At 37.6% G+C, this 72089-nt stretch overlaps 3 protein-coding genes across 4 annotated transcripts in view; all 3 read right to left on the bottom strand.

Moving 5' to 3' along the window:
• The window catches only part of LOC307000148 (alpha-2-macroglobulin-like protein 1), an 8686-nt gene extending 2994 nt beyond the window's left edge, over positions 1-5692 (bottom strand). The window contains exons 1-20 of the mRNA XM_079615469.1: positions 5462-5692; positions 5087-5270; positions 4864-5020; positions 4706-4758; positions 4546-4566; positions 4276-4441; positions 4110-4194; positions 3924-4038; positions 3727-3847; positions 3518-3627; positions 3272-3442; positions 2977-3204; positions 2691-2903; positions 2463-2612; positions 1187-1312; positions 1020-1113; positions 735-882; positions 419-644; positions 210-333; positions 19-140 (exon numbers count right to left, since the gene is read on the bottom strand). Of these exons, the coding sequence (XP_079471595.1) occupies positions 19-140; positions 210-333; positions 419-644; positions 735-882; positions 1020-1113; positions 1187-1312; positions 2463-2612; positions 2691-2903; positions 2977-3204; positions 3272-3442; positions 3518-3627; positions 3727-3847; positions 3924-4038; positions 4110-4194; positions 4276-4441; positions 4546-4566; positions 4706-4758; positions 4864-5020; positions 5087-5270; positions 5462-5544 (2697 nt within the window). The 5' untranslated portion in view covers positions 5545-5692. The remainder of the gene's footprint in view (positions 1-18; positions 141-209; positions 334-418; positions 645-734; positions 883-1019; positions 1114-1186; positions 1313-2462; positions 2613-2690; positions 2904-2976; positions 3205-3271; positions 3443-3517; positions 3628-3726; positions 3848-3923; positions 4039-4109; positions 4195-4275; positions 4442-4545; positions 4567-4705; positions 4759-4863; positions 5021-5086; positions 5271-5461) is intronic.
• Positions 5693-31590: 25898 nt separating this feature from the next.
• Positions 31591-47701, bottom strand: LOC307009857 (uncharacterized protein; the record flags this gene model as incomplete). Its single annotated transcript, XM_079634024.1, has 3 exons — positions 47414-47701; positions 37411-38914; positions 31591-31888 (listed from the first exon to the last, which is right to left on the bottom strand). The coding sequence occupies exons 1-3, from the start codon at positions 47445-47447 to the stop codon at positions 31591-31593; spliced, it is 1836 nt and encodes a 611-aa protein (XP_079490150.1). The 5' UTR covers positions 47448-47701.
• Positions 47702-62900: 15199 nt separating this feature from the next.
• LOC307000555 (alpha-2-macroglobulin-like) lies at positions 62901-70888 on the bottom strand. Of its 2 annotated transcripts, XM_079616197.1 has the most exons (27): positions 70672-70888; positions 70281-70462; positions 70057-70213; positions 69888-69942; positions 69726-69746; positions 69456-69621; positions 69290-69374; positions 69103-69185; positions 68907-69027; positions 68572-68768; positions 68287-68499; positions 68059-68208; positions 66712-66837; positions 66546-66639; positions 66271-66418; positions 65948-66173; positions 65737-65860; positions 65546-65667; positions 65418-65469; positions 65240-65323; positions 64915-65153; positions 64660-64844; positions 64369-64590; positions 64161-64282; positions 63966-64047; positions 63796-63879; positions 62901-63004 (listed from the first exon to the last, which is right to left on the bottom strand). In XM_079616197.1, the coding sequence occupies exons 10-21, from the start codon at positions 68572-68574 to the stop codon at positions 64996-64998; spliced, it is 1500 nt and encodes a 499-aa protein (XP_079472323.1). In that variant the 5' UTR covers positions 68575-68768; positions 68907-69027; positions 69103-69185; positions 69290-69374; positions 69456-69621; positions 69726-69746; positions 69888-69942; positions 70057-70213; positions 70281-70462; positions 70672-70888; the 3' UTR covers positions 62901-63004; positions 63796-63879; positions 63966-64047; positions 64161-64282; positions 64369-64590; positions 64660-64844; positions 64915-64995. The 2 variants fall into 2 exon arrangements, with proteins under 2 accessions (XP_079472323.1, XP_079472324.1); XM_079616198.1 differs by having other exon boundaries at positions 69103-69374; positions 70672-70853.
• Between the last annotated feature and the right edge of the window lie 1201 nt (positions 70889-72089).

Below are 72089 nucleotides of genomic sequence, written 5' to 3'. Positions count from 1 at the left end.
AAGGCTGGTGACACTTACCAGGACAAGTAGACTTCGAGTGACTACGTCAATGCGTCCTCTTGTCGGCACGGTTACAACCTCAGTGCCACATCGAGTCTGGGATGGTTCAGCTGAAGCACTGACAGTCACATTGACAGCTCCTGCAGTGAAAGACAGGAAGTGAGCAACACAACAAACTTTAAATTTGGTAACAGACGTCTAAAACTGACCGAGAACAGACACTGAGAGAACCCAATTGAAGGTCTTTCTCCCATTGCCACAAATACAGGATGAATACGGATCAGTATATGGTTTAAGAGTGAAGTTCATGGATGAAGCTGGAGTTACTTTAACCTGCCAATGAAAAAAAGCACATGGAGAAAAGACACAACCTTCTCTATACAGATCCATTACAGTATATAAAGAAACCATGACAGACCATGATGCACTTGGATAGATAGCTGAAGACCGTGGCCTTCAGATCAAAAGACTCCCCACGGACGATGGAGTACGGCAGGGAGAGCTCCAGGAAGAAGGGCTGGAAGACCGTCAGCAGAGCAGGAGGAGCAAGACCAAAACCTTTGGAAGACAGGCAGAATGCCTCAGTCTCCCATGTGGTGATGGTGTCAGGTACAGTGAGGGGAACTCGTGTGGATCCAGTCGCTCTGAAGAAAAAGGACCCAACTATAAATGAGGGGGACCGAAGTAAAAACTGTGGGAAAGTAGCTTTAGATATTACAAAAGGTTTTACAAACCCCACTTGAGCAAGCTGCCAGATCCAGGTTTCTGGAAAGTAAGTCCTGATGGTCACATCAAAAGAGGAAGCGTCAACTCCAGCACTTTCTGCTACTGGAGGAGCCATTCCAGCCATAGCCATGGCTACAGGATAACGATAATACATTACTGAAAGAGAAAAGCAATTTGAAGTTTCCAAATGGGTTGCAGTTTCAGGTCATAGATTCCTTTAGTTTTATTATAGTTTGTAGCTTCTATCAAGTCATGTGGCAATATGAGCACAAGAAAAAAAAAAACTGACATACCATCATGGAAGTTACGATAATAATTCAGGCCTCTGTACATGACACACTGAGGTACCCTGATAGGCAAATTTGTGGCAACCTTTATCCCCATGCTCTGTCACAGCAAGAGAAAAACATTTGAAGATTAAGGTGAATTTATTAAAACAGGATAATGAACAGTTTTATACCTTGAAGGTTTCGTAGGCTTGGTCTGTAGGAACAGCCCGACGGGGTCGAACATTTAGGCATTCCTGTTCATCCTCAACTTCATATGGATAATCAGATAATGATCGCACTGGGAGCAAGTTGAACACCTGAGAACATAGAGACAGTTGTCTTCTAGTATTAAGTCATGTACGTAGGTCTTCAAAAGTCAAAATCATAATGTTATCACATTTTAAAAAAGGACAAATGTCTTCAATTTGGTTAAATTAGTTCAATGGCATGACAGGGTTTTCCCTGTCTTTGATCTGAAGTAAACTGAACATTTTAGTGTGGCACACATCCGATTAGAATCCAACTTCAGTTTAGGTTTAAAAAGGTGTAGCATCTTGATCAAATCAGACACATAATTCTACCCTCATATTTAATGAATAATCCAGCAAACTCTCCCAACAAAGGTCTATGAAACTTCCCCCAAAACTAACATCCCAAATGAAGTGAACAGTTACAGGACACATTTACATTGGGTGTTTAAGAAAATCATCATCAAGATTCTTATACAAAAGCGTCAATCAAGTTATGGTACATATTCAACGGCCTGCTAGAACAAATGGTCAAAAAGAAATTCCCTCCAAATTGGCTCACACAACTCCAGAGGGTGTGACATCTTCACACGCTTAAAAAAACCCCCCAAAACAAGATAACGTCTTAGAAATCCGATAATGTCTGAGAAATCCTGATGTGAAGATGCTGAACTAGAAGTTTTCAAAGGACCCCCAAGCTTGTGCCAGGCTGTGGCCTTGTCTTTCCGGTCACCAAAGATTGATTCCCACTGGTTCTCTTATCAAGACATCAGCAAAGATCAATTGGAGTCTCAACAAATTGCATCAGAACAGTTTTATTCAAATGGGCGAGGCATGCAAGTATCAAACTTAGTCTCATTTGATACATTAACTATCCTTACCCCTTTAAAGGGCTTGTTAGAACTAAACTGATGGTTTGCTCAAGGCTGTTGATCTGCTGAATTTCAAAGTGCTACAACTTGCAATCATATGTTAAGAGTAGTTTAAGTTTAGTCTACAGAACAGCAAGACATTTCCCATACCCCAGAAACATACATTTCTCAGAATTAAACTGAGTGTTCATGGGACAAACAGGTTTATTGATTGCAATTAAATTTTTCCACATTAAAGTTAAATTCTATTAACTGATCAAAATATTCATTATTGATAAGTAGTGATTTATTAATATTTATTTTAAGCCAATTAGCTACAAAGGAAATCTGATTGAGGCACACAATACCATTTCAGCACTCAAACGTCTTCCAGGCTCCATGATCCGGATGCTCTGATCTACAGCACTGATACCACACAGAGACCCTGCTTGAGCAGAGACCATCAGAACGCTTTCCTCCGCAGGAACAGCCGTAGCAGGAGAAAACTGTAGAGACACCTGGGACAAGAATTGACAGGCTATAGGATACATCACCATTCCTCACTTAAAGACAGAAGATGCCAGTGCACATCATACCTGGTTTTGGAAACATGTTTCTGTCTCAAATGATGCACTACCAACGACAACATTCTCACTGGGCAGAACGCAGTAGACCAGAATCTGCACTGCTGGAGCCATATCGACACTGACAGACAGCTGGAAAGACACAGAGCCGCTTGTGACTGTATTAGAAGCTCTTGCTGTGACCGTCTGAATTCCATGGAGAATGATCAATCCTCTGGACATGACCTGACAAGACAAATGGATGCATAAAGGTGCTGAACTAACTGAAAAAATGTAAAAAAACGAAATGTCCACTCACCATATAGATGATGTCAGTGCTGTAGTCACCAGTCTCTCCAACAAAAGAATACTTGACAGTCACTGGAAATGCAGCACCACATTTGAGCGGCTGCTCAAGCTTCACTATAGTCAGTTCACTAAATGATGGGTTGTCAGGAGAAGCAGTTTGGAGAAGCTGAACAACCCTTGTATCTGTAGTGAAGTATGGTGATTTGTAACCATAAACAACCTCTGGAGTCGCACTTGCCTGGGGAAAAACAAATTCAATCAGTTTCATGAGAGAAGTCCATTTCACAAAACAGAGCAAATCGTACCACTAGATTTAGAGCAGCTTTAGGAAGACTAGCAGTGCTGAGGGAGAATGTGGTAAGTCCTTTCTGGTTACTAGTCAGATTCAGCAGCAGTTTGTTGGGCCAGCTGTTACCATCCAGGAGATAAACAACTTTGTTTGCAATTGGAGTCCCATCAAAACGAGACACTGATATCTGTTGGGAATGATCAAGGTTAGGAAAGGGAAACAATATGAAGGCTCCTGTGACAAGGAATTAACATTTACTTGCCTTTCCATTAAATATTGATCCGGTTTCAAAGTAATCTGGGAGGTCCACAAACGTGACTTTGCCGACTTCAAACGTAATAGACACTGTTGCAGCTTTTGACATGACTACATCTGGGGGAGTGGGGATGGGGTGGAGGAATGCAATAGAAAAGTGAACAGCCAACAAACTTTAAAGCAAGTGCCATTGGTTCGGATAAGCCATTAGCTCACCTGTTCCCACCTCAGTGATGTTCACATTTACAAGAAAAGTGTCTTGCATATTATTTTCAAATTTGGTGTTGAAAAACACTGATGTATCGACGGTAAGGGAGGCACAGCCAGTGTCATTCATCTGGTAGCAGAACAAAATCACATTTAAATCAAGCACAAGCAGAAGAAAAACCTCCACTGTAAGGCAGGATTCAAACCTTTGCAGTTTTATTCAGGCAACGACGGGTCAAATCAGGAACCACAACATATGGAAACGGCTCACGGCACACTTCCACCAATGCTTGACCAAGCACAGGTTGGCCATATGTGTATCTGAGAAACATCACAAGGAACAAGATCAAGAACAGACCAACTTCAAGACAAGAAAATAAAGCTTTACTTACTTGGCACAAGCCTCAACTTTCAGTCCCACATCTGCAACACTGTACGTCTGTGGTGTGTTTACGGTCACATCAAACTTGGGCAAAACTAAACCAGAAACCAAATGACTTGAATCAAGACCTCAGATCGGTCACTGAACTGCTGCACAGTTTATACACGATGACTTACCATATTTTTTCACCTCAAAAACCTGGGAGATTGTTCGGTCTCCAATAAAAGCCTTTAGTGAGTACATCCCTATCTGAGCCTCTGGGTTTAACTCATGAGAAAGCTGCAATATCCACCCCGTTGAGGAAACATTTGTCCACTGACCAATCCGGTTATTATGATTATCCTAATAAAACAATGAACAGCTCAGAGGAAAAACAGCAAACAAAGCAAAAGTACAAAAAGCTGCATTGACTCCCATTCAAAAGACTTGCACTGGAGCACACTCACCTCTACCACCACCAGATTGTACTGCAAAAAGACAAAAGAATTAACATTTAAAAAACAAACTCACTGATCACTGAAAGTGCAAAATAGTGCACATAAAAATAACCTGCATTAAATGCGTTTATGGCCAGAAAACTCAATATGGTGAAACATCTGGTCTTACCATCTGATCAAAAGGCACAAATCTGGCATCCATAGTGACAACTCTGAAATTCACTGCAAAGAAACCAATAAACTCACGTTAATGCACTTGATCAAAACTTGTATCGTATTGGACTTTCTACACCTCTAATATTAAACCAAGGGACATTCACAGCTCACCCGTTTGTCCTGGATTGTAGATTGGTTTGTCTGATTGGATGAAGGTCAAAGGCAGGTAACGTCTGAACATGACTTTCCTCTCTTCAGTCGCTCTGAAGACCTTCCCTTGAACGTCCACCTTCAGCTTCTGCACCAATTCTCTATCTACTCGAGGAGCCTGTGGAGAAACTCAATTAACAAACCAGACAAAAAAGAAAAGAAAAACATGCGTCTCATGACAGACCTGGAAGCTAAAGCAGCGGTGAAATGACGTTGAAGAAACTTGCTGCACAAGTTGAGTTGTCCTGTTTTTCTCATCAAGCAGAGAAACTGTCATTGTGAGACTCCCTTGGGGCTTCAGAAGAGTTATGCATAATTTGGCATCAGATCCAGACTCAATCACTGCAGGGAACGTCACCATGAATAACCTGTGGAAAAAATACAGAAACCACAGGACATCTAGTTTATCACTGGATAGCAACAAATGAAGAGTAGTGATCTTTTACAATGGCGTTGAAAGAAAGTTTCAATCGGTTCACATAGATTAGTTTAGTTAATCCCAACATTAAACAGACAACAGAATGATTGATCACTTCAAATCACATTTAACAGTACTTACGGCCCTGGTTTCTGTCCATCAACAGCAAAGAGAAAAAGGGCTAAAAGGAGCCCTTTCCAAACACTAGTCTCCCTCACAGCCATGAGGAATAATCATCCAAGACCAAACCAAAATTAAGTCTCTTTCACAATTCTTAGCAAACTTCTCTTACGCTACCACTGTTTATTGCTGCTGCTGCTTCTCTCAATCCTCTGCACTGAACGCAGGGATATTTAAACACTTTTAATTGTCAGGGAATGCATTTACTTAGCTAAGTTAATTGATTAACCACCACCTGGAATTAATTGAGTTAATTGAGTTCTATCTGGTATTGATTTAAAACATATCTAAATACTGCCAGTGACACATGTAGGCCCAGTTTCACAGACGGTGCTTAGATTAAGCCAGGATTAGGCATTTGTTCAATTAGGGCATTTAAATAGCTTTTATAAATGTGCCTTTAGGGAAAAAAAAAACATTACTGGTGTGCATCTTGAGACAAAACAATGGCAATGACATATTTTAAGGTAATGTCAGTGGAAGTTGCTTTCAGTTAATACAGATCAATCATGCATTTTAGTCTGGCACTATCTTAAACCTTCTCTGTGAAACAGGGAGAAAACGGAGTGAAACCTTCTCAAACGTTTAATGAAAGTCTATTAATTTAATCTTATTAAAGAACTCAAATTGCTCCACCCTCAAGGCTTTTCCATTGCCTGACGAAAAAGTGCTAAATCAACCTTTTCCCCCCAAAGCTTTTCAATATCACTGCCATCATCAGTGCAGATGAGTGAGAGAAGCTGTCGAGCAGTAAACACCCTCTATAGTGTATCGTCATTTAGAAATGACACAGAGAAAATTGCATAAAATACAATAATGATATTCAACCCAAAAAAATACATTTTAGAATTATCATATGACATCTCCTTCAGCCAATACAATTTTAATCTATGTCCAATGTGCTTGACATTTTTGTCAACATAGAAATAAAGGAGACATTAGCACATGTTAGGTCACATTAAAAAAAAAAAAAAAAAACCTGCACAGCATCAGGCTAATTAGACTGCATCAGATGCTAATCAAACAAAGCACAAAAAGTAATTTTAGAGTTATAGATTGTGCTTTATTTTAAATTTGGGTTTACAGATTATTCTGAAAATATATTTATTGGAATGTATTCATTCCAATAAATATATTTTCAAAATAATATGTAAACCCAAATTACAGATAATTCATTACACACCTAATTCATTCTAAAAGTTAAAGAACTAACTGTAATCGATGGAGTTGTTTATCAGGAAGGCAAAATAAAAGAGTTACAATAATCAATTTGTGATGTAACCATATTATGAATAAGGACTTCAGTACTAGCTTAGAAAGTGATGGACGGAGTCTAGCAATATAGCAATGTAACGTAAATGAAGAAAAAAATTCAGTATGTGTACTATTATTAATATGGGATCTAAAAGATAGCAAACCATCAAATTTAACACCAAAACTTTTCATCTGAGTGTAAATATTAACCGGACAGTTCTCAATAATCAGGGTAATGGATTGGGTTTGACTTTATTTTGATGGTCAACCATGACAATCTGGGGCTCAGGTCAGGAAGCAGACAGACTGGCTAAACCGACCGTCTGCTATCTGTCTAACGTCACCAAGGTCAGATAAATCCCATCACATAGAGCCTCTTTCACCTAGATATCATCATATAGAGACTGTGTCTGTTCCTCGAATTAGGAAACTCATCTAAGGGTAAACATTTAATTGATGTTCAACAAATAAAAACCAGATATAATACAAATGAACAAAGAATAAAGCTCGGGCTGCTGAATATTCAATCTCTCTTCAAAAGCACTAATTGTTAATGATATGATTACAGACCATAACCTAGATGTGCTGTGTTTGACAGAAACCAGGGGTGTATTCCAGAAAGCAGGTTATGTGACTTATGTGGCCTAAATATTTCTTGTCAATATGCATCGCACTGTATTCTTAAGAAACTGATGTAGAGAAAAGTAAATGCTTGTCGAGTCATGCCACATGCTCAAAAAGACAATTGTTCAACCTTGCAAATTAACAAAAGAAAGGCAAGCATATTTAAAATGTAATAATAATAATAATAATAATAAAAACGTACGCATTTACTCTGTCAGTTATTTTTTGCCAAGCCAATTGTCTTGAACTCCTCATAAGCCAACATTAAAACTTCTAACTCCGCTTCGGAGAAGTACGCGGCACGTAACTTTTCACCCTTAGACTCCATGGTGACTCCTGAACTCGGCATTCCATTGAAAATGCCTTTATATGTTCGCCGTGTGCGCGCATTAACACAAGGTTATTAGCAGTCGTTGGTTAAACTAACTCGACACAGGTGTTTTGGAACCGACATACCCCGAGTAAGCAGGTTTTGGGTTAATCAACCCAGAGTTTAGGGTTAATCTGATGGTAAATTAACCCAGCTTTCTGGAATACACCCCAGGAGAAGATCTACAAACATTGATGATACGCTGCATGTTGCTTTATTTATTTGTGTAGTTGCTGGTCTAGTGGAAATCTCTATATGTACAATAGTTTTTTAGTGGTCTCAAATGAAATAAGTTCACAGTAATACTTTGCTCACATTATTAATGCATTATACATTTTAGTTAATACATTTAAAACGACAGTTGGTCAATTTAAGGCAGTCGGTTTCTGCAAGTGAAATGAGTTGACTGGAGTTTTAATTTAGTGCATTTTTACAGTAACATACTGTAGATTACAGTAAAGAACTGTACAATTAACAGTAAATTACTGGCAACAGTGTTGCCATTATTTTACAGTAAAAAAATCTGGTAAGGTCTAACAGTGCACTAGGAATAATGATTTCAGAAAAATGCAGAATAAATCAAACATAACATTTTATTTGTCAGGTAAAATTGTATCATGCAAAATACACAAGTAAACGATTAAAAGCCAATTCAGAAATAATAAATACATGACTCAATTGCTCAAAGATGACTCAAGAGTAAGAAATGCATTCCTGACAGAGACACACAGTGGTGTGTGAGTGTGTTATGACAGGAGAACACTGACACACTGCATGGGGGTTTTCCTGGTTACAGGTTCCCCAAAGACTACTCTGGCACCTTATATACAAAGACCAGAACAAAAGGCTTGTACAAATATTGTTTAGAGTTGTTTTGGGTCTAATCTTATGGCGCTTTTCCACTGCATAGTACGGTACGGTTCGGTACGGCACGGCACGCTTTGGCGCTTTTCCACTGCATGGTACGGTACGGCTCGGTACGGTACGGCTCACTTATGGTGCATTTCCACTGCATGGTACGGTACGGTACGGCTCGCTTCGGCTCGCTTTAAATGGTACTACCTCTGTTGAGGTTCCAAGCGTACCGTACCGATACTATAATGTGACGTGAAAACACTGCAGATCACTGATTGGTCAGACAGAATCGTCACTTCAGCGTCATTGTATTTGCGACACGAGACACTAAACCCGCTAGATTTAAATAGCCAGACAACAGCCAACGCGGTAGCACCTGTTTTCAGAGTATTTACTTGACAAAAAAAGTAAACAAAAAATCAAACAAGAAATGGTTGAATGAATCGTGGTCAGTGGACGAGGTGCAGACGTTCCTCTCGTTGGTTGCCAAGGAGCGGAAGTAGCACAGCTCTTAGCCGCACACGGCTACCACCGGACCTACAACTAGTTATTAACAATCAGTCCCACCCACTTTGAAGCGGTACTAACTGCAGTGGAAAAGCAACCGAGCTAAAGCGAACCGAACCGTGCCGTAGCGAGTCGAGTCGTACCACGCAGTGGAAAAGCGAAGCGAGCCGAACCGTTCCGCGCCGAGTCGAACCGTACCGAGCCGAACCGGCCATACCATGCAGTGGAAAAGCGCCATTATACCCCAGGGGGAAAGGGTTTCGGGGGAGAGGGGGAGAATGATCTGATATCTCGAAGAGACACCACCCAAAGAGGAGAACAAAATTCTCCTAAGTTTTCAATCTTTCTCATAATACCAATGACTGCCTTGAAATTAAGACTATTTTTCCAATCACACTGAGACGTTAAAAATGATACCAAACATGAAAAGGAAAAACAATATTCACAAGATACATCATATGTGATATATAGACATTCCTCAGTAAACGTTTAGTGACTTGAATCAGGGAGAAAGGAAGGAAGGAGGGAGAGGGGGATGCAGAGATAGGGAAGGAGAAAAGTTTGGACAAGTCAATGTCCCGTGCTCTTTCTTTGAGATCTTCTGTCTAGGGTGCGTTTTATCTCAGCTTAGCAGGAAAATCAAGTCTTACACGTGTGTGGCTTCTCTCTAGTGTGGATCTTCTCATGTAATTTCAGAGATGTTGACTGACTGAATCTCTTGTCGCAGTGTGAACACTTGTAAGGCTGATGTGGTTACTGCACTGCATGGATCTTCATGTGTAGCTTCAGGCGACTTTTAATAGAGAAACTCTTCCCACACTGATCACACGTGTGCGGCTTCTCTACGCTGTGGATCCTCTCATGTGATTTCAGATGTGATGAATCACTGAATCTCTTGTCACAGTGTGAACACTTGAAAGGTTTTTCTCCAGTGTGGATCCTCTCATGTGTTTTCAGAGATGATGACACACTGAATCTCTTGTCGCAGTGTGAACACTTGTAAGGTTTTTCTCCAGTGTGGATCTTCTCATGTCTTTTCAGATCTGATGAATGACCGAATCTCTTGTCGCAGTGTGAACACTTGTAAGGTTTTTCTCCAGTGTGGATCCTCTCATGTGTTTTCAGATTTGTTAAATAACTGAATCTCATGTCGCAGTGTGAACACTTGTAAGGTTTTTCTCCAGTGTGGGACCTCTCATGTGATTTCAGACTTGTTAAACAACTGAATCTCTTGTCACAGTGTGAACACTTGTAAGGTTTTTCTCCAGTGTGAATCCTCTCGTGCAGTTTTAAACATTTCGCTGTCATAAAAGTCTTCTCACACTCAAAGCACATGTACTCTCTCACACCAGTGTGTATTTTCTCATGTTTATGTAACATGTGGCGCTGTGCAAAACTCTTTCCACACACAGAACACGAATGTGGCTTCTCCTTCATATGAACTGTCAGGTGTTCCTTCAGGGTTGATGCCCTAGAAAATGTTTTTCCGCACTGATCACATGAGAACGGCTTCTCTCCGGTGTGGATCCTCATGTGACACTTAAGACCACTTCTGGTTGAGAATCTCTTTTCACACTGATCACACATGAACGGCTTCTCTCCGGTGTGGACTTTCATGTGTACTCTACGATGTGCTGACTGCGTGAAACTCTTCCCACACTGATCACATGTGAACGGCTTCTCTCCAGTGTGGATCCTCATGTGAACATCAAGATTAACTTTGTCTTTGAAATAGCTTTCACACTGATCACATACATATGGTTTCTCTCCAGTGTGGATTTTCATGTGCCCAGTGAGACATGTTTTGTGTGAGAAACTCTTCCCGCATTGATCACATGTGAACGGCTTTTCTCCGGTGTGAACTCTCATGTGAAGTTTAAGAGATTGTTTGGAAGATAAACTCTTCCCGCATTGATCACATGTGAAAGGCTTTTCTCCGGTGTGAACTCTCATGTGAAATGCGAGATTTGGTTTGTGTGAGAATCTCTTTTCACACTGATCACATGTGAAAGGCTTTTCTCTAGTGTGAACTCTCATGTGACATTCGAGACTTTGTTTGTATGAGAAACTCTTCCCACACAGATCACATGTAAACGACTTCTCTCCAGTGTGGATCCTCTTGTGTTCGGTCAGATGGTTTTTTTGTGAGAATCTCTTTTCACACTGATCACATGTGAACGGCTTTTCTCCGGTGTGAACTCTCATGTGAATCTCAAGACTTTGTTTCTGTGAGAATCTCTTTTCACACTGATCACATGCGAACGGCTTCGCTCCAGTGTGAACTCTCATGTGAATCTCAAGACTATGGTTGCTTGAGAAACTCTTTCCACACTGAGTGCAGGTGAAAGATTTCTTGGCTCTTCTTTTCTTTAAAAATGTATTTTTAGTCTTTGAGCGACTCAAAGGTTTGTCTCCAGGTTTGACATGATGTTCCTCCTCCACTTCACTCAGTTCTTCACTCTCCTCGTTCTCTTCCATCAGGTCTGAAGTGAAAGAAAAAAAAGGTGTAATTTCATTGTCAGTACATCAAAATAATTAAAAGAGAGAAATATAACACAAAACAGGACATAAAAATTAGCCCTGATGTGATAGAAGAAAGTAGACACATTTTAAATGCAAGGTCCACGCAATTGGCCCAACGTCTGAATCCAATGGTGTGGTAGAAGGTTTCCTTCTCGGTGCGCAAATTTAATTCCAATTAGGTATTTATGACTATTTTTCACATGCTTAAATTTAGGTTAGCCAATCATTTAAGTAAACACTTGATTATTCTGTTTAACTCTTTATATTTTACTCGTTCGTTCAGAGGTTAATGTCACGCGTTTCCCACCGGCCATTAATGCGGATCTCACGGTCACAAACTCATTAGTCTGATTATTAGTTAGGGCTGCTCGATTATGGCAAAAATCATAATCACAATTATTTAGGTCAATATTGAAATCACGGTTATTTGATGCGATTATTGGTGGGTGATATGATCAAAGTCATATTTTATGATGAGTCATTTTAAATGTCAGTGAAATTTAACAATTATCGATACTTCAGCAAAAACTAATACTAGGTTAATTAATGTAAGTAAAAAGTCCTCAAAACAGTTACAGAAAACAAGTAAACAGTCAGCAATACAATAAGAACAAATAACTAATTACAAAAACACTGGAAGAAAATGTATCATTCAAAGAGAAAAGCTCTGTTTAGAGGATTTAAGATCGTTATATCTGGCAACCACAAGCATGAACAATTGTTTGATTAAGCAGAATACCACAGTTGAGATCGCCAAACGTAGAACGAGCGAGTGTACTATAGGGTTGCCAGTTTGAGATTGAGATTAAGTAAAACACTGGAAGAAAATGTATCCTTCAAAGAGAAAAGCTCTGTTTGGAGGATTTAAGATCGTTATATCTGGCAACTGCAAGCATGAACACTAGTGAAGGTTTGTTAGCAATGCAAGATAAAGCAAATGGCAAATAAAAAACACATTTTCAGGATATATGACGAGAGGGCCAAAATTACTTTTAATTAATCGAGAAAGCATATCGTTATCGCAATTAAAATATGATTAATCGTGCAGCCCTAATATATAATACAGTAACCAGAGGTTATGACTAGCACCATGAAATATGCCCACCAAATATACAGCGCAGTGATTGACCTTTGGGGTCGATTTAAGTCCATTCAGTGTTTAATGTCTCTATAATTACATAATTAACAAAAGAAAATTGCTTCATATTTAAAGACTTCCCCTAATTTAACCCATCAGAACCTGAAGCTAAAATAGGTGTTTTTCACATATTTAGATTTTTTGACTGTAAAATTCTAAAACTATGTGCTATCTTCATGTGCAAGGTGTCATCTTTTTCAGAAAAAGATTAGATTTCAACAAATGACAGTTATCGGCCATTATTGTGTGTGCACTGTAAAAAAATATTGTTGGTTTAACTTAAAAAAGTAAGTTAAGTTACCTGGTTGCCTTAAAAATTGGAGTTCATTGAAATTAAACAATTGAGTTAATGCAATGAAGGAGATTGGTTTAATCAATAGAAACTCAAAATATTATGTTATCTGAACTACATTAATTATCGAAGTTGATTTGACAAAAGATAAAAAGTTGTGATTACAAATAATGAAAATAATGTTTTACAGTGTGGTGAGTTTGTAAATAGAATTTAAATAGACCAAAAAAAAAAAAACACCAGAATAAATTTTCTGATTTTTATTTAGAAAACCCCCCAGAAAAATCACGAACGAAAGAAAACACTTTAAAGTTTAATTTTTTTTTGTATAATACATCTATACAAGTCTTTTTTGTGACATTGGGTTGCACAGTTTTCATTTAGGACACTTTTTTTTCATACACACACACACAAATGCGTCCATTCCTATAGGCACACACACACATGCATACACCACATGTAAAGATACGTGAAAAAGTAACGGCCATCCGCCTCCCAAGTTTCATTCAAAATCATCCCAATCCCCTCTTCTGCTGTCTATCACTTCTTTCGCCATGTATTTGTCCGTTTCTTTTATTATTTTATACAATCCAAAACACTCTAACCTGCCGCGCTTCGTATCTCTCTGTTCAAATCCTTCCTTCCCGCTCTGCCAGAAAGCTGCACTCATTTGCTGACGGAAAGCATGACATTACCGTAATAAGCTGTTATTGCCGAAAAGCGCACGAGGTCTACTGTCAGGGGCAATTGGAATGATTTTGAAAGCATCAGCAACTACACGTTTTCTGCTTTTAAGTTTTAAAGAAAGCAACATGCAGCACATCGTCAGTGTTTCTTGCTCTTTTGAAGCACAGGCTCAGACATCAGAAACCCTTTCAATTCAATTCCTCTTTTTAAAAACAGAGCACTTCTAAAAATTGTGAAACACCCAGAAAGTGACATCATCTGGGCTCTTTCTACAGCATGATGGAAGGATAAGAAAATAATCCAGTGTCTCAGTTTTTACACACACTGTAGCATTGACTGTATTCATCAACCCTGTTACCAAAGTTACTGTAAGAAGAATGATCTCAATAACTGTAGAACTTATAACATTTCTAAATATAACTTCTATAATTTATGAGAAAAACAACTTTATTAGTAAAAAAAAAAAAAAAAAAAAAAAAACAACCTTAAGTTCTGATTACAATCATCAGCCATTCTGGAAAGTTAATTTACTTAAAAAAATTATAATAATTATTACAAAAAAAGTCAAACCTATAGGTGTAAAAGAAAGGAGATAATTTTACTTTTAGTTTGATCTGATGTTGACAATCAATATTGAAAATCTGCACTCATTTAATTTTTTTAACTGCATATCCAAATGTGATGTAGTTCTTGAATCTTTCTAACATGAATGTTCTTCAGCATCATGAATGAAGAATAAACACCAACCTCTTTGTTCCTCAGTGTCTTCAGTGTGTTTCATTCTGCAGGGTTCTGGATCACTCGTGTTCTCACTGTCCTCTTTAATAAACTCAGTCTCTGCAGATTTCAGCTCTTCCTGATGCTTTGCTGCTCGTCTTCACTTGTAGACTGATGGGAATATTCCAGCATTTATAGGAGAATTGATGTGGGAGGAGCTTCACTGACCATGTGACTGCTGTGGGAGGAGCTTCACTGATGATGAATTGATGTGGGAGGAGCTGATCTGCCAACATAAATATATCAGTTAGTGAGTTTGTTTTTATACTAAATGACACATATAATCATGTATGTCTGTCTATCATAAAGTAACTGATGCTCATTCAACTCATAACCCTAAAATCATTCTCCTTCTTCATTCAAATATTGTTGTGGAGTCTGTCTCTTCATTAAAAATCCCTCTTGAAGTCTTGGGGTTTTGATGCCAGAAAATAAACTTTATTATGCAAGTAACAAAGCCAGAGTCCAGTCTCGAACATACAGTATAAACTTCAACTCAAATGCAATCAATACATATACTTGTGTTTTAAGCAGTGAACATGAGACTAAGAGCTTCACCATATTTGAGTATTTCCATCCCGGCCTGAAATAGGCAGCCGTAGGTGTTGTGTAACCAGCATTAGAGCAGTGATGTGTAAACTGAATTTGGTGTGTTAAAGTCATAGTATAGTCAGTATAAAATATGCAACAGCACATTTGATCAAACTTGTTGTAGTATGACCAGTAGGAGACCATTGATGTGTAAACTGAATTTGGTCACACTACAGCGTTTAGCATTGAAGTTAATGACTTTTTTTGGGTGTTGCACTTTCCCTAAGGAATAAATCTCTCCGCTGCTCATAGAGATCATTTGGAAAAAGCTGTCATTTGTGTTTGAACAAAGTTTATCTCAAGAGCAATTGATCCGGGAAGTTCAGATCTGTGAATATATTTCCAACTTTACTGAACTCCATGAATGTTGTAAGATTAATAAGGGAATTATGATCAATATAACTCAAAGGGGATTGGATTACAGTGAATACGAATTTTAAATATTCAGAATTAATATTTAACACTTTATCAACTATTTGTCCACCGATAAGTTGAGATTAGGGTATTTGATCAATTCTGGACTGAATATTATCCCGTGGCCTACGGCAATAAAATCATGAAATTATGATCACTGATTATGAGCAAGGTAACAAAATCTACAGTTTACGGCAGTAACTTGTAAGCACACAGCACAAGACATAAACAAAGACTTTATTGAACAACTCTAATACACACAAGCTAAACTAACGAAAACACACAAACATTTATTCATTCAGTGACCGAAAAGTGATGTTATTAACGGAGTGTGAATGGATTCCCAAATGTCTAGCGTTAGACACTATTTCTTGACCGCAACCTGAGAGAATCTACTAGCACTTTAATCTTAGTTCGTTTGCTTAATAAGATTTGCACCAGTTCAGCCAGAATTAGGAGATTGTGTGCTTGTGTTTGGATGCTCCTGTGAGCGCGTGCGTTCCCTTCTGTGACAAAGTTGCTGGAGGGAATCTCTTCGGCGCTGATTGGCTGGCAATCAGTCGATGATGCGTTCTGAGGGACAGGACTCGATGGTGACTGGTTGGTTGGCTTTGCCGGGTGGCGCTTCGTGCGCGGGATTTCCTGGATTGCGGGTTGCTATGCAACGGAGATTCCTCTGAGGCTAAGTTTACACGTGGCCGGTTATTTTCATTAACGGACATTTCACCCTCTCCGTTCTCAGAAAAGTGTTCGTTTACACGAACCCGTGTATATGCCTCAAGAGCATGCCAAACCTATAGGTGGCAGTGTAACGAGAAGCTCAAGCCCAAGTTAGCCAATCAGAATCCCGAAAATATAGGTCGCACTTTTGACGCAGTGCAAGTTCTGTCGCATACTGTGACGTCGACTGCCTAAAACTCAGTTTTTCTCAGTTTACATGCAAACGTGCAAACAGAGTCTTCCAAAATCTCCACTCTGGCCGGAGTTTTTAGAAAGAATCGTTTTCAGAGGAGAATTCTCCGTTTGCGTGTAAACGAGGGGCACAACCGAAGGAAAATGTCTCCGTTTTTCAAAATAACCATGTACGTGTAAACGGGGCCTCAGTCTGGAGGAGCTGCTGGAGCGACTCTGAGAGGGTTTTCTTTGACGAAGTTCAACGAAGGATCTTACGGAAAGAGTTGATGAGTTTTGAGTGAGCTCTTGGTGGTTTGAAGAGTATGTGAGCGTACACGCTGGACGATGGAAAGGTCAGCACAAACATAAGCAAGAGCAAAAGTCACTGCAAAAGAAAGGCAAAAAGCAAAGCATAGCTGCTCGTCATTGGGTTATAAGCGTGTCCACCTGACTCGTCCTTCCTAGTGTGTCAGCCAATCAGATATTGTTTTGGGCGGGACCTGCGCCCCGTTCTCCGGTTCTTGCATGTAATTAGCGTAACGTCCACGTGATCGCGTGTGCCCAAACTCCTGAGAGTTTAGTTAAATGCTGTAATAATGCCAACTTAATAGTTTAAATATGGTCAGAGGTGTCAAAAGTATTCACATTCATTACTCAAGTAGAAGTACAGATACTAGGGTTTAAAATGACTTCTGTAGAAGTTGAAGTATCAACTCAAGCTTTTTACTCAAGTAAAAGTGTAAAAGTACTGGATTTTAAAACTACTTAAAGTATAAAAGTAAAAGTAATGCAAGGCAAAAAATGCCATTAAGGACAAAAGCTTAGACCGTGCCAAAGGGGCCTATAGTGCATCCCCAAAAAAAAATTCTAAGGCCATAATGACTATAATGTTATATATATTAAAATGTAAATGTTGAAAAACTTGTGAGGCACTAGGCCACCTGTTTCAGCTGCATATAAGGATTTCGGATATTGACATCTTTGTGGGGATATTTTGACACTATAATGGTTGCGCACACACACACTCTCTCTCTCTCTCTCTCACACACACACACGCACGCACTCTCTCTCACACACACACACACACACACACACTGTCTCTCTTCTCTCTCTCCACACTCTCTCTCTTCTCTCACACACACTCTCTCTCTCCTCTCTCTCTCTCTCTCTCTCACACACACACACACACTATCTCTCTCTCTCTCTCACACACACTCTCTCTCTCTCTCACACACACACACACACACACACACACACACACGCACACACAGTCTCCCTCTCACACACACGCACACACTCTCTCTCTCTTCTCTCTCTCACACACACGCGCCCACGCACGCACACACACACACACACACACTAACGATTATGTTTGCCACTTATCCCGCGATTGTCATACAGTAGGCAATATTGTAAAAACGGCTGTCCCCAAAGCAATATTTGACGCGATTTGCCCCGTATTCTTGAGCACAAAACTGTTGATTAATTTCTCCCTCGCTTACCGCATCTACAGTAGGTTTCCTTCGGAGGAGTTGTGCCGCTTCGCACAACCAAATGTAAGTTAACTAGCACTACAGCGCGCCGCGCGGACAGCCTCTCACAAGTTAGAAAGAAAACACAAAGCCAATCAGTTTAGCGATGTGTGTTCAGGAGGCGGGACTCAGATCTATTGTATAATTGCCCATTTTTTGAATGACGACAAGCCGGAATGAAAACAAGCAGAAATGAAATAGGAGTAACGAGGCTATTTTTAAAAAGTAAGGAGTAGAAAGTACAGATAATTGCGTGAAAATGTAAGGAGTAGAAGTAAAAAGTCGGCTGAAAAATAATTACTCAAGTAAAGTATAGATACCCAAAATTTCTACTTAAGTAGCTAATGTAACGAAGTATTTGTACTTCGTTACTTGACACCTCTGAATATGGTGCATTCTACACAATTCTACTTTGTATCAAAATTCTAGAAATAATTTACCCATCAAGTAGGTACCAAATAACTATATGTCTCCCATAGTTGAGGTAGAGGTTAATAAACATTTAGCTGTGATAAATGTTCAACACGCAGAAAGAACTGCACATAATACAGAGGATACACATATAAAGCAACCTCTGGCGATTCGTTCTTATAACTGAGGTAGAAAACCCTACGAATAAAGGTTACACACACAGAAAGAACTCCACAGGTTATATAAAACATACATGATACTTAAGATATATGTGAGGTAAATACTGGTGATCAATTCAGCTTATTGGAAGCAATTTTGAGACCGTTGTTTGCATTAAAGTGGGTTCGTTTCAGTCTATTGGTTTTGGAGACCAAAGTCTCTGTAATTTACAGCTGCAGAAAGGAGGTGTCCTTGGTTTAAGGTTTATGGTGATCCCGGGCCATGAGGATGCCTTAGCATCCTTCGTTTCCTGATAAGGCTGAGGATTTATGCATTGGGGTCACCACAGGGCTTCTTGGCCATTTGGTCTTAAGTTTGGGGAACAAAGAGAAATCTTTTCCTGCTGTCCTGGCATCGCTGGTATGAGATTAGACCGGCACATAAAGGGAAAGGGGGGTGACAACTCCTTTAGCCATCTCGGCATGAATGTGTTTTATGACTTACTAATGGTTAGATGGGGAATCGTTCCGAACTGTGGAATGCGGTGTTGGGTTCATTTAGTGAAACGGCCTGTTCACGGATAATCCTACAATGTTAACGTACGGATCTCTGAAACACTGCCAGCGGGACACTAAACAGGACGTGTTTGTCCGAGCTCACAATAGGTTTTGCGAGGGAACGCAAATTTCTTTGCGAAGGAACGTAAAAGTTTCGCGAGGGAATGCAAAATATTTGACTTTTTTTCCCCTCCCATCCCAAATATTTTCCACCATCTCCCTTCAGGGGCTCTGTAGAAATGAGCTTTAACTGGCCATTTACAGGGGATCTGAAGACATCAGCATACTAAATGAGGTGAGAACAGGAACTACTGTCATGAAATAAAGAGTGTTTTCAGCAGATCTGTGAATATTGATGAGCCTCAGACTATCAACACTCATTCAACAAGCCATTCAGGATCATCAGCAGATCATCTCACTTTATTCTGAGTGTTTGCTGTTAGAAACACATTATTTGAGTCAGGATACATGATAAAAGCCTGTAAAACGGCTATATTGAGAGACAATACTGTTATTGCTCACAATGTGACGTGGATAACACATCAATAATACAAAAACATGAATGACCCTAAATAACTACACCATTATATGTCCATATGAATCTAAACATTGTTTGATTTTCTCATAGCTGCATTAATTGCAATAAAATGATTAGATATGTTCAATACATTTCAATTTAAACAATGTAATCTGCCAAAGATAAATGTCAACAGAGATAAAGGTAAAAAATAAAAATGGCAACACATCGATTCCCATCACAGATCTCAAACTTTGACTTGACTTTCAGTAACAGTTCTCACTCCAAACATCGAAACAATCACACAAACCAACACAAAATCACTCAGGTCTAAATGAATGAATTATTTTTCTTTTGATTGTTATACATTTTCTATTTTATTTTACTTTAAACACTTTGTATTAATTTTTTTTTTTGAAAAAAATGTATTGTTCTGGTTCATGGAATTAATTTAAAAAAGTAATAATACAATAACAAGACGTGCCAAATACTGTTGGCAAAACATCTATAGATATCAACATAATCACACAAAAATAACAACAAGGATTACACGCCGCTTCTCTTTATTCCAGTTGCTGTCTTTCTGTTGTGTAAAGCTGTGGTGAGATGGAGACAGTCATCATTTCAGTTTATTTTGTAAAAACTGTATTGTTTAAAGTTCATAGTAATTGTTCTGACTTCATGAAGCCTCATGGTGTGAATGAAACATCAAACTGACTAGAACAAACTCTTTGATATGATACTGGATATCAATTCACTGTAAAGAATGACCATGAAATTTACAGAAAAACGATTTAAAATCCCTGTACAGAAAAGTATTGTAAACCCCAAACCATATATTTTCACAGTGAACTTTTGTAAACTAATACACAGAATATTTTGTTATATTTACAACAACAAATGTGATTATAGTCAAATTTCTTTGTTAAAACTACAAATATTGGTATCAAAACTAGAGAAATACTGTAATACTCATAACAAAACAATTTTGTTAATTTGACATGCAACTATTGTAAAAACTAAACTATAGTCAGTTGTTCTTTTTATTGTGAACCTGAGAGGTTGCCTATTTATATAAAAAGATATAAATTAAAATAACATTCTCTCCTGGGAGTGTATATGGCTCCAGACTTAAGAGTGTAAAGTGTTAAAATATGAGTGTTAAATGAACACTCAAGAGTGTTAAAGGTAATGAGATAATTAAGTGATTCATTGAGTAATTGACCATTATTGAAGACACCCGATGTTAACAAGCAGAATCACCAAAGGAGAAAATAAAAACATTTTAGCCTACACTGTAAAAAAAATGCTGTCGTTTTTACACAAAAAAAAAAATTGGCAGCTGGGTTGCCAGAATCATTTTGTAAAAATTAGTCACTGTAAAAAAAAATCTAGAAAAAGACTTTAAGTTTGCTTATACAAAAAAAATGGTGTTGTTTTTACAAAAATAATTTTGGTTAAAAAAAATCCTACAGTTTGTAAAGTTATCTACTGTATTTTTTACAGGATTTATGGTAACCACAGCTGCCAGCGTTTTCTTGTAAAAACAACAGTTTTTTTTTACAGTGTTGTTTTATAGAGTATTTGAGAGAGAGATCACCTGAGTGGATTATTTTGTTGCGCATTCCGTGCAAAAATAAAACAAAACCAAAATTTTTTTATGTGCCGCAAATCATTTAACTCCAGACTAATTTATGAACTAGATTCTGGCACACTGTCTGTGTGCTCGTGATCAGATCATTTAAGGCAAGCCCAAGGATGACAGTAAAAACGGATGAAAAAACGGATGATGCGTTAAATATTTCTAATGTTGTTTTTATCCGCAGTTAATTTTCTGGCACTATTTCAGTTTATCTTCTGTAGTAAAAGCCTTCCAGCACTGAAACACACACCGCCGTGTCTTTTCTGCTGTAATATTACGAATGAATCTTCTCGTTTGTGTGAATCTTCAGGTGTTTCTTCAGGACTGAAGCCCAATGAAACGGTTTACCGCACTGATCACAGTTAAATGGTCTTTCTTCAGAATTAGAGTAGAAGTGATTTCAGAGAGAAAGCCTGAGCCGCTTCTTCCCAGTGTGAACTCTCAGGTGAATCTTCAGACTTGATTTTCATGTGAAGCGTTTTTTACACTGAGGGCAGGAGACAGATTTTTTTGGCTTCTGGTTTTCCTTTCTTGTTCTCGTCCATCAGGTCTAAAAGAAACATTAAATCAAGTGAGATTTCAAATGAAAGACAAACGTGAAATGAAAAGTGAAGCTCAAAGTCAAGATCACTGATGAGTTCAATAGTCAAGTTAATCCCATCATATCTGGTCAACAACTGCTGTGCACGAATATGATCTATTTTAATGTCATGATGATGATTTGTGTTAAAAATCTCTAGTTTGGTCATGAAACTGTAGGCTTGACATGTGATCTGTACATCAGTTACACGGCACAAGCTGATTGGCCATAAGCTATGCAAAAATGTGAGACAACTTGTTGGCAGATCCTTTCAAACCAAACGTCAAACAAATATGTGGACTGAAGAAAAATAAATGAATGCCTGTTCAATAGAGGGCTCTAATCATTTACTTTATAAAAATCATTAAAGCTTTCACAGCAAAAAAGTATTTACTTGATAAAAAAGTATGAACTATCAATCAGAGGTTTTTTAGCAAGTTATTGGTTGTTGATAATTAAAAGGCCCTGGAAATTTACGTATTAAATATGATACAGGCTAATATATGAATACATAGGCATTACACTTATTGCATCTCAGATCATGATCTAGTCTCAGGTACCGTACACTGTAAAAATGAAAACATAGATTTTATTTATATCTAATTAATAAAAATGAGGCAACAGATTACAAGCAATATTATTAATTAAATTTAACAAATTAGAATTGAGTAATAATTAATCAAATTAATTCCTTAAATGTTAACCATTTAAAATGAGTAAAATTTACAAAATATATGTTATTGCCAACATTGAATACACCTGATGTTAACAAGCAGAATCACTGAAGGAGAAAACCATAATTAGAGTCACCATTATGGAGATCAGTGTGTGTTTTAGTTGGGCTCTTCACCCTTAAATTATTAACTTTAAGTTTTTGTTTGGCTGCTGTACGTGAGTTATAACAGCCAGATGAACTAACGGTGATCTGATGGTGTTGTTTGTGTTTTAACATAATCATTATTTCACAATCATTTGACCTGAATCACTGAACTCAAATGGAGTACAGTTTGTGACTTAAGTTAACTTTATTAACTATAGAAGTACTGGTCTTGTACACCATAATATTTTAAACTTTTACAATGTAATTCAAATAATTTCTAAAAAGTTTCTCTTGTACAAAAAACAAACAAACAGACATCATGAATCTGCCTGTGCATCTCAACAATGGTGACATTTATAAAGCATGTTGCAGTGCATTCTGGTTTGCACCAATCACAACTCACTCATGGCTCCCATCATGTATTGCTGCATGAATAAATAATGAGTTCAGAGGTTGTCACCATTGCTGAGATTCATACGCTAAATCTTGATGTCTGTGTGCGCCTAAAAAACAAAGCACATATATTTTTTATCATTATTAATTTGATCATTTGGATTTCATTGAAAAGGATAATAATATTATGCAGCTAGAATTAATAAAATAAATTTAACTCATAAATTGGACTCTACATGAGATCAGTGATTCAAGTCAAATGATTGTGAAATTATGAAACACAACCAACACCATCAGATCAACATTTCTTTTTGTTCATCTGGCTGTTATAACTCATGTACAGCAGTCAAACAAAACTTAAAGTTATTATTTTAAGGGTGAAGAGCCCAACTAAAACACACACTGATCTCCATAATGGTGACTTTAATTATGGTTTTCTCCTTCAGTGATTCTACTTGTTAACATCAGGTGTCTTCAATGTTGGCAATAACATATATTTTGTAAATGTTACTCATTTTAAATGGTTAACATTTAAGGAATTAATTTGATTAATTATTACTCAATTCTAATTTGTTAAATTTAATTAATAATATTGCTTGTAATCTGTTGCCTCATTTTTATTAATTAAATTTAAATAAAATCTATGTTTTATTTTTTACAGTGTATACTTCATTCAGCCAAGGCTGCAAAGCCGACTCTCTGTTACAATTTTGGAAGAACTATCACTTCTGCCACTGAAGTTTAAAAATGTGGCTAATGTTGTAACACACATTGCCAAACAAGCATTCGGTTTTCAATTAATTTATATACCCAAAGGGGCGACGTATCCTGGGGGATGCAAAATAAAAAAATACAATTAAAGAGCACCTATTATGCAAAATTCACTTTTACATGGCATTTGAACATAAATGTGTGTTGGCAGTGTGTGTACGCAACCATCCTATAATGATAAAAATCCACCCAGTGCTTTTTTTAAAAATCCCCATACATCATAAGCACTGTCTCAGAACGAGCTGTTGTGACGTAGAATTGCACAAGCCCCGCCCACGACTGTTGAAACATCTCAATAGCAACTTCTGTAGATGTATGACAGAAATAAAGTCATACTGGTTAATAATAAGTGTAATAATGTGTAATGGCTGGAAGTCAGTTGTAGTTCTTGTGTTCTGCTTTCCTTCAGTGATTCTGGTGTTCATCACTAATGCTCAACAATCACTTACATATTCTCTTAATTATCTCACACAACACTGCGGCAATGTTAGTTTTACTTAGTGTGGATTTTCCTGTGGGGTTTAAAGGGTTAACAGTGTAAGATAAAAATACACAATCACAAAATGTTTTTTGACAGTTATAAACTAAGTTATAAAACAGGTTTATACTGGCAACACTGTATTTTACTGCAAAAAAACCTGGTAAGTTCAAACATTGTGCATTGTGTTGATAAAAAAAGAAAGCTTGAAGCTATAATAAACAAAAAAAACTATTTCTTTATTTTTCTTTTCTTTGTTCTGTATTTTGATGTATTGCATGTTCAGAAAATTACCAAAAATGCTGGCGGTGGCTGGCAACTTTTTTCAAAATCGGTGACATGAAAAGATCTAAGTGCCGAAAAAGATTGTGATTGCTCGAGAGACGTCTAGTCTCAGTCTATAGGAAATACCCCCCTCTTCGGATCTACACTGCAGATAGGACTTGTGAAAAGATATGCTAAACTGAAATACTCTTATGATTTAGTCTATATCAGGTATCATAGGTTTATGACCTACATTGCATCCAGTCACCAGAGGGTGATCAAAATTTGGCTTCACTTTTTCAAAACATGTGCAGCATGATTTTTCTGAACCGACAAATCGCATGTGAAAATCCGACTGAACTCTCTTGTTGGAGTGAACAGAAGTTAATAGAAAAAAATCAGCCAACAAAAAACTTGCTCAACGTTGTTGTTAGCAAACTAAATTAGAAGAGATTTTCTTGCTCAGCACATAAAGAACTACTTACCGTGATCTCCGACTGTGTTGATGTGGTTTCTTCACTGCATGGATCTTCATGTGTAGCGTCAGGTGAGTTTTAAAATAGAAACTCGTTCCACACTGATCACACGTGTGCGGCTTCTCTCTAGTGTGGATCATCTCATGTGTTTTCAGTTCTGATGACTGACTGAATCTCTTGTCACAGTGTGAACACTTGTAAGGTTTTTCTCCAGTGTGGATCCTCTCGTGTGTTTTCAGATCTGATGAGTGATTGCATCTCTTGTCGCAGTGTGAACACTTGTAAGGTTTTTCTCCAGTGTGGATCCTCTCATGTGTTTTCAGATTTACTGACTGACTGAATCTCTTGTCGCAGTGTGAACACTTGTAAGGTTTTTCTCCAGTGTGAATTTTCTGGTGCTGTTTTAAATGTGAAGCTGAAATAAAAGTCTTCTCACACTCAAAGCACATGTACTCTCTCACACCAGTGTGTATTTTCTCATGTTTATGTAAATTTTTCAGCTGTGCAAAACTCTTTCCACACACAGAACATGAATGTGGCTTCTCCTTCGTATGAACTGTCAGGTGTTCCTTCAGGTATGATGCCCTAGAAAATGTTTTTCCGCACTGATCACATGAGAACGGCTTCTCTCCAGTGTGAACTCTCATGTGTACTCTAAGATGTGCTGACCGCGTGAAACCCTTCCCACACTGATCACATGTGAACGGCCTCTCTCCGGTGTGGACTTTCATGTGTACTCTAAGATGTGCTGACTGCGTGAAACTCTTCCCACACTGATCACATGTGAACGGCCTCTCTCCAGTGTGGATCATCATGTGAACATCAAGCCCATGTTTGCCTTTGAAACAGTTTCCACACTGATCGCATTCATATGGTTTCTCTCCAGTGTGGAGTTTCATGTGCTCGGTCAGATGGTTTTTTTGTGAGAATCTCTTCTCACACTGATCACATGCGAACGGCTTCTCTCCGGTGTGAACTCTCATGTGAAGTTTAATATATTGTTTGTGTGAGAATCTCTTTTCACACTGATCACATGTGAACGGCTTTTCTCCGGTGTGAACTCTCATGTGAATCTCAAGACTTTGTTTCTGTGAGAATCTCTTTTCACACTGATCACATGTGAACGGCTTCTCTCCAGTGTGAACTCTCATGTGAATCTCAAGACTATGGTTGCTTGAGAAACTCTTTCCACACTGAGTGCAGGTGAAAGATTTCTTGGCTCTTCTTTTCTTTAAAAATGTCTTTTTAGTCTTTGAGCGACTCAAAGGTTTTTCTCCAGGTTGGACATGATGTTCCTCCTCCACTTCACTCAGTTCTTCACTCTCCCCGTCCTCTTTCATCAGGTCTGAAGTGAAAGAAAAAAAAGGTGTAATTTCATTGTCAGTACATCAAAATAATTAAAAGAGAGAAATATAACACAAAACAGGACATAAAAATGAGCCCTGATGTGATAGAAGAAAGTAGACAAATTTTAAATGCAAGGTCCACGCAATTGGCCCAACGTCCAATGCAATCCAATGGTGTGGTAGAAGGTTTCCTTCTCGGTGCGCAAATTTAATTCCAATTAGGTATGACTATTTTTCACATATTTAAATTTAGGTTAGTTAACTCTTTATGTTTTACTCGTTCGTTCAGAGGTTAATGTCACGAGTTTCCCACCGGCCATTAACGCGGATCTCACGGTCACAAACTCATTAGTCTGATTATTAGTTAGGGCTGCTCGATTATGGCAAAAATCATAATCACGATTATTTAGGTCAATATTGAAATCACGGTTATTTGATGCGATTATTGGTGGATGATATGATCAAAGTCTTATTTCATGATGAGTCATTTTAAATGTCAGTGAAATTTAACAATTATCGATACTTCAGCAAAAACTAATACTTAATTAATGTAAGTAAAAAGTCCTCAAAACAGTTACAGAAAACAAGTAAACAGTCAGCAATACAATAAGAACAAAGAACTAATTACAAAAACACTGGAAGAAAATGTATCCTTCAAAGAGAAAAGCTCTGTTTGGAGGATTTAAGATCGTTATATCTGGCAACCGCAAGCATGAACACTAGAGAAGGTTTGTTAGCAATGCAAGATAAAGCAAATGGCAAATAAAAAACACATTTTCAGGATATATGACGAGAGGGCCAAAATTACTTTTAATTAATCGAGAAAGCATATCGTTATCGCAATTAAAATATGATTAATCGTGCAGCCCTAATATATAATACAGTAACCACACTGTAAAAAATAAAACATAGATTTCATTTAAATTTAATTAATTAAAATGAGGCAACAGATTACAAGCAATATTATTAATTAAATTTTACAAATTAGAATTGAGTAATAATTAATCAAATTAATTCCTTAAATGTTAACCATTTAAAATGAGTAAATTTTACAAAATATATGTTATTGCCAACATTGAAGACACCTGATGTTAACAAGCAGAATCACTGAAGGAGAAAACCATAATTAAAGTCACCATTATGGAGATGAGTGTGTGTTTTAGTTGGGCTCTTCACCCTTAAATTATTAACTTTAAGTTTTTGTTTGGCTGCTGTACGTGAGTTATAACAGCCAGATGAACAAACGGTGATCTGATGGTGTTGGTTGTGTTTTAACATAATCATTATTTCACAATCATTTGACCTGAATCACTGAACTCAAATGGAGTACAATTTGTGACTTAAGTTAACTTTGTTAACTATAGAAGTACTGGCCTTGTACACCATAATATTTTTATCTTTTACAATGCAATTCAAATAATTTCTAAAAAGTTTCTCTTGTACAAAAAACAAACAAACAGACATCATGAATCAGCCTGTGCATCTCAACAATGGTGACATTTATAAAGCATGTTGCAGTGCATTCTGGTTTGTACCAATCACAACTCATTCATGGCTCCCATCATGTATTGCTGCATGAATGAGCTCAGAGGTTGTCACCATTGCTGAGATTCATACGCTAAATCTTGATGTCTGTGTGCGCCTAAAAAAAAAACAGATATATTTTTTATTATTATTAATTTGATCATTTGGATTCCATTGAAAAGGATAATAATATTATGCAGCTAGAATTAATAAAATTAATTTAACCCATAAATTGGACTCTACATGAGATCAGTGATTCAAGTCAAATGATTGTGAAATTATGAAACACAACCAACACCATCAGATCACCGTTTGTTCATCTGGCTGTTATAACTCATGTACAGCAGCCACACAAAACTTAAAGTTATTATTTTAAGGGTCAAGAGCCCAACTAAAACACACACTCATCTCCATAATGGTGACTTTAATTATGGTTTTCTCCTTTAGTGATTCTGCTTGTTAACATCAGGTGTCTTCAATGTTGGCAATAACATATATTTTGTAAATTTTACTCATTTTAAATGGTTAACATTTAAGGAATTAATTTGATTAATTATTACTCAATTCTAATTTGTAAAATTTAATTAATAATATTGCTTGTAATCTGTTGCCTCATTTTAATTAATTAAATTTAAATGAAATCTATGTTTTATTTTTTACAGTGTATGACTAGCACCATTAAATATGCCCACCAAATATACAGCACAGTGATTGACCTTTGGGGTCGATTTGAGTCCATTCAGTGTTTAACGTCTCTAATTACATAATTAACAAAAGAAAATTGCTTCATATTTAAAGACTTCCCCTAATTTAACCCTTCAGAACCTGAAGCTAAAATAGGTGTTTTTCACATATTTAGATTTTTTGACTGTAAAATTCTAAAACAATGTGCTATCTTCATGTGCAAGGTGTCATCTTTTTCAGAAAAAGATTAGCTTTCAACAAATGACAGTTATCGGCCATTATTGTGTGTGCACTGTAAAAAAATATTGTTGGTTTAACTTAAAAAAGTAAGTTAAGTTACCTGGTTGCCTTTATAAATTGGAGTTCATTGAAATTAAACAATTGAGTTAATGCAATGAAGGAGATTGGTTTAATCAATAGAAACTCAAAATATTATGTTATCTGAACTACATTAATTATCGAAGTTGATTTGACAAAAGATAAAAAGTTGTGATTACAAATAATGAAAATAATGTTTTACAGTGTGGTGAGTTTGTAAATAGAATTTAAATAGACCAAAAAAAATGTGAAAATTTTTATATAATACATCTATACAAGTCTTTTTTTGTGACATTGGGTTGCACAGTTTTCATTTAGGACACTTTTTTCATACACACACACACATACAAATGCGTCCATTCCTATAGGCACGCACACATACACATGCATCCACCACATGTAAAGATACGTGAAAAAGTAACGGCCATTCGCCTCCCAAGTTTCATTAAAAATCATCCCAATCCCCTCTTCTGCTGTCTATCACTTCTTTCTCCATGTATTTGTCCGTTTCTTTTATTATTTTATGCAATCCAAAACACTCTAACCGGCCGCGCTTCGTATCTCTCTGTTCAAATCCTTCCTTCCCGCTCTGCCAGAAAGATGCGGTCATTTGCTGACGGAAAGCATGACATTACCGTAATAAGCCGTATATTGCCGAAAAGCGCACGTCGTAATAAGCCGTATATTGCAGAAAAGCGCACGTGGTCTACTGGCAGGGGCAATTGGAATGGTTTTGAAAGCATCAGCAACTACACGTTTTCTGCTTTTTAAGTTTTAAAGAAAGCAACATTCAGCAAATCGTCAGTGTTTCTTGGTCTTTTGAAGCACAGGCTGTATACATGTCTCTCAGACATCAGAAACCCTTTCAAATAAATTCCTCTTTTTAAAAACAGAGCACTTCTAGAAATTGTGAAAAACCCAGAAAGTGACATCATCTGGGCTCTTTCTACAGCATGATGGAAAGATAAGAAAATAATCCAGTGTCTCAGTTTTTACACACACTGTAGCATTGACTGTATTCATCAACCCTGTTACCAAAGTTACTGTAAGAAGAATTATCTCAATGACTGTAGAACTTATAAATATAAATATATATTTCTAAATATAACTTCTATAATTTATGAGAAAAACAACTTTATTAGTAAAAAAAAAAAAAAAATCTTAAAATCTGCACTCATTTAACTTTTTTAACTGCATATCTAAATGTGATGAAGTTCTTGAATCTTTCTAACATGAATGTTCTTCAGCATCATGAATGAAGAATAAACACCAACCTCTTTGTTCCTCAGTGTCTTCAGTGTGTTTCATTCTGCAGGGTTCTGGATCACTCGTGTTCTCACTGTCCTCTTTAATAAACTCAGTCTTTGCAGATTTCAGCTCTTCCTGATGCTTTCATGCTCGTCTTCACTAGTACACTGATGGGAATATTCCAGCATTTATTGGGGAATTGATGTGGGAGGAGCTTCACTGACCATGTGACTGATGTGGGAGGAGCTTCACTGACCATGTGACTGATGTGTGAGGAGCTTCACTGACCATGTGACTGATGTGGGAGGAGCTTCACTGATGATGAATTGATGTGGGAGGAGCTGATCTGGCAAAATAAAAAATATATCAGTTAGTGAGTTTTTTTTTGTTTGTCTTTTTTGTCAAGTCTTGGGGTTTTGATGCCAGAAAATAAACTTTATTATCCAAGTAACAAAGCCAAGCAAATCCAGAGTCCAGTCTCGAACATACAGTATAGCCTACAACTCAAATGCAATCAATACATATACGTGTGTTTTAAGCAGATTTCCATCCCGGCCTGAAATTGGCAGCCGTAAGTGTTGTGTAACCAGCAGGATAGCAGTGATGTGTAAACTGAATTTGGTGTGTTACAAAGTCATATTATAGTCAGTATAAAATATGCAACAGCACATTTGATCAAACTAAGTGTTGTAGTATATCCAGTAGGAGACCATTGATGTGTAAACTGAATATGGTCACACTACAGCGATTAACATTGAAGTTAATGACTTTTTTTTGTAACACTTTTTTGGGTTTTGGACTTTCCCTAAGGAATAAATCTCTCCGCTGCTCATAGATCATTTGGAAAAAGCTGTCATTTGTGTTTGAACAAAGTTTATCTCAAGAGCAATTGATCCGGGAAGTTCAGATCTGTGAATATATTTCCAACTTTACTGAACTCCATGAATGTTGTAAGATTAATAAAGGAATTGTGATCAATATAACTCAAAGGGGATTGAATTACAGTGAATAAGAACCTAATTAATATGCAAATTATTCAGAATTAATATTTAACACTTGATCAACTATTCGTCCACTGATAAGTTGAGATTAGGGTATTTGATCAATTCTGGACTGATTATTATCCCGTGGCCTACGGCAATAATATCATGAAATTATGATCACTGATTATTAGGTAACAAAATCTACAGTTTACGGCAGTAACTTGTAAGCACACAGCACAAGACATAAACAAAGACTTTATTGAACTACTCTAATACACACAAGCTAAACTAACGAAAACACACAAACATTTATTCATTCAGTGACCGAAAAGTGATGTTATTAACGGAGTGTGAATGGATTCCCAAATGTCTAGCGTTAGACACTATTTCTTGACCGCAACCTGAGAGAATCTACTAGCACTTTAATCTTAGTTCGTTTGCTTAATAAGATTTGCACCAGTTCAGCCAGAATTAGGAGATTGTGTGCTTGCGTTTGGATGCTCCTGTGAGCGCGTGCGTTCCCTTCTGTGACGAAGTTGCTGGAGGGAATCTCTTCGGCGCTGATTGGCTGGCAGTCGGTCGATGATGCGTTCTGAGGGACAGCACTCGATGGTGAATGGTTGGTTGGCGTTGCCGGGTGGCGCTCCGTGCGCAGGATTTCCTGGATTGCGACTCAGGATTTCCTGGATTGCGGGTTGCGAGTCTGGAGCTGCTGGAGCGACTCTGAGAGGGTTTTGATGATCGCGTGTGCCCAAACTCCTGAGAGTTTAGTTAAACGCTGTAATAATGGCAACTTAATAGTTTAAATATGGTGCATTCTACACAATTCTACTTTGTATCAAAATTCTAGAAATAATTTACCCATCAAGTAGGTACCAAATAACTATATGTCTCCCATAGTTGAGGTAGAGGTTAATAAACATTTAGCCGTGATAAATGTTCAACACAGAAAGAACTGCACATAATACAGAGGATACACATATATGAAGCAACTTCTGGCGATTAGTTCGTATAACTGAGGTAGAAAACCCTACGAATAGGCTGTAATAAAGGTTAAACACACAGAAAGAACTCCACAGGTTATATAAAACATACATGATACTTAAGATATATGTGAGGTAAATACTGGTGATCAATTCAGCTTATTGGAAGCAATTTTGAGACCGTTGTTTGCATTAAAGTGGGTTCGTTTCAGTCTATTGGTTTTGGAGACCAAAGTCTCTGGAATGTACATCTGCAGAAAGGAGGTGTCCTTGGTTTAAGGTTTATGGTGATCCCGGGCCATGAGGATGCCTTAGCATCCTTCGTTTCCTGATAAGGCTGAGGATTTATGCATTGGGGTCACCACAGGGCTTCTTGGCCATTTGGTCTTAAGTTTGGGGAACAAAGAGAAATCTTTTCCTGCAGTCCTGGCATCGCTAGTATGAGATTAGACCGGCACATAAAGGGAAAGGGGGTGACAACTCCTTTAGCCATCTCGGCATGAATGTGTTTTATGACTTACTAATGGTTAGATGGGGAATCGTTCCGAACTGTGGAATGCGGTGTTGGGTTCATTTAGTGAAACGGCCTGTTCACGGATAATCCTACAATGTTAACGTACGGATCTCTCAGGACGTGTTTGTCCGAGCTCACAATAGGTTTTGCGAGGGAACGCAGATTTCTTTGGGAAGGAACGTAAAAGTTTTGAGAGGGAATGCAGAAGTTTTGCGAGGGAATGCAAAATATTTGACTTTTTTTCCCCTCCCATCCCAAATATTTTCCACCATCTCCCTTCAGGGGCTCTGTAGAAATGAGCTTTAACTGGCCATTTACAGGAGATCTGAAGACATCAGCATACTAAATGAGGTGAGAACAGGAACTACTGTCATGAAATAAAGAGTGTTTTCAGCAGATCTGTGAATAATGATGAGCCTCAGACTATCAACACTCATTCAACAAGCCATTCAGGATCATCAGCAGATCATCTCACTTTATTCTGAGTGTTTGCTGTTAGAAACACATTATTTGAGTCAGGATACATGATAAAAGCCTGTAAAACGGCTATATTGAGAGACAATACTGTTATTGCTCACAATGTGACGTGGATAAAACATCAATAATACAAAAACATGAATGACCCTAAATAACTACACCATTATATGTCCATATGAAACCAAACATTGTTTCATTTTCTCATAGCTGCATTAATTGCAATAAAATGATTAGATATGTTCAATACATTTCAATTTAAGCAATGTAATCTGCTATAGTATCTATATATAGATAAATGTCAACAGAGATAAAGGTAAAAAATAAAAATGGCAACACATCGATTCCCATCACAGATCTCAAACTTTGACTTGACTTTCAGTAACAGTTCTCACTCCAAACATCGAAACAATCACACAAACCAACACAAAATCGCTCAGGTCTAAATGAATGAATTATTTTTCTTTTGATTGTTATATTTTTTTTTATTTTTTTTTTTACTTTAAACACTTTTTGTATTTTTTTATTTTGAATGATTATGTCTCATTGTATTGTTCTGGTTAATGGAATTAATTAAAAAAAGTAATAATACAACAACAAGACGTGCCAAATACTGTTGGCAAAACATCTATAGATATCAACATAATCACACAAAAATAACAACAAGGATTACACGCCGCTTCTCTTTATTCCAGTTGCTCTCTTTCTGTTGTGTAAAGCTGTGGTGAGATGGAGACAGTCATCATTTCAGTTTATTTTGTAAAAACTGTATTGTTTAAAGTTCATAGTAATTGTTCTGACTTCATGAAGCCTCATGGTGTGAATGAAACATCAAACTGACTAGAACAAACTCTTTGATATGATACTGGATATCAATTCACTGTAAAGAATGACCGTGAAATTTACAGAAAAACTATTTAAAATCCCTATACAGAAAAGTATTGTAAACCCCAAACCATATATTTTTTGTTTAAATCACAGTGAACTTTTGTAAACTAATAAACTGAATATTTTGTTATATTTACAACAACAAATGTGATTATAATCAAATTTCTTTGTTAAAACTACAAATATTGGTATCAAAATCAGAGAAATACTGTAATACTCATAACAAAACAATTTTGTTAATTTGACATGCAACTATTGTAAAAACTAAACTATAGTCAGTTGTTCTTAAAAATACCAAAAAAAGTGTAAGTCACTTTACAAGTTTATGTTGTACTTTGCAAATTGAGGTAATAAAATTGTTTTCACAATTTTTTTTTATTATTGTGAACCTGAGAGGTTGCCTATTTATATAAAAATATATAAATTATAATAACATAGCAAAAACTCTCCTGGGAGTTTATATGGCTCCAGACTTAAGAGTGTAAAGTGTTAAAATATGAGTGTTAAATTAACACTCAAGAGTGTTAAAGTTAATGAGCTAATTAAGTGGTTCATTGAGTAATTGGCCATTATTGAAGACACCTGATGTTAACAAGCAGAATCACCAAAGGAGAAAATAAAAACATTTTAGCCTACACTGTAAATTTTTTTTTCGTTTTTACAACAAAAAAAATTGGCAGCTGGGTTACCAGAATCATTTTGAAAAAAATTACAGTAACTGTAAAAAGTAATAAGTTTGCTTATACAAAAAAATGCTGTTGTTTTTACAAAAATAATTTTTGTAAAAAAAAAATCCTACAGTTTGTAAAGTTATCTACTGTGCTGCTGTATTTTTTACAGGAATTCTCTGGTAAACACAGCTGCCAGCGTTTTCCTGTAAAAAAAAACAGTTTTTTTTTACAGTGTTGTTTTATAGAGTATTTGAGAGAGAGATCACCTGAGGACGCAGTGGATTATTTTGTTGCGCATTCCGAGCAAAAATAAAACAAAACCTAAATTTGTTTATGTGCCGCAAATCATTTAACTCCAGACTAATTTATGAACTAGATTCTGGCACACTGTCTGTGTGCTCGTGATCATATAATTTAAGGCAAGCCCAAGGATGACAGTAAAAACGGATGATGCGTTAAATATTTCTAATGTTGTTTTTATCCAGTGTGAATTTTCTGGCACTCTTTCAGTTTATCTTCTGTAGTAAAAGCCTTCCAGCACTGAAACACACACTGCCGTGTCTTTTCTGCTGTAATATTACGAATGAATCTTCTCGTTTGTGTGAATCTTCAGGTGTTTCTTCAGGACTGAAGCCCAATGAAACTTTACCGCACTGATCACAGTTAAATGGTCTTTCTTCAGAATGAGAAGCAGAAGTGATTTCAGAGAGAAAGCCTGAGCCGCTTCTTCCCAGTGTGAACTCTCAGGTGAATCTTCAGACTTGATTTTCATGTGAAGCGTTGTTTACACTGAGGGCAGGAGACAGATTTTTTTGGCTTCTGGTTTTCCTTTCTTGTTCTCGTCCATCAGGTCTAAAAGAAACATTAAATCAAGTGAGATTTCAAATGAAAGACAAACGTGAAATGAAAAGTGAAGCTCAAAGTCAAGATCACTGATGAGTTCAATAGTCATGTTAATCCCATTATATCCCAACAACTGCTGTGCACGAATATGATCTATTTTAATGTCATGATGATGATTTGTGTAACAAATCTCTAGTTTGGTCATGAAACTGTAGGCTTGACATGTGATCTGTACATCAGTTACACGGCACAAGCTGATTGGCCATAAGCTATGCAAAAATGTGAGACAACTTGTTGGCAGATCCTTTCAAACCAAACGTCAAACAAATATGTGGACTGAAGGAAAAATAAATTCATGCCTGTTCAATAGAGGGCTCTAATCATTTACTTTATAACAATCATTAAAGCTTTCACAGCAAAAAAGTATTTACTTGATAAAAAAGTATGAACTATCAATCAGAGGTTTTTTAGCAAGTTATTGATTGATAATTAAAAGGCCCTGGAAATGTACGTATTAAATATGATACAGGCTAATATATGAATACATAGGCATTATACTTATTGCATCTCAGATCATGATCTAGTCTCAGGTACCGTATACTTCATTCAGCCAAGGCTGCAAAGCCGACTCTCTGTTACAATTTTGGAAGAACTATCACTTCTGCCACTGAAGTTTAAAAATGTGGCTAATGTTGTAACACACATTGCCAAACAAGCATTCGGTTTTCAATTAATTGATATACTTAAAGGGGCGACGTATCCTGGGGGATGCAAAATCAAAAAATACAATTAAAGAGCCCCTATTATGCAAAATTCACTTTTACATGGCATTTGAACATAAATGTGTGTTGGCAGTGTGTGTACGCAACCATCCTATAATGATAAAAATCCACCCAGTGCTTTTTTAAAATCCCCATAAATCATAAGCACTGTCTCAGAACGAGCTGTTGTGACGTAGAATTGCACAAGCCCTGCCCACGACTGTTGAAACATCTCAATAGCAACTTCTGTAGATGTATGACAGAAATAAAGTCATACTGGTTAATAATATGTGTAATAATGTGTAATGGCTGGAAGTCAGTTGTAGTTCTTGTGTTTTTCTATTTTCTGTTCTTGTGTTTCTCTTTTCTTCAGTAATTCTGCTTGTTAACAGCAGGTGTTCATCACTAATGCTCAACAATCACTTACATATTCACTTCATTATCTCACTGCAACACTGCGGCAATGTTTTACTTAGTGTGGAATTTCCTGTGGGGTTGAAAGGGTTAACAGTGTAAGATAAAAAGACACACCCACAAAATGTTTTTTAACAGTTATAAACTAAGTTATAAAACAGGTTTATACTGGCAACACTGTATTATACTGCAAAAATACAATAAACAAAAAAACAATTTCTTTATTTTTCTTTTCTTTGTTCTTTATTTTGATGTATTGCATGTTCAGAAAATTACCAAAAATGCTGGCGGTGGCTGGCAACTTTTTTCAAAATCGGTGACATGGAAAGATCTAAGTGCCGAAAAAGATTGTGATTGCTCGAGAGACGTCTAGTCTCAGTCTATAGGAAATACCCTCCTCTTCGGATCTACACTGCAGATAGGACTTGTGAAAAGATATGCTAAACTGAAATACTCTTATGATTTCGTCTATATCAGGTATCATAGGTTTATGACCTACATTGCATCCAGTCACCAGAGGGCGATCAAAATTTGGCTTCACTTTTTCAAAACATGTGCAGCATGATTTTTCTGAACCGACAAATCGCATGTGAAAATCCGACTGAACTCTCTTGTTGGAGTGAACAGATGTTAATAGAAAAAAAAATCAGCCAACTAAAAACTTGCTCAACGTTGTTGTTAGCAAACTAAAATAGAAGAGATTTTCTTGCTCAGCACATAAAGAACTTCTTACCGTGATCTCCGACTGTGTTGATGTGTTTTCTTCACTGCATGGATCTTCATGTGTAGCGTCAGGTGAGTTTTAAAATAGAAACTCGTTCCACACTGATCACACGTGTGCGGCTTCTCTCTAGTGTGGATCCTCTCATGTGTTTTCAGATCTGATGAGTGATTGAATCTCTTGTCACAGTGTGAACACTTGTAAGGTTTTTCTCCAGTGTGGATCCTCTCGTGTGTTTTCAGATCTGATGAGTGATTGCATCTCTTGTCGCAGTGTGAACACTTGTAAGGTTTTTCTCCAGTGTGGATCCTCTCATGTGTTTTCAGATTTACTGACTGACTGAATCTCTTGTCGCAGTGTGAACACTTGTAAGGTTTTTCTCCAGTGTGAATTTTCTGGTGCTGTTTTAAAATGCCCGCTGAAATAAAAGTCGTCTCACACTCAAAGCACATGTACTCTCTCACACCAGTGTGTATTTTCTGATGTTTATGTAAATATGTCAGCTGTGCAAAACTCTTTCCACATTCAAAACATGAATGTGGCTTCTCCTTCGTATGAACTGTCAGGTGTTCCTTCAGGTGTGATGGCCTAGAAAATGTTTTTCCGCACTGATCACATGAGAACGGCTTCTCTCCGGTGTGGATCCTCATGTGACGCTTAAGACCACTTCTGGTTGAGAATCTCTTTTCACACTGATCACACATGAACGCCTTCTCTCCGGTGTGGACTTTCATGTGTACTCTAAGATGTGCTGACTGCGTGAAACCATTCCCACACTGATCACATGTGAACGGCCTCTCTCCAGTGTGGATCATCATGTGAACATCAAGCCCATGTTTGCCTTTGAAACAGTTTCCACACTGATCGCATTCATATGGTTTCTCTCCAGTGTGGATCCTCTTGTGGTCGGTCAGATGGTTTTTGTGTGAGAATCTCTTTTCACACTGATCACATGTGAAAGGCTTCTCTCCGGTGTGAACTCTCATGTGACGCTCAAGACTTTGTTTCTGTGAGAATCTCTTTTCACACTGATCACATGTGAACGGCTTCTCTCCAGTGTGAAATCTCATGTGAATCTCAAGACTTTGTTTCTGTGAGAATCTCTTTTCACACTGATCACATGTGAACGGCTTCGCTCCAGTGTGAACTCTCATGTGAATCTCAAGACTTTGTTTGTGTGAGAATCTCTTTTCACACTGATCACATGTGAACGGCTTCTCTCCGGTGTGAACTCTCATGTGAATCTCAAGACTTTGTTTCTGTGAGAATCTCTTTTCACACTGATCACATGCGAACGGCTTTTCTCCAGTGTGAACTCTCATGTGAATCTCAAGACTATGGTTGCTTGAGAAACTCTTTCCACACTGAGTGCAGGTGAAAGATTTCTGGGCTCTTCTTTTCTTTAAAAATGTCTTTTTAGTCTTTGAGCGACTCAAAGGTTTGTCTCCAGGTTTGACATGATGTTCCTCCTCCACTTCACTCAGTTCTTCACTCTCCTCGTTCTCTTCCATCAGGTCTGAAGTGAAAGAAAAAAAAGGTGTAAGTTCATTGTCAGTACATCAAAATAATTCAAAGAGAGAAATATAACACAAAACAGGACATAAAAATGAGCCCTGATGTGATAGAAGAAAGTAGACAAATTTTAAATGCAAGGTCCACGCATTTGGCCCAACGTCCAATACAATCCAATGGTGTGGTAGAAGGTTTCCTGCATGCTTTGACTTCCCGGTGTGCAAAGTAATTTAATTCCAATTAGGTATTTATGACTATTTTTCACATGCCATTAACGCGGATCTCACGGTCACAAACTCATTAGTCTGATTATTAGTTAGGGCTGCTCGATTATGGCAAAAATCATAATCACGATTATTTAGGTCAATATTGAAATCACGGTTATTTGACGCGATTATTGGTGGGTGATATGTTCAAAGTCTTATTTCATGATGAGTCATTTTAAATGTCAGTGAAATTTCACAATTATCGATACTTCAGCAAAAACTAATACTAGGTTAATTAATGTAAGTAAAAGTCCTCAAAACCGTTACAGAAAACAAGTAAACAGTCATTAAAGGGCACCTATTATGACATTTAAAATGTTCCTAATATTGTTGTGGGAGTCCCCAACAACAGTTTTACATGCATGCAATGACAAAAAACACTTTTGTTGTCGTATAATATGCATTTATTTTTACCTGATTTGCTCACCGACTCCCAAATGAATCGTTCAACGACTCATTTTTCAAACCCCTCCTCTGCGCGACGCTAATCTGCGTTGATTGGTCAGATGACCCAGCAGTGTTTACAGAGATAATACTTATTTTTAACACGGAGTACAATGATGCTTTTATCAATTAAATTGTGTTATAATAATGATTATAGTCCACTGCTTTATAGTTTGTAGTAAAAAACGAAAAATAAGATAAATAATTTAATGTTATTAGCGATAGCCCAGAGTTCATATTGTAAAAGCACAATCAGTCTTTGTTTGCGTTAGCCCGATGCATAAACATAACGTTTTTACACACAAAAAATGCAGATTTACGTTACTACGAGGTATTACTCTATTCTTTAGACAACTCCGAAAACAACGACAAACACTTCACATCTCAATACAATTGCCATTGAAGACCTAGAAGTGCTTAGCCTACACAACAAACAAAATAATTATTAAGCATGCTACATAAAATATAAAAGCAAAAATTATTAATAACACTTACAGGTTGTGATACGGAGGAGGAAGCTGATGCAAATACACTTGGAACTGAACCTTCCTTCAATATTCCTTCCTTAGAATCCAAGTTTGATTGCATTTAAAAAGCAATCGTCTTCAAAATGGTGCGAACAAAGCACAAGGCTCGGACTATACTTCTGTGGTATAGTGAATTGTAGCCACTTAGTCTTCAAATGCTCCTCCTTGGGCAGATTAAAAAAGTTGTCTTTTGTGTCGCACTTCAGAACACAGCGTCTCGTCGCCGTGATGTTTTCAAGTTTTCCCTTGGCCTTGGAGCGCAATAAGTGGGCGTATCGTATTCAAATAACTTGACAAGTTGACGTCATCTAGTCAGAGAAAAAGCTTCGGTCTTCTAACGATTCATAAAAATGACTCCGAGTCGACTCTTACTTTTGAAAGACAATAACTTTATATACGGTGCACTTTCATATTTCAAACTTTGCAGGATGTTTTTGTTCACTTAGATCTATGTTACACACTACATGAAAGGTAAATTTCAAAATTCCATAATAGGTGCCCTTTAATACAATAAGAACAAAGAAAATAATTACAAACAAAACAAAACAAAAATACAATAAAACAAAGTCAAATTTAATAAACCGTGCTTTAGATTTTTCAGGAAGATGAACTCAGATCAGTAATAGCCTACAACAGAAATTTAATAAAGTAATCAAATGCAAAATAACACTGCTGTATACAAATATTATATTAAAGATTAAATATAGACTAATCCTTATTACTTATCCTCATTAAACGTCAATTTATTCATTCAAAAGCAGTGTATGATTTTATCTTTGTCTTTTGTTGTTTGATTAAGCAGAATATCGCAGTTGAGATCACCATGAAATATGCCCACCAAATATACAGCGCAGTGATCGACCTTTGGGGTCGATTTGACCCCATTCAGTGTTTAATGTCTCTATAATTACATAATTAACAAAAGAAAATTGCTTCATATTTAAAGACTTCCCCTAATTTAACCCTTCAGAACCTGAAGCTAAAATAGGTGTTTTTCACATATTTAGATTTTTTGACTGTAAAATTCTAAAACAATGTGCTATCTTCATGTGATTTTTCAGAAAAAGATTAGATTTCAACAAATGACAGTTATCGGCCATTATTGTGTGTGCACTGTAAAAAAATATTGTTGGTTTAACTTAAAAAAGTAAGTTAAGTTACCTGGTTGCCTTAAAAATTGGAGTTCATTGAAATTAAACAATTGAGTTAATGCAATGAAGGAGATTGGTTTAATCAATAGAAACTCAAAATATTATGTTATCTGAACTACATTAATTATCGAAGTTGATTTGACAAACGATAAAAAGTTGTGATTACAAATAATGAAAATAATGTTTAGTGTGGTGAGTTTGTAAATAGAAATTGAATAGACCAAAAAAAAACCCCACCAGAATAAATTTTCTGATTTTTATTTAGAACCCCCCCCCCCCCCCCCCCCCCCAGAAAAATCACGAACGAAAGAAACTAACACTTTAAAGTTGAAAAATGTAGTATAATACATATATACAAGTCTTTTTTGTGACATTGGGTTGCACAGTTTTCATTAAGGACACTTGATACACACACACATACACACTTAATTTTCATACACGCATACAAATGCGTCCATTCCTATAGGCACGCACAGATGCATACACCACATGTAAAGATACGTGAAAAAGTAACGGCCATTCGCCTCCCAAGTTTCATTAAAAATCATCCCAATCCCCTCTTCTGCTGTCTACCACTTCTTTCGCCATGTATTTGTCCGTTTCTTTTATTATTTTATGCAATCCAAAACACTCTAATCGGCCGCGCTTCGTATCTCTCTGTTCAAATCCTTCCTTCCCGCTCTGCCAGAAAGCTCCAATAGCATCCAGCTGCAGCCCCACAGAATCACCTCCGACTAGACACCAGTGGCTGGACACCAGTGGATAGACAGCCTACGTCATTTCCTTTTTCTCCGTCATTTCCGTTTCGCCGCTAATTTCCGTTTTCACCTCTGGATTGACATATATTCATTTTATATTTTCAAAATATTTATTTTCTGTTTTCACCAGCACTGTTAGACCTTACCGGGTTTTTTTACAGTAAAATACTGGCAACACTGTTGCCAGTAATTTACTGTTATTTGTACAGTTATTTACTGTATTATACAGTTTGTTACTGTAAAATGCACTAAATTAAAATTTGACTTAAAACTAATTTCACTTGCAGAAACCGACTGCCTTAAATTGACCAACTGTCATTTAAATGTATTAACTAAAATGTGTAATGCATTAATAATGTGAGAAAAAAGTTAAGAACTTCCATTAGAAACCATTAAAAAACTTAAGTACATAAGATTTCCACTGAACCAGCAATTACATTCTGTTAAATAAAGCAACATGCAGCGTATCATCAATGTTTCTGGATCTTCTGCTGGACTAAAGCACAGGCTCTACTCTTCAGCACAATGGTGACCCAAAAAACAAAATTTTACAGTAAACTACTGGCAACAGTGTTGCCAGTATAAACCTGTTTTATAACTTACAGTTTATTACTGTTAAAATACATGTTGTGGGTGTGTCTTTTTATCTTACACTGTTAACCCTTTCAACCCCACAGGAACATCCACACTACAAAGAGTAAAAAGTAACATTGACAGTGTTGCAGTGAGATAATTAAGATCATTAAGATCATTAAGTGAATATGTAAGTGATTGTTGAGCATTAGTGATGAACACCTGCTGTTAACAAGCAGAATCACTGAAGGAAAGAGGAACACAAGAACAGAAAATAGAGAAACACAAGAACTACAACTGACTTCCAGCCATAACACATTATTACACGTATTATTAACCAGTTTGACTTTATTTCTGTCATCCATCTACAGAAGTAGTTATTGAGATGTTTAATTGAAAATGTTTGATTTGAAGTTACCATTATAGAGATCAGTGTTTGCTTTAGTTGGGTCGCTGATGCCAACACATTATTTTTTCTCTTGCTGCTTGAGCTGTGTTTTTGCAAGTCATACTTGTGCACACACACAGTTCGTAAATGATTGTGGTTATATTCACTATCATGACAAAATCATTATGTGGCCTGTCCATTCACTAAGAAGTTAGTTCTCACTCATTCAGAGTTAATTCTCAATCAAAAGTGTTACGTTACCACCACTGTGAAACTACAGCAATAATGACTAATTTGTTTGTAACACATGCATAACCAAAAATAAAAGGGCTACACTGTCTTGTAGAAACACAGAAATATCACAAATTAGAACATGCATCTCAACAATGGTAGGAATATATATATTTTTAATTATTATTCATGCAGCAGAGCATGCTGGGAGTTTTATACTATCCTGGTACCCAGCATGCATTGCGACATGAAACTTTTGATCATCACCATTGTTGAGATTCATATGATGATTGTTGATGTCTGTGTGTGTCAGAGTGAAGCAGGAGTTAATACAATTTTAATGCACTATATGATTTCAAAAATTTTCAGTTGACCTGAATTCAGATATATTGCTGTATTTCATGTTGTAGATTATGAGATATATGGCATTAAACCAGAAATTCACAGCTCACATAAATTAAAAAGTAATAAATCATGTATGATTTTAAAATCACAAAACCAAAAATTCCTGATCAACTTCCTCTTGACTTTTCTTGCTGTTACAAATGTGCTTTATACACTCACTGTTACAGCAGCCGAAGAGAGATGAATGAATGAAGTCTTTGAGTTAAGGTACAAGAGACCAACTAAAGCAAATACGGATCTCCATCATGGTGACATCAAACTTTATTAGTAACTAAATCCCTGTTCATTCTCAACAATAACTTGAAATAAATAATGTTAAACTGGTTTCACACTCAGTGTGGCTGGAAGTCAGTTGTAGTTCTTGTGTTTCTCTTTTTTCTGTTCTTGTTTCTCTGTCCTTCAGTGATTCTGCTTATCAGGTGTTCATCAGTGTCTCAATTCACTCACTTCTTTTCATTCACTCTGTCAAGTGGACTATATTAGTGAACTAGGCAATGGTGAATGAGGGTATAGGGTGTGATTGGGAACACAGCCTCTGAGTGTCGACTTTGAGCGCTGTTAATTCACAGTATATTCCTGTAGGTATATTCCTGTATATTACTGTTTTAATGGAAAATGGTATGATATTGTAAGAATGTGGGCTTTTTCTACAGTAAGGGCTAACAGTGAGTGGATAGACAGCATTCTTTGCAGGCTTTTGCACACGTCTTTAATATCTGATGTGTAATATCTTTCAAATTGGCTTAAACTGTCTTTATATACAAATACATAATTAAAATGTAAGTACTTTGAAAAAGAGAGTATAAAAATTGAGTGACTATAGTGTATTTAATCTTCAAAAAACACAGCTCATTAATTCCTACCGGGACGAAACAAGTGATTGGCTTGCGCGACTGTCACTCTACGTCGCCATGACTACCGCCGCTATTACTGGCTCTGCCCACGTGCGCGCAGTCGCGCACCCGTTTTTAGGTGGGAGTGAATGGAATTGACCTTTGGCTAAGCCCCGCCCCCCTTAGTTACTGTTGCTACCTCCGACAACTTCATCTGGGCTCTGGTTTGGTATCAACATGGCTTATGCTGTGACAGCTCTTCCTGCTGAAATTTTATCAAACTTTTATAAAGCAGCAAATAAAGTGTCCGATAGAAGTAGGCAAAAGTGTCTGCAGTGTGCGTTCGAAGGCTTTATTCAAGACATATGGTGAAACGCGAGCAACAACAAGGCATCCAAATACAGGCAAAAGCATAACGGTCACAGTCAAAAAATTAATACAGCATATCCTAATCGAGACGGAGGCTGTGACTAACAATATCAGGAGAAACACTGTCATGCAAAGCTGGGTAGGTCTCTATTCACTTCTATAATCGTTATTATTTACAAAGCAAACGGACTACGCCAGTATAAAGCTGTATTTATTAGCAGCGTGTGCTAGCGTATCAACAATTAGGGCAGAGAACCGAAATCATAAATCTAAACCAGCATAAAACTGTCTAACTATAACTTCACAGTAAGGTTAAAAAGCAAAATTCATCTTAGAGCACAAAAGTGAGCTTGTTGATCCTTGAGAGGTTTAGCTGACTGTGAGGACGTCCACACAGTTTAATCCAAAGACGACACTTGTCAGTATTTAACTTCGGTTTTGGGAAGGGGAAAAAACGGACACCCCCTCCAACCTCTCTGGGAAACGCGTATCTGTGTTACAAATGCCACAGGCACAACGGTTAACCATATTTTTTTATAAAACGACGACGTAATAGCCTGCCGAGACCAAAAATATGAGCCGCCTGCGTTGAAGTCAATGGAGCGCCGTGAAAAAGTGTCGGAGCCTCTTTGGGAGCTCGTTCTTGGCTGCGCTGTGATTGGTCAATATACATTCTAGGGCGTGGCTTAGCCAAAGGCGAATTAATGAGCTGTGTTTATTGAAGATTAAATACACTAGAGTCACTCAGTTTTTATACTCTCTTTTTCAAATTACTTACATTTTAATTATGTATTGGTATATAAAGACAGTTTAAACAAATTTGAATAAAAGTTTTTTTAGACAATTCTGACATAATACTTTATAACATTCCTTTAAATAAACTGACATATCTTTAAAATATATAATATAAAAGCTGTGTGCAAATTGATCTTTTTGTGATCAAATTATGATCTTTATCATATGTCTTTACATAAAACAATTCTCAATAATATATATATAGGCTAATATAAAAGCTGTGTGCAAATTGAAATATTATCTTTATCATAATGTCTTTACATAAAACAATTCTCAATAATATACTTAATATTATAACATCAATAATTCATGCAAACTGCATACACAAGAACCACCTCGAAAATATATATTGTTCAGATCATATCACTATTCTTTGTGACTTAAATTCAGCCTAGATCAATGGACTATAACGTTTTGTCAATACAACAGACTTGTACATGTTAATTGACCACAGTTTTTTGCCTTGCCCATTTGGATATTCTTATTTTTTTTTTGTAAATGTAACCACTTCTGTTTTTTAAAATATACATAGATTCATATATACATGATCAGACAATTTACCAAACAATCCAGATCAAATGAACACTTCATGGTTTTGCAATATTTATTGGAAATTACACAATCTGACCATCAGAATGAAGATGCCACAGTCAGGCCCGTAAGGTTGTGGGGGAAGTAACCTAGAGCAACCTAGCTCTAGAATTGAGGCACACCAGAGTTCACTAATACCTTTAAAAAACATGACACAGTACCTTGAAAACAAGACGATTTTTTTTTAAATTGCGTGTTTGTGCATTTGAATTCTGACATGACCTATCATCATCGACAGTTTATTATTTTTTCTTACCGCTGACATCTGCATGGCGCGTCAAATTTTAAAAGTGAATGACGATACGGAAATGACGTCAATTTGAAAAGGAAATGACGTCTGCTGTCCATCCACTGGTGTCCAGCCACTGGTGTCTAGCAAGAAGTGAGTCTGCGGGGCTGCAGCTCGAAAGCTGCGGTCATTTGCTGACGGAAAGTATGACATTACCGTAATAAGCCGTATATTGCAGAAAAGCGCACGTGGTCTACTGTCAGGGGCAATTGGAATGGTTTTGAAAGCATGCAGCAACTACACGTTTTCTGCTTTTAAAGAAAGCAACATGCAGCAAATCGTCAGTGTTTCTTGGTCTTTTGAAGCACAGGCTCTACTCTCAGACATCAGAAACCCTTTCAATTCAATCTTTTTAAAAACAGAGCACTTCTAAAAATTGTGAAACACCCAGGAACATCATCTGGGCTCTTTCTACAGCATGATGGAAAGATAAAAAAATAATCCAGTGTCTCAGTTTTTACACACACTGTAGCATTGACTGTATTCATCAACCCTGTTACCAAAGTTACTGTAAGAAGAATGATCTCAATAACTGTAGAACTTATAACATTTCTAAATATAACTTCTATAATTTATGAGAAAAACAACTTAATTAGTAAAAAAAGAAAAAGAAAAAAAAAAGCTTAAGTTCTGATTACAATCATCAGCCATTCTGGAAAGTTAATTTACTTTAAAAAAAAAAAAATTATTACAAAAAAAGTCAAACCTATAGGTGTAAAAGAAAGGAGATAATTTTACTTTTAGTTTGATCTGATGTTGACAATCAATATTGAAAATCTGTACTCATTTAATTTTTTTAACTGCATATCTAAATGTGATGTAGTTCTTGAATCTTTCTAACATGACTGTTCTTCAGCATCATGAATGAAGAATAAACACCAACCTCTTTGTTCCTCAGTGTCTTCAGTGTGTTTCATTCTGCAGGGTTCTGGATCACTCGTGTTCTCACTGTCCTCTTTAATAAACTCAGTCTCTGCAGATTTCAGCTCTTCCTGATGCTTTGCTGCTCGTCTTCACTTGTAGACTGATGGGAATATTCCAGCATTTATTGGGGAATTGATGTGGGAGGAGCTTCACTGACCATGTGACTGCGGTGGGAGGAGCTTCACTGACCATGTGACTGCTGTGGGAGGAGCTTCACTGATGATGAATTGATGTGGGAGGAGCTGATCTGCCAACATAAATATATCAGTAGTGAGTTTGTTTTTATACTAAATGACACATATAATCATGTATGTCTGTCTATCATAAAGTAACTGATGCTCATTCAACTCATAACCCTAAAATCATTCTCCGTCTTCATTCAAATATTGTTGTGGAGTCTGTCACTTCATTAAAAATCCCTCTTGAAGTCTTGGGGTTTTGATGCCAGAAAATAAACGGTATTATCCAAGTAACAAAGCCAAGCAAATCCAGAGTCCAGTCTCGAACATACAGTATAGCCTACAACTCAAATACATATACTTGTGTTTTAAGCAGTGAACATGAGACTAAGAGCTGAAATAAGCAGCCGTAGCTAAGTGTTGTTTGAACTAGATTTGGTGTGTTACAAAGTTATAGTATAGTCAGTATAAAATATGCAAAGACATATTTTATCAAATTAAGTGTTGTAGTATGACCAGTATCAGACGATTGATGTGTAAACTGAATTTGGTGACATTACAGTTTTTAACATTAAAGGACGTGTCTCTCCGCTGCTCATAGAGATCATTTGGAAATAGCTGGCATTTGTGTTTGAACAAAGTTTATCTCAAGAGCTATTGATCCGGGAAGTTCAGATCTGTGAATATATTGCCAACTTTACTGATCTCTGAAACACTGCCAGCGGGACACTAAACAGGACGTGTTTGTCCGAGCTCACAATAGGTTTTGCGAGGGAACGCAGATTTCTTTGCAAATGAACATGAAAGTTTCGCGAGGGAATGCAAAAGATTTTACTTTTTTTTCCCTCCCATCCCAAATATTTTCCACCATCTCCCTTCAGGGGCTCTGTAGAAATTAGCTTTAACTGGCCATTTACAGGAGATCTGAAGACATCAGCATAATAAATGAGGTGAGAACAGGAACTATTGTCATGAAATAAAGAGTGTTTTCAGCAGATCTGTGAATAATGATGAGCCTCAGACTATCAACACTCATTCAACAAGCCATTCAGGATCATCAGCAGATCATCTCACTTTATTCTGAGTGTTTGCGGTTAGAAACACCCCACTAAGCAAAATTATGTCCAAAACACGTCTTTTCAACGTCTTTGTCACAAAAGTCGGACGTTGATAAGACGTCCACTGAGGAGCCAGAATGAAAGTTTTTATGACGTCTTTTTTTGACGTGTTCTGCACGTCCGATATAGACGTTCATGGACCCTTCGTACAAGGTTAAAAACTAGTTCAGATGTGGCCATTGTGGACATTCATTCAACATCATGTATGGTCTCATTTAGACATAATCACTTTGACTATTGCTGTCAGATGATCTTAGTGAGAATTAACAGAGGTTTAGATGTTGATATTTGTTTCATTTGAAGTGTCACCACTGTGGTGATCAGTGTTTGCTTTAGTTGGGCTCTTGTTCCCTTTCCTTTTACTTTAGCTTTTCTTTGACTGCTTTAATTGTGTTTGTATAGCACAATTGTAATGGCAGAGAAAGCAAACAATGAGGAGATAAGGTGTTTTCAGCTTATTGATGATGGTGAAATCATCACAAAACAAGCATGTAATGTTGTCAGATGCTGTGGCATTCATAACCACCATCTTTGTGGAGCTGCAATATTGGTACCAAAAGCATTAAAATAATAACTTATTTGAAAATATATAAAAAGCATGTGCACATGATGTTTTTGAGCAAATGTGTTGTGTAGTCACACACAGACATCAATATTTTGCATATGATTCACAACAATGGTGACAATAAAAAAAAGCTTCATGCTGCAATGCATGATGGGTACCTTAATTCCCAAGCTTTTTTGTTTTTGTCACCGTTGTTGTGATTCATATCCAAAATCTCTATGTCTGTGTGTGACTACATAAATGTGGAAATGCTTTTGTTCTACCTTCAAACAAGTGAAAATTTAAATGCCTATAGCACCAATATTGCAGATCCATTGGATTGGTGATTAAGAATGCCATATATAAACACAATAGTTTAAATACACTATTAGCTGCCCATTTTTTTGATGATTATGTCAACATCGAGCTGATAACACACACTTTTTCTTGGCTTTATCTGCAACAGCAATTATGTTATAAACATAAAGTTACAGCAGCCACAAAAAAGTTAAAGTAAAAAGAAAGGGAACAAGAGCCCAACTAAAGCAAACACTGATCACCACAATGGTGACACTTCAAATGAAACAAATATCAACATCTAAACCTCTGTTAATTCTCACTAAGATCATCTGGCAGCAATAGTCAAAGTGATTATGTCTAAATGAGACCATGCATGATGTTGAAAATATGTCCACAATGGCCACATCTGAACTAGTTTTTAACCTTGTACGAAGGGTCCATGAACGTCTATATCGGATGTGCAGAACATGTCAAAAAAAGACGTCATAAAAACTTTCATTCTGGCTCCTCAGTGGACGTCTTATCAACGTCCGACTTTTGTGACAAAGACGTTGAAAAGACGTGTTTTGGACATCATTTTGCTTAGTGGGACATTATTTGAGTCAGGATACATGATAAAAGCCTGTAAAACGGCTATATTGAGAGACAATACTGTTATTGCTCACCATCTGACACGTATAACAAAAAAAATCAATAACACAAAAACAGCCGCATGTGCAGCATTAATCTAAATATGTTCTGATTTTATAATAACCGTTCATTGCAATAAATTAGATTAACATGTTACCGTTTACTATGAGCAGAAACTGACAATGATCAAGCACCCCAAAATATTATTTAATGTTTTCCAGTATAAAATTGTATACACATTAATCTATAATAACAACATACATGTATTTTAAATACTTCACATGGCTCATTATAGGCTCAATGTAAAGTATGTATCAGTGCCTGTTCAACTATATTTTAGTAAAGTAACAAACAAATCTGATCTGCCAAAGATGTGAAAACAGATAAAAGCGTGTTTTCTTTCTAAATATTTCAGTTATTTATTTGTGAAAAGGTATTTTGTTTTATTACAAATGTTGTGTAATGTATTATGAATGTTCATTTGGGCAATCATTTGGTAATAGTGACACCTACAGGTGAACATAGGCTTGTTTGAGACAGGCTTGCGGTTAGGTTAGGTTAGGTTACTTTATTGGTAACCGTAGGTAAACTGGTTTTACAGTCTAAGAGGCAGAACATCCTTAAGACATAACATGCAACGCACAAAACATTTAAACATATACAAACAGGTAATACAAATTAATTAAGTCAAAAACAAGGGAGAGAGAACAGTACCTGACCAAAGTGCTTATACGTTTTGTGCAAATCATTTTATAGTTTATTTAACAGACTAATTGCTGCTGGTACAAAACTGTTTTTAAATCTTTTGGTTCTGCAACCAGGAACTTTTAGCCTCCGTCCACAGGGGAGATACTGGAATTCCCTACTCAAAGGATGCAGACTATCTTTGTTGATGACCATATCTAGCCTCTGTAGTTGGTTTGCATACAGAGTTGTGGGGTGCAACTGGAGCTCCCCAGTCAGCTTACTCGACCATTTAACAATTTGGTTTAGGCGATTCTTGTGCTTGACTGAGACACCAAACCATGCCACCAGGGAGAATGATATGATGGTTTCAATAAAAGACTGATAAAATAATGTCATCATTGTCTTGTCTATATTAAAATGGTGCAATTTTCTCAAACTGTATAGGCGCTGTTGCCCTTTTTTACAGACAGCCTCACAATTCTCCTGGAAATTTAATTTAGAGACAATAATTGTCCCTAGGTATCTATCAGATTGTACTTGATCCACTACTTGACCATTTATTGCCTCATATCCTGGGGTTTTTCCAAAATCAATGTACATATCCTTTGTTTTGATATGTTCAGTTGAAGGTGCAACTCCTCACACCATTGGACAAAGTCTTCAATTATTGGACCATGGCCTCTATCATTTTTATGGAGCAAACTCACTATAACGGTGTCGTCGGCATATTTAATAATGGTCCTATTTACATATTTGCTCTGACACATATTGGTATATAAAATGAACAGAAGGGGTGAAAGTACACACCCTTGTGGTGAACCTGTAGAAGAGCAAAGCTGACCAGACAGAGCTCCATTCACCTTTACTCTCTGGGTCCACCTGGCTCTGATGTCATGCTGACATATGTCAAAAAACTCTCGCGAGTGCAAGGCGGACGTGTCGGATTCTGCAGTTGCTCTCCACCGTCTGCGCTGATCAAAAGCATGATGGGAAACGACTTCGCAGACTGTGTTCATCACCATCTACAGAACAAACCTGACGCTCCTATGCTGATACTTGGCGATTTTAATCATTGCAGCTTGGATAAAACCTTACCTGGATTTCATCAATATGTTAAATGTAACACTAGAAACAACAATATACTTGATAAATGCTATGGCAATATAAAAGACGCATATACTGCCAGAGCCAGGCCCCCCTTTAATAATTCTGATCACAACGTAATCCAGCTGCTTCCCACATATCGTTCTGTTTTTAAGTCTAGTAAACCAGAAATCCAGTCTGTGAAAGTATGGTCCAGTGATAAAACGGAGGAGCTGAAGGGATGCTTTCTCTGCACTGACTGGAATATATTATTTAAGGATGCGGACATTGACAGTGCTACTGAATCAATTTCAGCCTATATTTCTTTCTGTATTGACTCTGTTATACCACAGAAAATGGTTAAACGATATCCTAATAATAAACCCTATATCACAAAGGGCATTAAGGACTGGATTAACAGGAAGAATATAGCTTTTAGAACTGGGAATAAAGTAGCAGTCCGAGCTGCACAAAAAGACCTTAATCTGCAAATAAGAGCATCTCGGCAGCAGTTTAAAGAGCGGGCTGAACAAGAGTTGTCAGTTTCAAACACAAAGACTCTCTGGGACTCTATTAAGAAAATGACTAATATGGACACTAATAAGAAGCCTTTGTTTGCTCAGAATGAAATTGCAAAAGCAAATGAATTGAACAATTTTTATATGCGTTTTAATTCAGATAAAACTAATGAATGTGGTGCAGTGCTAGAGAATGTATTTTGTAATGCTGACTTAGATAGAATTGTAATTGAGCCACATATTGTTACTAAAGTGTTTAAAAATTTAAAAACATAAATTATTTCAGCTCTCGATAGATACATGTACAGTACCAAAACTCTGGAAAAAATCTGTTATTATTCCAATACCTAAAAAGGCATGCCCTCAGGAGAATAATGACTATCGGCCAGTGGCCATTACTTCGAATGTTTTTAAAACCTTTGAGAGGCTTATGATAGAGAAACTCCACAAAGATGTGGATGAAAATTTAGATAAATACCAATTTGCTTATACAAAAAAACGTGGTACAAGTGATGCTATATCAACAATAATGCATCTGACCTTGAAGCACCTTGAAAGTCCCATTGTATACGCTAGACTTCTTTTTGTTGATTTTAGCTCCGCTTTTAATTCAATCCAGCCAGATATCATTCTTAAGAAATTAGCTCAGTTAAAAGTAAACCCCTTTTTAATTAGATGGTACCACTCTTTTCTGTCAGACAGGCCGCAGCAGGTGAAGTTTAACTCATCACTGTCTGATTCAGCAGTGTGTAGCACTGGCGCCCCCCAAGGGTGTGTTAGTTCACCACTTTTGTTTACATTATACACCAATGATTGTATCACCTCTGAGCCAAATCAATATATAGTAAAATTCTCAGATGATACTGTTCTCTTAAGTCTGCTCACTAAAGGAAATAACATAAATATCCACCAAGTTGTTACTGACAAGTTTGTCGACTGGTGCGACTCACATCAACGTCATATTAACACAATAAAAACTGTGGAAATGCTGGTGACCCCAGATCAGCTGGAGACCAGAGCCCGGTGGTCATTCATGGTCATGACATCAAGCAGGTGACATCCTTTAAATATCTAGGAGTGTCGATTGATAATGATTTGAGCTGGCGCACACATGTTGCAGATTTCTGTTCAAGAACACATCAGCGCCTATATTTCTTGCGCAGACTTAGAGTATTTGGGGTCTGTAAAAATATTATGTTAATCTTCTATAGAGCTACAATAGAGTCCATTCTTCGGTACGGTATCACAAGCTGGTTCGGAAATCTGACAGTTAAAACAAAAGCGCAAATTTTTAATCTGGTTAGGACGGCAGGCAAAATCATGGGTACACCAGCACCCCTTAACCCACAGGAGTTTTTCAAACAGGCCATATTCAATCAGGCTAAGAACATTGTATCGGATAACTCCATTGTGTTGTTTTCTGAGTTTGACCTATTGAACTCAGGAAAAAGATACAGGGTCCCTCTGTGCAAATATAACAGGTATAAGCGCTCATTTGTTCCTCTTGCAATTAAGCTCCTAAATGATCAACCCTGTGCATGAGACCATGTACTGTTTTAATGCTATGGACATGATATGTTGCTACTTTGCACAAGCAGTTTTTTAAAAAAAAATGGTGACTTGCAGTTTTGCACAGCTCTTTGAGCAGTCTTATGTTTTATGTATTATTGTCTCTTATCTGTTTTAACTCTGTACTTGTGTTTGTCTTTGTTGTAATTTTCTTGTAGCAATCTCTTTTTATCCGAACCAAATTTCTCCTTAGGGAGACGAATAAAGATACCTTGACTTGACCTTGACTTGCTGACGAGTCGACACAGCTTAATGCTCATTGGTTTACACAACAGTGATGTATTGTTCTCTTTTAAAATGTTTGATTTTAAAACTCTGATATAAATGTGTCTAAATGATGTGTGAATATTCCCAAACTCTCTGACAGTGCGATCTCTATATGGATTATGTAATTTTTATAAAAAAATAAAAAAACATAAAAACATGTCTGTACTAAAGAAATTTTTTATTGATAAACACATATTTGGAATGGGATTAAATAACAAGTGCTTTGGGTGTCTTGTTCATTATATTTATTTTCATATAAAACCAAAGGAACGTAAAGGTGCTCTAAGCGATGCTGGGTGACGTCACTTCTTGTGACGTTCGAAGTATTAGGCTTGTTCGACTTGAACCGGCGCTGCACAGACCGATCGGTTTATGACATCAACGTACCGCGAGAGTGATTCAAAAGCATAAGAAACCGTCTGCTCTCTAGTCGCTCTCGCGGTACTTTGATGTCATAAACCGATCTGTCTGTGCAGCGCCGGTTCAAGTCGAACAAGCCTATTGTCAAACAAAATGGAGGCTAGCTAGACCGTCCCTCCTCCTCCTCATCCACGCACTAATCCCCCAAACCCCACCCCTAAATCATTCTTGTCGGTTATTGGCTGGAACACTGTTTGTTATGTTTCGTGGTGCGGCCGAGCGGGTTGGCCCAGTTTGTTTTTGTTGCCGTTTGTGGAGCCTGGGGAGTCTACAGAGACCGCGTTTTTATACAGTGTGTTCAGGGGACAGGCAGCCAGCGGATAGTGAGGAGATGTTTGCTTTATGTGACAAAAAATGTTTTGGCCTAAAAAACGTGTGACATCGCTTATAGCACCTTTAAATTACATCCAGTTTATTAGCAACACTGTGCACGAGCGGGAATCCCGCGATATCTCAAACAAGCCTACTGTGTCATGTTATAACCTGTCATGTTATCTAGCTCTGTGCGAATATCAGAACCGAATATCAAGTGTCTGATCGAGAAGAAAATTAGCTTGGGGAAAAAATATGATTAGAAGGTGCACATGGTATGTGTTTGTTTATTTTTTGGATTTCGTATGTTCATTTGCAAGTTAATGTGCTTTGTGTGTTGATACTGATTTAATAAGCTTAGCACTTGGAAACTGTAATTTGGACTGAATTACACACACATTATGCATCTAAATGTAGTTTTATTTGTTTCAGTTTTTCGCCGTGTCATGATGTAAAGATGTCAAGATGTTCAAGTGGTGTTGAAATACAGGTCAAAATATCGATGGCGTGACGCAAGATTTATTATGCAAAGAAAGAATATATTAAACGTTAAGACATCAGTTTAAGCGTGATTATTTTAATCACAAGAAAACCTTAAGGAGCCGTTCGAAACTTGAGATAGATTCCCATCAATTTCCCTCACAATCTCAAACTTTGACTTTTGACTTGACATTCAGTAACAGTTCTCACTCCAAACATCGAAACAATCACACAAAATCGCTCAGGTCTGAATGAACTCAACATATTCTCCTCATGCTCGCTGATGCTGGATGAGAAATAAACACCAACCTCTTTGTTCCTCAGTGTCTTCAGTGTGTTTCATTCTGCAGGGTTCTGTATCACTCGTGTTCTCACTGTCCTCTTTAATAAACTCAGTCTCTGCAGATTTCAGCTCTTCCTGATGCTTTGCTGCTCGTCTTCACTTGTAGCTGATGGGAATTTACAGCATTTATTGGGAAGTTGATGTGGGAGGAGCTTAACTGATGATGTTTTGTAGTGGGAGGAGCTTCACTGATGATGTGATTGTAGTGGGAGGAGCTTCACGGATGATGTGATTGTAGTGGGAGGAGCTTCACTGATGATGTGATTCTAGTGGGAGGAGCATCACCGATTATGTGATTGTAGTGGGAGGAGCTTCACGGATGATGTGATTGTAGTGGGAGGAGCTTCACGGATGATGTGATTGTAGTGGGAGGAGCTTCACTGATGATGTGATTCTAGTGGGAGGAGCATCACCGATTATGTGATTGTAGTGGGAGGAGCTTCACGAATGATGTGATTGTAGTGGGAGGAGCTTCACGGATGATGTGATTGTAGTGGGAGGAGCTTCACTGATGATGTGATTCTAGTGGGAGGAGCATCACCGATTATGTCATTGTAGTGGGAGGAGCTTCACGGATGATGTGATTGTAGTGGGAGGAGCTTCACTGATGATGTGATTGTAGTGGGAGGAGCTTCAGTGATGAGAGGCCCTGTCCCAAATGGCACAATAATAGGCTTGTTTGAGATGAGCAAAATCTGCGCAGAACCGATCACCGGTGATCAGCGCGAGATGCATACCGGTTAGAAATGTGTCCGAGTGCGGTCCGCCTGGCTCTGATGTCATGTTGACGTATGTCAAAAAACTCTTGCGAGCGCAAGGCGCACGTGTCGGATTCTGCAGTTGCGCGCAGTTGCTCTCGGGCCGACTGCGCTGATCAAAAGCATGATGGAAAACGACTTGCTGACGACACAGCTTAATGCTCATTGGTTTAAACAACCATGATGTAATGTTCTCTTTTAAAATGTTTGATTTTAAAACTCTGATATCATGTTTTATGTGTATAAATTATGTGTGAATATTCCCAAACTCTCTGACAGTGCGATCTCTATATGTATTATGTGATTATGTTATTTTTATTAAAAAAAATATAAAAACACATGTCTGTATTACATTTTTTTTTTTTATTGATAAACACGTATTTGGAATGGGATTAAATAACAAGTGCGTTGTGTCTTGTTCATTATATTTATTTTCATATAAAAGCAACAGAACTTAAATTACATCCAGTTTATTAGCAACACTGATCACGAGCGTGAATCCCGTGAATCCCGCGATATCCATCTTTGATCTCACAGGTGTCAGATCCACTGCAAAAAGAGAGAACTGTGCGGCCTGCCTGCGCTTTTTTCACTCCTCCCCTCACTGCAGCCGCCTACTCTCGCATACATTTCAGGCGAGGCAAGGCGCATCTCAAACAAGCCTATTATCTGTCTGCATCCTACAAGACTTTAAGTTACGCCCCACTTGAAGTTACGCCCCACTTCAAGTTACGCCCCAATTCAAGTTGCTCTCTGTTTTTTTCCCAACCTAAAGCAGCGCTGCACGGACCGGTCGGTGTGATATCAAAGTACCGCGAGAGCGATTAGAGCGAGTGTAACGGATGTGGAAGGACACACTCACAAATGGAGATCAGCTTGAATTGATCTTTTTTTTTTGGAAACAACAAGAAGAAAGACAATTTACATCGGCTGATGACAGACTGCTGACATTCATATGGACCACAGCATCGACACTTGAATCTGCTGCTACCACTAACTCGTATTATTCACATTAAACATAATGATATACAATGTGTAAAACTTAACATAATACTTATAAGTACACCAATGTAAATTTACAGAATAATTAATTGCAGACAACATCAGTAATTCTTCATTAATTGTCAAATAACATTTTTTAACAATTATAACCAAGAAGAAAGACAATTTACATATGCTGATGACAGACTGCAGACATTCATATGAACTAGAAAGATAGAAATAACACATCAACTCAACTCATAATACAAATAATCGTCAGATAGTTAAGACAGACGCAATCGTCACGAGAAATGAATTAGTGCTCGCACGTGTGACGCACACGGAAATTCAATATAACACTCTCAACAACCATGTTAAAGTGCTAAATGTATTATCTATCTGTTCACATATATGTATGAAATATTGCGTCGAAAAGATTCATAGGGATGGCTGACGCGAAACAGTCGTTCCGAAGCTTTGCGAGATCCCGAAGCGCAGATGTTTCGAAACACTGATCCGAAGCGTGATTCAAAACACCCATGTCACGTGACTATGGCCAAACGAAGCCTCGAAGTGTTCACACCGGACGCGGGAGCGGCGCGGAACGGAAAATCACGCGCGGCTCGGCGCGTGCCTGTTCACACCAGACGCGTCTTCTTCGTCGAGGTCGACAAGCGCTTCTGCTCAGTTGTTGTTTATTCAGAGCTATTTTTTACATAATGGTTAAGTAAATAACCTCATAAAATGAATACACCATGTTTCTGTAACCAAGAAGTTTGTACACATCTTTTATTAATCCGTTGTCGAGACACACACGCAGCCAGAGAGAGAATATGGTAGACAGTATAGTGTAGATATACCGTTGAAATATACATCCTCTCTTCAAATTTATTAAATCTATTTTCCTCTTCCTGTTTCCCAGTGCGAGTAATTTGACATAATCCATTTTCACTTATCAACTCCTGTCTGCATCTCTCTCTCTCGCTGTTTCCCTGTTTGTTTGTGTGTTCTCGCTGTATTTTAATTAGAAAATTGACGCGGATCACTCGCGGCTCGCGCAAAAAATAGACCAGACGCCGAAACTGGCGCTTCACGGCGCGGGCGCTCCGCGTCTGGTGTGAACGACACCATAGGTTAACATGGGCGCCGAAAGGAAGCGGCCTCCGTTCCGCGCCGCTTCCGCGTCGCTCCTGCGTGCGGTGTGAACCCGGCGTAAGTGTTTCATCAGGTGTGATCCGCCGAATCAGCGCTTGATTGACACGGTCGGGAACAGAACACACAATCGCACATCTGTATAAAAGTGAAATTAACGCATATTGACCTCGTGGGTTTTTGTGAGAGGAGTTTGATTTTGAGATAGCGGATTTTTGGTGATATAGTGACATTTATAGTGCGATTTGTTTAGTTATATTTAGGCTTACATTTAAATTTACACAACACATTGACCTAGAGACATGTAGTGACACTGACACATTAATAGATACATAGATATAAATATATATAGACAGCTAGATTAATAGATAGATAGATACATAGATAGATTAAAGATAGGGATAGAAATGTCAACATCAGACCCATCAACATCAACACCAGTAAACACAGGACAGTTTATGGGAACTTTTTGATACTCGTATCCATCAAACCCAGATGATACACAATGCTACAGCTGATGCCACAGTGGAAGTGAAAAAATACATCAACGATGCGTATTTGCCCAGAACTCATGATCCACTAACTTACTGGAAAGAGAGAGCAGTAATCTTTCCTCATTTGTATGTCATGGCTAAAAAATATCTTTGCATTCCAGCAACAAGTGTCCCTTGTGAGAGGATTTTTTCAAAGCCTGGAGAAATTATCAGTAAAAAAAGAAGTAGGCTAGTCCTTCCACAGCAGAGAAATTAATATTTTTGAATAAAAATATCTAAAAAAGTGAGACATTGTGGCTTGATTTATTTTATTAATATTCATTTTGCAGGACCAAAATAACATTATGCACAGTGAGGAGCCTATAGGTTACTAGATTCACATATTAGAAAAGTACAATAATAATAAAAAATTTGTTTTAATGGCTCGTCAAGGTTGTTTCAGATCAACACCTGCAAGTGACCACTAGGTGTCACCGTGGAGACGGGTGTCGGATTGATTCGAAGCCTCGAAACAATATGGACCATTTGGTTCAACTGTTTCATTGCTTCACGAAGCCTTGATCTGCCCATCACTAAAGATTCACTTGAAACGTATCATTTTCACAATTAATTTGTTAATGCGTCAGAGCATGAAAACCCATACATACCCACAGCATCGACACTTGAATCTGCTGCGGTACGGCAAGAGAAGAGCGACAAAATCCAAAATCTGCAGTACCATTAATAGCCACAGGAGGGGAGCCTTCTAACACCAATAAATACAGCCAAATATGAAATTCACTCTTTAAATCAAATGTTCTTTTTAACCCTGTTACATCAGCATACAGTTCTGTATGCTTTTGAATCGTTAGTTTAACACAGAACATACTAGAGTTGACTAAACTGACTCTTAGCTGTTCAAGAACCGAAATGCTTGTTTTGATAAAGCAAGCTGCAATCTGCATTAGTGCCATATACTGATAATGTATTGCAAAAAAAAAACAACTGCAATGTATTGTTTTATCAATTATTCTTCCCACGTCAACTAAAGTGTGGAGCAAGCACTAATATATCCTTTTGGAATTGGTCTTTTATTTTTATTTTTTATAAATCCCTTTAAACATCTATTGATGACTTATTGAATGCCTGATTTGCTCATGATTAAAAACGTGGACTGATATCAACAGCACTAATGAACAGCTAAATGCACCGCTGACAAACAAAACTTATGATACTTTTGAGACAAATGAACAAGCACACTGCACACTCATAACAAAATATTTTAATTGAAAGGCAAAGGCAACACAATGAGGGTTAAAGGACAAATGAGGAATTGTCACTCAAAAGCACCAGCTGCACAAAAAATAAAGAGGAAACAGTCGTAAACTGCTAGAAAACAATAAATTAGGCGAAATCTTAGCATTCTATGTAAATGTAAAATTTTCTGTCCATATTAGTCTATATTAGCCTTAACATAAATATTACAATTAAAATACACTTTAGGGTTACAATTTCTTTACATTTTAAAATAAAACAATATGTTATTTGAACAATTACACCTTCTTGAGCCATCAATGTGACAATATTTAATTTTTAATTAATTACATAGAATTCCAAGCACCACATTAGTGTTCGTCCCCACAGTCATGACATAGCTACAGGAACCTGACATCTTTTTAAAAGTCCTTTTTGATTGTAATAACCAATTATTTAACTATGAATCCTTTCTCAGAGAGAAGGCATTCCCGATAATGTTCAAAGAATATAACTCAGTTTTCAGATCTATATCTAATGGCATATTAGAATTAATGAAAAGTTATATAAAACAAAACAAAGTTCCTGGCTTTCATTTTACTCTTGATATTATGAGCAGTATTATAATAAGCATATCAGAAAAATGCTTTCTAAATTGAAAGAAAATAACACCTCGTGGGACATTTTTCTGGGATTCTCATTTTACTGACATTAATTGGCTTGTTCCTTTTAGATTTTGTATCACGAACAAAGTTAGAGAATCATTGAAAATGTGGTGATGTGCAAATGTATGAGAAAATTAAACAGTTTTTTGAACTTTGATGCATGCAAACTTGGAGACTCCAAAACAATTTTAGGAAACTTTAAAATAGCATAATAGGGGCACTTTAATAGTAAAAGAGATGATGTTGTTACTAGCGGTCCAGCTGTGTTGTCTTAATGACACTGAATTTTTGTTATTAGAATTCATAAATACACCCACATAGCATGCTTGTCCCGAATGTGTCCAAGCTGGAACTGCTGTCTTCCTGTCAGCAATGGCATGCATCAACCAGAACTGGGCCATGTGTGGCAATGATAGCACAGCATTGATCACAGCAACCATGAGGGCCAATTGTTGGTGTGAGGAGTGTGGCCCAGTTGGTTATTTTCTTGATGTACTCTGCCCAATCACATCTTTAAATCCCCCTTTGGGCTTTGAGCGAGCGTGCAGTGTCAGTGTGTATGTCAAAAAAATAATCTGAGAGATATAGAAACTAGCAGAGAAAGTGTGAAAAATAGATACAGGCCCTTCAAGTAGATGCTGTAAAATGTGTCAAATATGTTTTCTGCAGCAGCAGGACCTTCTTCAGCTGCAGTGATGATGAGGATAGTGAGGAGGATCAGGAGAGAGAGAGAGATGAGAAAGTGTAGAGTCCACGGTAAGCAGAACTACTTTCAAAACACTTAGGCTGAGTGTAGGAACCCATTAACATTATTTCCACATCTGCATGGTTAACGATTACAGCAATTTACTAGAAGTTTAATAAGACTCGTTTGTATCCATGTTTTCCACCAAAATTAAAGTTCTGAACTGTACTTATCTCTTTCAAGTATAGAAATTAGTTCAAAACTAATTATGAAAGTTTCCTTAATTTTTCAGTGCATTTGTTTTGCAATCTATGGCTATTAGGCTACTGTCATGAGATTAATATTTGAACTATTATCATGTAGTAGTGTAATGTAGACAGACAAAAGGGGTTTGATTTTTCACTTTAATTTGCACTTAATATGGGTTGGAGCTTTTAATTTTGATCTCAAACTGCACCAGATTGATGAATTTAACGTTAAAATGCACACAATTTGCTTAGGGGGGCATGACCCCAATTTTTTTTGTCCCAGTCCAGCCCTGAAACCAGGATTGTGACCTTGATCCAATTAAGTGCACTTTAATGCAGTGGACTGAACTACATATTGATCCCCAGAGAATATGAAAAGGTCAAAGGTGAGTGCAACATGGGTGAGCTGAGCACAACCTTAGTGGCTGAAGTCAAACATTGAAACCATGTACTCATATCAATTTCTAATATACATGTATAGTCAATTAAAACTGCACTGAGAAATTCATTGAATGACTACATTGTTCTTATATTGTCCATTTATTGCTTTTTGGTTCGTTACAGTAAAATACTATTTGTCTAGAACTAAATTTTTTCATAAAATAAAAGTTGATTACCATGGTTGGAAAGTATAAGACACAAAAAGCGGTGTTGCAGTCTAAAGTCCAACTTAAGAACTCAAATGCCTCTGCCCAAATAAGGATTTGAAGTCACAGGACAAATATAAACTCATGAACACTGAAAATAAACATCACAGATGAGGAAAAAAGGCAACAAAAGAACTGATAATACACAAGCAGTTTTATTTTAAGTCACACATCCTACAGCCAGTACTGAATCAAATCAGGGACAGGGAGACGTGTAGGTGGTCTCAAACGAATCACCTGTAAAAGGAACATGAAATTAACTGGATCATGTTCAATGGTGAATTCAGCCAGAGCAATGAATGATTAAGATGAAAGCATACTTGTCTGATAGTAGTCATAAACGTTGATGACCGCTGGCTTGATATTTTTTACTGTAAGAACCTGTTTCAGCTGCAGAGTGTAACTCATGGGGAACCAGTGTTGCCAGACGTACGATATTTATCGTATTTGTACAATAATTTTGACCTCTGTACGATCAATAATGATGTGTACCCATAGTGTACGCTAGTTTCAGAATTAGATAGAGCGAGCAAGAGCGCGCATGTGTAGCGCGCGCACATCAGAGAAAGGGAGCAAAGACCTTGCGTGTGTGTGCTAGTGTGCGTGTGTGCCTCACGAAGCGCATGTAAGGACCCAACCAATCGAATTATTCAGAAAGTCTAGTTTATTGCAAAGGTTTTAAGGTTAACTGTTGTTTTATGAATTGCAACACTTGCTGCAACCTGTCAAACCTAAGCCCATTTCCAATACTTTTTAACCTAAATTAATTTGTTAAAGACTACTTCTTTTTTTTACTAAAATTGACTAAAACCGTTTTGTGTTTTCGTCGACTAAAACTATCAAGTTTATAAGTGACTAAATGTGACTGAAACTAAAATTTTCGTCAAAAAGACTAAGACTAAGACTAAGACTAAAACTAAAAGGGCTGCCAAAAACAACACTGTTGAGAACCTGGAGAAAGGATGAACAATAGCACATACCACAATCGAGATGGCAGCTAGTAATATACCCAGTGTACACAGTCTTACCTCTTTCAGATATATTAGGACATGATCATCTTCAACATCAACCCGCTCCACTAGCGGGACAAACGATTGGGATGGAGATCCAAGCTGAGGAAAAGACCATAATTTACAGACAATCACATCTGAAGGATCTTCAAGCATCTTGGAACTTTCTAAATCTTGAACCTACGAACCAGTGACGTATCTGCTGTGAAGCCTGACAGAAGCTTAATGTCAACTAGAACCATGTTAGTGCTTGCTTTTACACCATCGTATCTGAATGAAGGTGATGGGGAATAGAGGTTTAGGTCAACAGAATCAAGAATGCAGCATCCTTTTGAAAGTCAAACAAGAGATGTTTCAGGACACAAAGCCAAAGCTATTCTTACTTCACTGTGAAGTTCAACATAAGATTAGACCCAAGCGGTCTGCAGTCTCCAGTCACCTTCGCTTCAACAATCAGTGTCCTGGAGACTTTAACGGGTGTTGGGATGTTGTAGAAACACGCCACCTACGGTATGAGCACCGGGCAGACAAGACTAATCAGATTTGGATGTGCACAAAAGAAACAGAAATAGAGAGGGTTAAGATACGGACCTGCACAGACACACAAGTGGATCCTGATGCTTTAACACTATATTTGCCAGGAACATTCTTCAGCAGCTTCTCCTGATACAGCAGCTTGTTGTCCCGATTCACATCGAAGCTATAAGAGTCTCCTCCCACTACTGAGGACTGTACAGTAACAGTGCTGGAGCCATCCAAGCTGAACACTTGAGCAGCGTACACAGACAGAGCCTGAAGAGCCACCACTGTATCCTAAAAACAAGCACCAGATTAAAAATCTCCTCATAAATGATTGCACTCATGTTTGGTAGTCAGAGGCACCTGGGTGGAGGAGAAGCCTCCATAGGGATTCTGCTGGGCCATGAGCCAGTTGACAATGCGGTTAGCATAACCCAGATTAGCCGTCATGAGAGGCTGAACAGCGAGAACCGCTAGCAGCACGTAAGAGCTGATCTCCACTGCCAGAGTATCACCAGATGTCGTCTGAGACCAATGGAGCTTAGTGCCTTAGGATGAGATGGGAGGAAGTTGATTACAAAGAACTTGATGAACAAACAAGAGGCTGGTAAATCTTACCTTCAGAAATGGCAACTTTGTTCAAGGTTGTTAGAAGCTGTGATCGAGTGGTGGTCTCTCCAGCCAGACTGAAGGTGTAGGTCAGCAGAGCCGTGGCATAAGTGCATAAATATAATATAAGTGCATAAATATAACTGCATAAATATTCGGAGCAAGAATGATCATATTCTGCTCTCCACAGCCAGATGGCATCCGTAATAACCCATCTAGATTCTTCAGTGCACGTCCCATTATGTCCCCTACAAGGATGTAAAGCATAAAACCCACATCAGAAACAGTTATTCTGCCAAACATTTGTCAGTTTCTACTCCATGAAATGCTTTACCAAGGACTGAAACTGAGCATCTAGCTGATCCTTGAACCACATTTGTCGGAAACGTCAGAGTCACATCTTCAGAAAGAACTTTTCCTGCAGACGAAAAGAATGGATCAGCATTGAGTGCTAAGCTAATGTTTGGCTATACAGGGAGAAGGTTTTTGGGAATCATTGAGTGCAAACATACCCTTTGGACACAGTAACCAACTCTGGGTGTTTGTCCTTTCAACTCCTTCAGGCTATAAACGCAAAACACAACATCAGTAAAGCCGCATGAGATCCATGATCAAACTCCAGAAGGCTGGTAACACTTACCAGGACAAGTAGACTTCGAGTGACTACGTCAATGCGTCCTCTTGTCGGCACGGTCACAACCTCAGTGCCACATCGAGTCTGGGATGGTTCAGCTGAAGCATTGACAGTCACATTGACAGCTCCTGCAGTGAAAGACAGGAAGTGAGCAACACAACAAACTTTAAATTTGGTAACAGACGTCCAAAACTGACCAAGAACAGACACTGAGAGAACCCAACTGAAGGTCTTCCTCCCATTGCCACAAATACAGGATGAATACGGATCAGTATATGGTTTAAGAGTGAAGTTCATGGATGAAGCTGGAGTTACTTTAACCTGCCAATGAAACAAAGCACATGGAGAAAAGACACATGACCTTCTCTATACAGATCCATTACAGTATATAAAGAAACCATGACAGACCATGATGCACTTGGATAGATAGCTGAAGACAGTGGCCTTCAGATCAAAAGACTCCCCACGGGCGATGGAGTACGGCAGGGAGAGCTCCAGGAAGAAGGGCTGGAAGACCGTCAGCAGAGCAGGATGAGCAAGACCAAAACCTTTGGAAGACAGGCAGAATGCCTCAGTCTCCCATGTGGTGATGGTGTCAGGAACAGTGAGGGGAAGTCGAGTGGATCCAGTCGCTCTGAAGAAAAAAAGGACACAACTATATAAACAGGGGGGACAGGAGAAGTAAAAACTGTGGGAAAGTAGCTTTAGATGTTACAAAAGGTTTTACAAACCCCACTTGAGCAAGCTGCCAGATCCAGGTTTCTGGAAAATAAGTCCTGATGGTCACGTCAAAAGAGGAAGCGTCACCTCCAGCACTTTCTGCTACTGGAGGAGCCATTCCAGCCATAGCCATGGCTCCAGGATAACGATAATACATTACTGAAAGAGAACAGCCATTTTAAGTTTCCAAATGCAGTTTCAGGTCACAGAAGCTACAAACTATAATAAAACTAAGGAATCTATGAAGTCATGTGGCAATATGAGCACAAGAAACAAACTGACATACCATCATGGAAGTTACGATAATAATTCAGGCCTCTGTACATGACACACTGAGGTACTCTGATAGGCAAATTTGTGGCAACCTTCATCCCCATGCTCTGTCAGAGCAAGAGAAAAACATTTGAAGATTAAGGTGAATTTATTAAACCGGATAATGAACAGTTTTATACCTTGAATGTTTCGAAGGCTTGGTCTGTAGGAACAGCCCGACGGGGTCGAACATTTATGCACTCCTGTTCATCCTCAACTTCAAATGGATAATCAGATAGTGAGCGCACTGGGAGCAAGTTGAACACCTGAGAACATAGAGAGAAAGTTGTCTTCTAGTATTAAGTCACGCACGTGGGTCTTCAAAAGTCAAAGTCATAATGTTATCACATTTAAAAAAAAAAAAGGACAAATGTCCTCAATTTGGTTAAATTAGTTAAATGGCATGACATGGTTTTCCCTGTCTTTGATCTGCAGTAAACTGAATATTTTAGTGTAGCACACATCGGATTAGAATCCCAATTCAGTTTAGGTCTAAAAAGGTGTAGCATCTGGACCAAATCAGGCACATAATTCTCCATATTTAATGAATAATCCAGCAAACTCTGCCAACAAAGGTCTATGAAACTTCCCCCAAAACTAACATCCCAAATGAAGCGAACAGTTACAGGACACATTAAGCCTTTACATTGGGTGTTTAGAAAATCTTCAAGATTCTTAAACCAATGCGTCAATCAAGTTACATATTCAACGACCTGCTAGAACAAATGGTCAAAAATAAATTTCCTCCAAATTAGCTCACACAACTCCAGAGGGTGTGACATCTTCACACACTTTAAAAAACAAGATAACGTCTTAGAAATCCAATAAAGTCTGAGAAATCCTGATGTGAAGATGCTGAACTAGAAGTGTAAGGACCCCCAAGCTTGTGCCAGGCTGTGGCCTTGTCTTTCCAGTCACCAAAGATTGATTCCCACTGGTTCTCTCATCAAGACATCAGCAAAGATCAACTGGAGCCTCAACAAATTGCATCAGGACAGTTTTAATCAAATGAGCGAGGCATGCAAGTATCAAACTTAAGTCTCATTTGATACATTAAGAAACCTTACCCCTTTAAAGGGCGTGTTAGAACTAAACTGATTGTTTGCTCAAGGCTTTTGATCTGCTGAATTTCAAACAATGCTACAACTTGCATGCATATGCATGTGTATGTTAAGAGTAGTTTAAGTTTAGTCTAGTTAAATTCTTGTTCATGTCACATGAAGTTGTCCATGTTTCATGCTCATATACTGGAGTCCCTAATCATGCAGATTTTGACTACTTGCTCTTTAGTACTGTACAGTAGGAGACATTTCCCATACCCCAGAAATGTACATTTCTCAGAATTAAACTGAGTGTTCATGGGACAAACAGGTTTATTGATTGTAATATTAAATTTCTCCACATTAAAGTTAAATTCTATTAACTGATCAAAATATTTATAATTGATAACAAGTAGTGATTTATTAATATTTATTTTAAGCCGATACCATTTCCGCACTCAAACGTCTTCCTGGCTCCATGATCCGGATGCTCTGATCTACAGCACTGATGCCACACAGATATCCTGCTTGAGCAGAGACAGTCAGAACGCTTTCCTCCGCAGGAACTGCCGTAGCAGGAGAGAACTGTAGAGACACCTGGGACAAGAATTGACAGGCTATAGGATACATCACCATTCCTCACTTAAAGACAGAAGATGCCAGTGCACATCATACCTTGTTTTGGAAACATGATTCTGTCTCAAATGATGCACTACCAACAACAACATTCTCACTGGGCAGAACACAGTAGACCAGAATCTGCACTGCTGGAGCCATATCGACACTGACAGACAGCTGGAACGAAACAGAGCCACTTGTGACGGTATTAGAAGCCCTTGCTGTGACTGTCTGAATTCCATGGAGAACGATCAATCCTCTGGACATGACCTGACAAGACAAATGGATGCATAAAAGGTGCTGAACAAACGGAAAAAAGCTACTAAATTGATGTCCACTAACCATATAGATGATTTCAGTGCTGTAGTCACCAGCCTCTCCAACAAAAGAATACTTGAGTGGAGCTCAAGCTTCACTATAGTCAGTTCACTAAATGATGGGTTGTCAGGAGAAGCAGTTTGGAGAAGCTGAACAACCCTTGTATCTGTAGTGAAGTATGGCGATTTGTAACCATAAACAACCTCTGGAGTCGCACTTGCCTGGGGAACAACGAATTGAATCAGTTTCATGTGAGAGATTGGGAGAAGTCCATTTCACAAAAAAGGAATGCAATAAAAAAAGTGAACAGCCAACAAACTTTAAAGCAAGTGCCATTGGTTTGGATCAGCCAATCTCACCTGTTCCCACCTCATTGACATTCACATTTACAAGAAAAGTATCTTGCATATTATTTTCAAATTTGGTGTTGAAAAACACTGATGTATCGACGGTAAGGGAGGCACAGCCGGTGGCATTCATCTGGTAGCAGAACAGAGTCACATTTAAGTCAAGCACAAGCAGAAGAAAAACTCCACTGTAAGGCAGGATTCAAACCTTTGCAGTTTTATTCAGGCAACGACGGGTCAAATCAGGAACCACAACATATGGAAACGGCTCACGGCACACTTCCACCAATGCTTGACCAAGCACAGGTTGGCCATATGTGTATCGGAGAAACATCACAAAGGAACAAGATCAAGAACAGACCAACTTCAAGACAAGAAAATACATCTTTACTTACTTGGCACAAGCCTCAACTTTCAGTCCCACATCTGCAACACTGTACGTCTGTGGTGTGTTTACGGTCACATCAAACTTGGGCAAAACTAAACCAGAAACCAAATGACTTGAATCAAGACCTCAGATCGGTCACTGAACTGCTGCACAGTTTATACACAATGACTTACCATATTTATTCACCTCAAAAACCTGGGAGATTGTTCGGTCTCCAATAAAAGCCTTTAGTGAGTACATCCCTATCTGAGCCTCTGGGTTTAACTCGTGAGAAAGCTGCAATATCCACCCCGTTGAGGAAACATTTGTCCACTGACCAATCCGGTTATTATGATTATCCTAATAAAACAATGAACAGCTCAGAGGAAAAACAGCAAACAAAGCAAAAGTACAAAAAGCTGCATTGACACCCATTCAAAAGACTTGCACTGGAGCACACTCACCTCTACCACCACCAGATTGTACTGCGAGACAAAGGAAGGAATTAAACATTTAAAAAACAAACTCACTGATCACTGAAAGTGCAAAATAGTGCACATAAAAATAACCTGCATTAAATGCGTTTATGGCCAGAAAACTCAATATGGTGAAACATCTGGTCTTACCATCTGATCAAAAGGCACAAATCTGGCATCCATAGTGACAACTTTAAAAAATTTACTGCAAAAAAAAAATCATTAAACTCACGTTAATGCACTTGAAGATTATCAAAACTTGTGTCGTATTGGACTTTCTACACCTCTAATATTAAACCAAGGGACATTCACAGCTCACCAGTTTGTCCTGGATTGTAGATGGGTTTGTCTGTTTGGATGAAGGTCAAAGGAAGGTAACGTCTGAACATGACTTTCCTCTCTTCAGTCGCTCTGAAGACCTTCCCTTGAACTTCTACCTTCAGCTTCTGCACAGATTCTCTATCTACTCGAGGAGCCTGTGGAGAAACTCAGTTAACAAACCAGACAAAAAAGAAAAAGAGGCACATGCGTCTCATGACAGACCTGGAAGCTAAAGCAGCGGTGAAACGACGTTGAAGAAACTTGCTGCACAAGTTGAGTTGTCCTGTTTGTCATCAAGCAGAGAAACTGTCATTGTGAGACTCTCTTGGGGCTTCAGAAGAGTTATGCATAATTTGGCATCAGATCCAGACTCAATCACTGCAGGGAACGTCACCATGAATAACCTGTGGAAAAAAATACAGAAACCACAGGACATCTAGTTTATCACTGGATAGCAACAAATGAAGAGTAGTGATCTTTTACAATGACGTTGAAAGAAAGTTTCAATCGGTTCACATTGACAGTTTTCACCATCTACAAAGTTTAGTTAATAACAACATAAAACAGACAACAGAATGCTTGATCACTTCAAATCACATTTAACAGTACTTACGGCCCTGGTTTCTGTCCATCAACAGCAAAGAGAAAAAGGGCTAAAAGGAGCCCTTTCCAAACACTAGTCTCCCTCACAGCCATGAGGAAAAATCATCCAAGACCAAACCTAAATCAAGTCTCTTTCACAATTCTTAGAGCGCTTCTCTTACGTTACCACTGTTTATTGCTGCTGCTTCTCTCAATCCTCTGTGCTGAACGCAGGGATATTTAAACACTTTTAATTGTCAGGGAATGCTCACTTTATTTTGCTCATTTAATTGATTAACCACCACCTGGAATTAATTGAGTTAATTGAGTTCTATCTGGTATTGATTTAAAACACATCTAAATACTGCCATTGACACATGTAGGCCCAGTTTCACAGATGGTGCTTAGATTAAGCCAGGATTAGGCATTTGTTCAATTAGGGCATTTAAGTAGCTTTTATAAATCGCCACCTTGGCATTATAAGGTACTATCTGCATTCCGACTGGTTTTGAGATATTGAGCTTTAAAGTTTTTGCATTCCATTCGACTGTGTAGAAAGAACCTTTTTATTTTCTAAATAAAAAGTTCTAAAATGTACACAACTTAAAAAACAACATCACATAATGTAAATAGGTTGTCACAGAATAAGAATATGCGAATAACTCAATTTTGACAAAAATGTCAGATAGAACCTTATAATTCCAAGGGGACGAAATGTCCCTTTAAGGGAAAAAAAAAAAATACTGGTGTGCATCTTGAGACAAAACAATGGCAATGACATATTTTAAGATAACGTCAGTGGAAGTTGCTTTCAGTTAATACAGATCAAACATGCATTTTAGTCTGGGACTAGTTTAAGCCTTCTCTGTGAAACTGGGGGAATATGTTCTCAAACGTTTAATGAAAGTCTATTCATTTAATCTTATTAAAGAACTCAAATTGCTCCACCCTCAAGGCTTTTCCATTGCCTGACGAAAAAGTGCTAAATCAACCTTTTTCCCCCAAAGCTTTTCAATATCACTGCCATCATCAGTGCACATGAGTGAGAAAGCTGTCAAGCAGTAAACACCCTCTATGGTGTATCGTCTTCAATGGAATTAATTCCATTGACTTCAGCCAATAAAATTTAAATCTATGTGTCATGTGCTTGACATTTTTGTCAACATTGGAATGTATTCATTCCTTTAAATATATTTTCAGAATAATCTGTAAACCCAAATTACAGATAATTCATTACACACCTAATTCATTCTAAAAGTTAAAGAACTGACTGTAATCGATGGAGTTGTTTATCAGGGGCCTGTACCATGAAGGTAGCTGAACAAACTCGGGGTTACAGGATTAGTTTTGAGTTGACAAAACCAAACCGATGCAATCAGGCTTTATTGGTACCATGACGCAGCTCATCAACTTTCTCTGTCAACTCAGGCTTTGATCTTAAGTTATGAT

The sequence above is a fragment of the Phoxinus phoxinus genome, assembly GCF_949152265.1.
Source record: "Phoxinus phoxinus genome assembly, chromosome: 1".
Classification (NCBI taxonomy): domain Eukaryota; kingdom Metazoa; phylum Chordata; class Actinopteri; order Cypriniformes; family Leuciscidae; genus Phoxinus; species Phoxinus phoxinus.
This window is presented reverse-complemented; position numbering and strand designations above follow the sequence as displayed.

What these genes read in the sequence shown, in the direction of transcription:
- LOC307000555 (XM_079616197.1), bottom strand. An exon ending in TGGCAGCTTGCTCAAGTGGG is followed by an intron (nt 66,174 to 66,270) that starts GTTTGTAAAACC and finishes TTTTTTCTTCAG; the next exon opens with AGCGACTGGATCCACTCGAC. An exon ending in CTCGAAGTCTACTTGTCCTG is followed by an intron (nt 65,470 to 65,545) that starts GTAAGTGTTACC and finishes TTGCGTTTATAG; the next exon opens with CCTGAAGGAGTTGAAAGGAC.